Below are 72,089 nucleotides of genomic sequence, written 5' to 3' on the forward strand. Positions count from 1 at the left end.
TAGACAAAATCTTGATTTTGGGTGATTTTGGCTTTTCTAAATTAGTTATAGTATTCTGTACTAATTTAGGGTCCAGTGAGTTTGGGTCAAATTGATTTATGTTGTCGAAGAATTGTGCAATGTCAAAGTCTATGTCGCCTGGGCTATTTATTATAGACTCAGTTTCAATTGCGTTTACCTGTATGCGAGAGAGTGCATCCGCGTTGGTGTTTAAGAGTCCTTTTTTATAAATTATGTCGAAATTGTATTCGTCTAGTTTACATTTCCAACGCATTAATTTACTGTTAGGCTCTCTGAGATTTGCTAACCAAACTAAAGGTCTATGGTCTGTATATATGGTAAACTTTTGATCGTATAAATAAGGTCGAAAATATTTACAAGCCCATACTATACCTAGGAGTTCTTTCTCGATGGTACTGTAACGTTGTTCGGTTTCGTTTGAAGTTCTCGACGCGTATCCGACTGGAAGGTCTTGGGGTACAATTCCTTGTGATAGTACGGCGCCTAAAGCTACGTTAGAGGCGTCTGTAGTCAAGATAAACGGTTTTGTAAAGTCTGGGTATCTTAGAATGGGTGCATTTATTAACAGCTCTTTTAGATGGTTAAACGAGTTTATGAAGTTTGGCGAATGTTTTACTTTTGCATTTTTCTTTAGACAGGCGGTCAGGGGTTTACAGATTTTCGCGAAGTCTTTAATAAAGCGTCTATAGTATCCGGCTAGACCTAAAAATGACTTAATGTCTTTTGATGTTTTGGGCAAGGGGAAATTTTTGACTGCGTTTATTTTGTCGGGGTTAGGTTTAATTCCGTCACTAGTAATTTGATGTCCAAGGTATGCAACTTCTTTGCGCAAAAATTCGCTTTTGTCTAATTGAATTTTGAAGTTGGCAAGTCTTAGTCTTTCAAAAACAGATTTTAATCTGTCGATATGCTCTTGTAGGGATGTGGAAAAAATGATATCATCAAGATATACAAGGCATATTTCGTTCTGGAATCCGCGAAGGACGTTATTCATTACGCGTTGAAAGGTCGAGGGTGCGTTTTTTAAACCGAAGGGCATTCGTTTAAAGTCGTAATGTCCTGTGTCTGTTGAAAAGGCGGTTTTTTGGATGTCGTTTGGATCCATCTCAATTTGGTGGAATCCGTTGGCAAGGTCTAAAGTCGTGAAGTATTGCGATTTTCCGAGTTTGTCTAAAATGTCGGATATGTTAGGTAACGGGAATTTTTCGTCGATAGTCTTCTCGTTAAGTCGTCTATAGTCGATGACTATACGCTATTTACGTTTGCCGGACGCATCCATCTTTTTTGGGACTATCCAAATTGGACTACTCCATGGGGAGAAGGATTCTTGAATAATTCCGTTTTTTAACATTTTAGAAATTTGGGAGTTGACTTCAGCTTTATGTACATGGGGGTATCTGTAAGTTTTGGTGAAAATAGGAGAATCTTTTTTTAAGTTAATTGTGTATTTGATTTGGTTGGTGAATGTCAAGGGAGTATTTTCACAGTAGAAAATATCTCTGTACTCGTGACATAAGATTCTAATGGCTTTGTACTCTTCAGAGTTACAATGGCTAAGCCTTAAGTTTTTTAAGTTTTGTTTTTGTAAATTATCCATATGCTCGGTTAATTCACAATCAGTTTCCATTTTTTCAATAAAATGAAAATCTGGTTCATCTAAGATTTCAACTTCTACGCGTTTTAACAATGTTAATTTAATGTCATTCTCAGAAGAATTTGTAACAGTAGTAAATGCATAAGAATCAGTTATGCTTACTAAGGCTTGAGGCATTTCGGCCGGGCCAAAATTCTTGTAATTAATAATGCCTACTCCAGTAGTGTAATTCACTGGAATTTTTACACGTTGAGATGTTCTCGCGGGAATTATTAATTTGCATGGTGGACAGTCTGTTAACTCGAGTTCTGGTGAACTGGGTTTTGGGAAATATAAAGGTAAAGTTACATTCTGAGATTGTAATGTAGAGTCTTTTAAGTTTATGTTAGCTTTTATTTGTGTGAGAAAATATATACCTAATAATCCGTCAAATCTCGAGGAAAAGTCAAAAAGATAAAAATTTATGCTTTTCGTTTGAGTTAAATATAATATGTTGTTATAATGTTGGTTTATATACTTCGAATACACCCCGATCTGGTTATTATTATTATTATATTACTATAGTTTTATAATTATCTACTGGAAAAATAATAACAGTAGTATACTATAGGGTATAAAAAATAAATTTGAGTGTATTTTAAATTTAAAATATTAACCAAGTTACCCCGGTACCATTCAAATTTACTAAATACTATAAAAAAAGTATCCCTATCCATAAAAGTTATGCGTTACAGTTATAATTTCTTCCTACTGTAATAATCGTTCTGAGTTTTTTTATAGAATAATTTAAAACTGATTTAAACTTAATGCCGTGCTAAAATCCACCTTTTCAAGTCAATGCGAAACAAAAGTCAAAACTCGTCTGGAATAATGCTGTGAAATCGACATCCTTGTTATCTGTGAAATTCCTCGTCGAGTCGACCTAAAAGAATAGCCGAGCCGAACTTGCATGGCACATACCGAAGAACAATTGACATGGAAAACAAAGGAAACTACACGAATTGCTACGGTCCCAATTCGGACAAAGATAGTTGACGTGGCTTTATAAAGTGAACATGTTACAAAAAAACGGAAACTATTTTTTTGAAGGTGGGATTTATTTGTTATACGTGACAAAATGTTTGTCTTATAATTACTAAAAAAATAAGTTATTAGTTAAAGAAAATATATATTATATTTACAGAAATAAAAAAGTAATCCAAAGTTATTCGGTTCCTGGTTCAAATATTAGCACAAGATTGAAATATACAGTATTGGCCAAAAGTAGATGACAAATGGTTTTTTAAAAAAAATCAAAGGAAATAAAAATTCTATAATAAAGATATTTAAGTATATCATGGGCAACATAAACATGTATAAAAATAATAAAACATTCTTTACAAACAATTACCTAATTTGGTAGATAATAAGAAATAACTAAATATACGCTGGACATAAGTAGATAGACAAATTTACAAAATAACCAATACTCTTTTTTTTCGAAGTATTTTTTTTAATTACAAACTAAACCATCTACAATATTAGTATTTTGTAAAATTATTATCTATTACAGCCTGACATCTACGTGGCATTGATTCAATAAGATTGTCTATGAGTTTAAAACCAAAATTCTTCCATTTCTGTTGCAACCCTTCGAATAATTCACCTTTATTTGAATAGTTTGTATCCCTAATATCACGATCTACAATTTCCTATAAATTTTCGATAGGATTAAGATCGGGTGACTGGGATGGCCATTTTAAAACTGGAATTTTTTCTTCTTCGAAAAATTGCTTCATGATTTTGGAGGAATGCTTCGGGTCATTATCTTGCTGGAATTGGAATCTCAATGGTAAATTGTCTTCGACATAGGGCAACCTAACATCTCTAAGAATATCCCTGTACATAAACCTGTCCATTATGCCCTTTATGCGATGTAACGGGCCCATTCCATAACCTGAGAAGCAACCCCAAACCATCACTGATCCACCTCCATGCTTAACTATGGGTTTTGTGTACTTAGGATTCAAACGCTGGCAAGAAGGAAATTTGTTTAATTCCATCGGAATTAAACACATTAAAGTTCGATTCGTCGCTCCAGCAAACACGTTTCCATTCATGCTTTGTCCAGTGTATATGCTGACGGGCGAATTCCAATCGGGCTAAGCGATTTGTTGCAAAACCAGTTGCAACATAAAGAAAAACACATTCAAATACACACATAAACCATCCACACATTTATTGATACCCAAATTAAATAAAACACAACATTTACAATTGAAGTCGACTTAAATAAAAATTTATATTCGTCACAAGATATACATTCCCGGAATCATTCCCCTTCGTTCTATTGGTCGCGACGAGCTTCCTCACACCCCCGCGCAGGTAACGGTTTTTAAGGGAAATTGCATAATCCGACTTTTTGGCGTCAGTCAAAAAGATAATGGTTGTGTGAAGGCTAGCGTCCACTTCAGACGGATCGCGGCGGGGCGGACCGGGCCGCATTTCTTGCAACTGCGTTCACTATAGACGTAGCAAGACGGATATTTTTAGGTATACTGTATGTTTAGCCAGTTTCAGTTTAGTCGTTTTTGTGTTTATTGTAGATGGGGTGGGACGAGCGTTTTCGACACTATTGAAATCTGAGTTATTTTAATCATTGAACTGATAAAAAAGTCCTGAAATGGAAATAGATACGTCTGATGAAGACTTGTTCCTGTTTCAAATATTGCTGGAAGAGAAAGAAAAAACGGAAAAAAAGAAACCTAAACATAAAATGTGGGTTCACGATATATGCAGGCAAAGAAAACTATACGGAGAATTTCACCATTTAATTCCAGATTTGAAAAAAGACTCTACAAAATTTTTTGAATATTTTCGTATCTCGAAGAAAATTGGAAGAATTACTGTATATTTTAAATAACGATCTTATAAAACAAAAATGTAAATTTAGAGAACCAGTAGAGCCATATGAACAACTGGCTATTTGTCTCAGGTAAGTAGTATTCTTATTAAGAAACATGCATCAGAATAATTTTAAGCAAAGTGATCATAGCTCATTTTATAATGTTCCACGGCATGAAATCAAAAACTATTATTTCTGCGATGATAAACTTTAATTCATATTTTTTATACTTACTACATTTTACTCTAATTTCTATATAAATGTATTAAGTTTTTAGTCTACTATTTATTATTAAGTTTTTAGTCTACTAACATCAACGTTCAGGAAACGTTAGAAATTCTCCCATCTGCATATATGTCTTGTTTGCGTGATCAGCTGGTCAAGCTTGTGCGACTGGTGAGGATTGTCCAGGTGAAACTGGAGAATAAACTTGCGATCCTAACGAATAACTAAGTTCGTTGCTTTGGACCATAGTATTTGATCCAGTCGTTGCAATTTGACCTGTCTGTAATACTGGCATTCGGACTGGTTCTTGATAATGGCTCCGCACAGTAGGACGATTAAAATATTGTTTATGGCTTGCTTTTCGCTGTAACATTTTCAATTCAGCGTCATTTATAATTTTAAAGACGGAACCTTTCACACGAATTTGGATGTCTTCACTATACGCCCCAAATTAGTAAAAAAGTCAACAACTGTGTCAGGTTCTTGGCGAGGTTGATCATACTTTTTCTTAATATAGGACTGAAACAGTGTTTTTGCCGAGGTTGAGGACTGGCCATATTCGTCCTGTACTTTCTTTTTTTTGAACATGAAGCAGTTAAATTGGAACTCATTTGGGATTGGGACCCTGGTGTAGATGGTGGCGACATGTTATCAAGCACAGCTTATTCATCATCACTCGACTGTCTCGAAATGTTTGTTAAACATTTTTCCTGAGTTTCCAAGCCTGCAGTCAAGAATGTCTGGATTTCTGCGATTATATTAAATCTACGATAAAATATGCACTATAAGAAGAATATTTAATATAATTTAAAAAACCATATTAATATACCCCTTAATGTATAATAATATTATGTTATCCATTATTAAACCTATATAGGTAATTATTTTATCTGCAAAATTGATATTCCAGGAATTTTTAATTAATTTAAGCTTATAAAAGTAATTTTAATTTTCGTAAGAAGTAAAAAACATCTTTTACTAATCCAGCCAATTTTTAACATTAAGTTGAATAAAGTTACAATTATTTAAATTCCCGGAAAATATAAATTAGCTTCTGCTGATCTGTCTGGAAAAATCACTTTATTAGTATTTCCTTTTGATATAAGGATAATTAAGCCGTTTGTTTATATTCCGGGAATAAAATGATTTTCAACTATTTCTAGGCAGTTTAATTTTTTTTTTAATTAGGATTAAAAAAAATAAGATATGTTTAATGAAGTTTAAATTCAAGTGCTTTTAAGATTTATTATCCAACAAACCCTTTTCAGACAATGAAAGGAAAGAATAAATATTAAATATATCTACTTCTTATATCTTTAAAAATATTAAAATATTTACGTTATTTCAAACAGTTGTTCTCACAAATTGCAAAAATTACTTTATTAAAGTTAGAATGCATATACCTAAAAGAATCAAAGTAGTACTTGTAGTTTGTCTAAGAATATGAAATTTTAACTTTTTTAAATTTAAAAACATTCAAAATACCTAAATCATCATAAAATTCAACACTCCCACTTACTTTGAATGTTATCAATTACAACAAATTATATTTATACCGTAAATTACAGAACTGCTGCTTAGCTATAGCTTTTGTAAAAATATCGGCTGACTGTTCTTTGGTCTCTATATATTCTAACTCTATTTGCTTATTATTTATTAGATCACGAACAAAGTGGTACCTAACATCAATATGCTTCGATCGTTTATGATATTCAGAATTAGAACCTAACCTAATAGCTGCCTGGTTGTCAACAAACAATTTTACTGTTTTAGTTGTAATTTTAAGCTCATTTAAGAAACAATGCAACCAAACAGCTTCTTTTGCATAATGAGAGAGCGCTAGCTACTCAGATTCAGCAGTGGAAAGTGAAACAGCATTTTGTCTCTGACTTGACCAAGATATAGGGGCGCCATTAAAAATAAAAAGAAAGCCACTTCTTGATCTTCGCGTTTCTATGCAGCCTGCATAGTCAGCGTCAGTAAAACCTTGCAGAGTCAAACTCCCACTATTTCCAAAAACTATACCCAAGCTTAATATACCCTTTAAGTAACGCAACATTTTCTTTTTGCGTTACATATTGCCAGTGCACTTGCTCATAAGAATCTACAAACATGCTTGCATAATTTACCGCGAAATCTATGTCTGGGCGAGTAACCCTAGCTGCAATAAATAATGACCCTACTGCTTCCTGATAAGGTATATTGTCTTACGACCTACCACTGCCTTGTCCTTTCTTAACGTAATTACCTGTTCACTGGTATATGCGATACCTTTGCATCTCTCATGTTAAAATTATCTAATAATTTATTAATATAGCTTGATTAACCTATCTATAATAAACGCTTATTTCGGTCGCGCACTATCTCTAGCCCTACAAAGTCATTTGCCTCATCTACCGTTATTTTACAATTATCTTTTAAATATGCCAAAACTGTATCGATCGCATTCATACTTTCGCAAACTAATAATCCATCATCTACGTACAGACCTAAATATACAGTGTGATTACTTACATGGCCTAAGAAAACGCACTTGTCACTTTCGATGTTTTGAAAATTAAACTTATTCAAAAAACTCACGAACTTATCGTTCCAGCATCGAGGCGACTGGTTCAAACCATATAAACTGCGATGCAATCTGTACACAGCGTCGGGGTTGGCTTCATCTATGAGACGAGGAGGCTGCAGTAGGTAGATCTCCTCCTGAAGTTCGCTATATAAAAACGTTGTTTTTACATCGAACTTCATCAGCTCGTAGTCCCTCTCGGCTGCCATTGCTAAAACTAACCTAATCGACTCGTACCTAACCACCGGAGCATAGGTGTCAGCGTAGTCGATTCCCTCGCGTTGCGAGTAGCCTTTCGCAACAAGTCGTGCTTTGTATCTTTTAGCAGTACCTGCGGGATCTGTTTTTATTGCATAGACCCATTTACAGTCGATTTTCCGTTTTCCTTCAGGTAACGAACACATGCTCCAGGTTTTGCTTTCTTCCAGTGCCTCGATTGCCTCATTCATAGCTCGTTGCCATAAATTAGCTTGATTACTTGTTATGGCTTCATTGTACGTAATGGGCACATTCTCGGCCTAATAAGCAACTGGTATCCCAAAACGATCAGGGGCTTTCAGAGTTGTTCTATCACGGAGTCTCCGCTCTTTGTGATTATCGTGCGCTGGCTGTTGCTGTGGCTGTGGTTGCGGCAGCTCTTGGACATTCACAATAGCTTCCTCTGGCTCGTCCTCCAAGCTAAAATCTAGATTAGAAACAAAACTGCTAGTTTTACGATCGCCTTGATAATAAAGTACCTTATTTTCAATAAAATCTACATCGCTGCTTATAGTAGTAGACTTTGCTTGTTGCACTGTCCTATAATCGGTAATTAGTGGAGTCACCATCACAACCAATTAAAATTACCTTTTTGCTTTTAGGGTCCATTTTATAGGGCTTCTCTTTTGGGATGTTCATGAATGACTCGGACCCAAATACTCGAAGATGATTTATTTGGGGTTTACGACCGAACCATTTCTCGAAAGGGGTTTCCTTTTCAGCCGAATTCAAAACTATTCTATTTGAAATATAACACTGCGTTGTTACAAATTTTTCAGTTTGAGCTGCGTTGACACAAAAGCTTCAAATTCGCGGAATTTGCTGAACACTTCAGATGTGTGTCGCAAAAAATATACTTTACGAAAACTGGTGCACTCGTTTTTTAATATCAAAAAGTACCTCGATCCGCGTGGAGAAGCGACATTTACCGATCCACAAACGTCCGTGTGCACTTTTTCACCAGGTCCGTTATTACTCGGTTTTCTTTTAATACTGGGATGGGACTTACAAAAAACAAGCCTCACAAAAAATATCGGTTTCATCAGTTTTGATGTCACACACGTTGAGCTCCTTGCACGTATTTTTCATCGCACGCATATTTGCGTGTACCATACGCTCATGCCAGAGCTTCGCTTGGTTCAATGAAGTAACAGCACTATATGCTTGAGCGGGATCACACGTAACCGGTATTTTTACTGTAAAATGTATATGGTACAATGTATTGAAACGCACACCTAAAGCAGTTACTTTTCCAGCACTATCCCGAACTTCACATTTTTCCTTGAACGCGTGGAAAGAATAGTTCTTATTGCTTATCACTCCGGTTGCGTTTTAACCCTGGTACAAGCAAGACATTCTGAAGCTCTCGTGTCTGAACTCGGCCGAATAACAGCTCTTGAATGACAATTGTACCTTTACCAGTAGCTGCTAATATTTCGTCATCTGCTACTTTGACGAAATACTCACTAGTAACATCCTCAAGCTTCGTGAAGTAGTCCCTTCGGTACGTCATGTGCATGCTAGCACCTGAGTCAGCAATCCACACATCACTGTCTTCATCTGCGGTGTGTGAATAAAGAGCCACGACGTCGCACATAAAAGCTGATGCTGTGGACCCGTCCCTGTTGTCGTGTACTCCTTTCTTTTTGGGACACTCCCGCACCCAATGACCTTTTTCTTTACAAAAAGCACATTTGGTTCTTTTCTTTAAATCTTGGATGTTTTGTCTGCTGTTTTTCTTATGCTGACTACGTTGTCCATTTACGCTTTTTGTACTTGAAGTGCAAGTGCTGAAACGTTTACTTTGATTTCGAAAAACCGCTTATCCTCTTTAATAAGACGAGCAATTAAGTTTGCCTTTTCTTTTCGGCCTGGGGCGTGCAATCCCAAGCCATTCTAAATAAAGAAAACCTCCTAGGCAAGCTGCTTAATATCTTAGATATAATTGCTGTATCAGAAGGTTTTTCGCCTGCATCTTCAAGCATCTTGCAAATGCTTTCTAGCTTTTCTATCTGAATAGCAACTGACTCACCTTCGTTCATGCGAAATGCGTAAAAATGCTCTCATGCACTTTGTTTCGCATCTATGCTTGTCTCACCATAAAGAATCTGGCAATTTTTGCCAAATTTGCTGGGGCTTACTGCAATTAATTAAATTTGGGTAGAAATTCTTCTCCACTGAGCTTAGTAAAATCACCGCAACTTGCGATGACTTTTTCATCCATATTTTCCACTGATCAGCTTTCGTTGCTTGGTTGGGTTCTGTTTCGGTGCCATTCACAATACCTGTAAGCTCTTTTGCTTGTAAAAGGAACGTTATTCCAAACTTTCACATGGAGTAATTTGAGCCATCCAGTTTTGTGAGTTCTAAAATTTCCTTGTCAGCCATGATAAGTGAAAAGTTAGTCCAAAACACCCGAAAATAACGAAAACTCCAAACACGTGCGGTCGCGACCGCTTTAATCAAAAGACAACTTTTATTGGTTTGCGCAGTGGAAGCGTGCTGGGCTGCTGGGCCCATAACCTGTTAAATATTAGGGTTTAAGCAGAATAAATCAGAACACTTCCAATAAACCAGACAAAAAAAAATGTATTTCAAACACACTTAAACTACGCGTTACAAAGAATGAAAAACGGAATCGAAAGACTAAAAAGCAATGCTATTGCCTCGCTGAAGTCTCTCTGTCTACTACTTAACTCACTACCTAAGAGAAAGGCGACCCTTATTTCGCCTAACGGAATGCCAGATGGTCTCGCATATGGAAACACTTAAGAAAACAAACAAAAAAAGGTCTTTTCCATTCTTAGAATCTAATAAGCTTAAGGACCAGTAAAGTGCCAATAAATTTAAAAACATTTAAAATACCTAAATGGTCATAAAATTCAACACTGTCATTTGCAGAAAGTCAAATTAATGTTGATAGTAATAATAATAGCTCGAATTCAGTAACGCTTTATAATATTCCTAAAAAAATCCATTTAAAAATCCTTCCAAAATAGTACTATTAAGAGAATACCATCAAGTACTAAATTAGTATCATAATATTTTCAGAACAAAATATTCTTTCAATAGCTTAAGTCATCTTCAATAAACCTTCTGAACTAAAACTATAAACCGAAATATTCTTTAACTTTATAAGCAACATTGTAATAAAAAAAAAACATAAAAAATTATAATAAAAACTCTATTTTCTTTTAGGGTGCTGTTTATCATCCAACTAGATAAACAAAGGCAGCTAACTTTGCTGAAGAAAACCAAGGTGAGTGTAATGTAAACAAAATAAGACAGCGCTGTAATATGCAACTCGCTTTCTATTGTTTGCCTTCCTTCTAAATTGTATGCTGAAGATTCCCTTTTATTTTAAAGAACGAAATTGTTGAGAGAGCCCTGCAATTCAGGTGCATAAAGCAGGCGATTATTTGGCGCTAAATTGTACAGTATTTTCTTTTGTGCACCAAAGAACTCTTAAAGTTGCTGAAACTCGCCCCTTTTTTTTCAGTTAAGAGGCGTTTTTTGAAATATATGGTACATAAATACACAATGTTTTGGGTATATAAGTATTATAAGTGCTACTATATTAAAAAGTAAATGGAATAAAACACTTTAATTTGGGATAATAAACTGAGTATTTATTTTAAATACCACGCTCTATTATAATAACTAAAATTTTAAAAATAAACGTAATCTAAAGTTAACGGGGTATTAGGAAAATGGCATTTTCAGGCAAAGTTTAAACCGCAAGCTTAGCTTCTGCGAGGTCTCAAAGTTTGAGGCGTGTCTCTTAATACGTCAGCTTTTCTCTGGTTTGGAAGCAAAATAGTTCTTTTTGAAAAATCAAAAATAAATATACAGAAATTGTAAACCGCATTGGTGTATTAAAAGGGAAAAAGTTATCCAGTTATGTCATTTCTATTTAATTTTGTTTACTAATAATAATATCAATATGGTTTATTTATCATAAAAGCTACATAAAAAAAACTTGAAAACCATTAAAAATAGTAAAAATACTTTTCAGACAATAAAAGAAAAATATAAAAATTAAATCTATCCACTTTTTTTATCTTTAAAAATATTAAAATATTTACGTTATTTCAAGCAGTTGTTCTCACAAATTGCAAAAAATACTTTAATAAAGTTGAAATACATATACCGAAAAGATTCAAAGCAGCACTTGTAGTTTGTCTAAAAATATGAAATTTCAACTTTTTCCTAATAATAGCTATTAAAGTGCTATTCAAGGCTTTTAATGCCCAATTTTCATCTTTCAGCATGGAAAACCATCATTAGCAAAACCATCATCTTTAGATAGTTCAAAGTTTAAATCCAAGTGTTATGTTGTTACGACTTGAAAACTTGCCGGAATAAAACACGATTATTTATATTAATTAAGATTAAGTATATTTTTAATAATTAATGGACATTTTTAAATAGCACTTCTGTTTGACCACTCTCGTGTCACTCATCAGACTAATGACATAACCAATTGACAGTGACAGTGCAGGTTACGCGAATTCATGCGATCAATAGGCATTATACAAGTACAGTGGGTTGCCTATCAACAGACTCTAACATTAAATATTCTATTAAATGTACAGACATAATATCATAACATGCCCCTTTTTTTTTTAATGAGAAAAAAAAACTATAGTTACCGTTATTGTCAATCAGTCAAAACTAAACCTTCGAGGCTTAATAACTGGTCTACCAGACCTAGTAGAAGATCTGGTCCTTAAATCATTTGATGTGTTCTGAAATTGATTACTTGTAACACTATCAAAGCTTAGGTCTGACTGTGAATATTCATTCTGATTTAAATCAGTATCAGGGGAATTGACTTCTTCATGAACAGAATTATCCATTGTAGACTCTGGACTAGCTTACAGCAAATGTTGCCTATTACGACGATAATCTACGCCCTTAGGAGTACGAACAGTATATGACCTATAGGACCTGTATCAACAATAAGAGCTGGAGACCATGAAGACTGGGGAGTTTTTTTATACATGACATTTTCACCAATGTTCAATGGGGGCAAAAGCTTAGTATGTTGATCATCTTAGTATGTCAATATTTTTTCATTTTATCCTGCTTTTCCTTTATAAACAGATTATATTTATTATAATCAATTACTTCAGGCCTTAATGTAGTTTCACTAACTGGCAATCTTGTTCTTAAACTCCTTGACATAAGCAATTGTGCTGGAGAGTATCCACTAGCTTGAGGTGTATTCCTATATTGGATGGGGCAATATAGGGCAATATATGGATCACTTTTGGATTCATAACACGTTTTAAACCAACTTTCAAAAATACCCACAGTTTTCTCGACAAGACCATTACTCTGTGGATAATAGGAGCTTGAAGTATTACGTGTAATATCCCAGGCATTAATAAAAGTTTGAAATTCTTGAGAGGTAAACGGAGGACCATTATCAGAAATAAGGATAGATGGTATTCCGTGTCTTGCAAAAATAGACTTAAGACATTGAATGGTTTCTTGTGAACTTGTAGATTTTACAGGCATTATTTCAAAATAGTTTGAAAAATAATTGACTACTAGTATGTAAAGTTGCTTATTACACAAAAAGAAATCTGTGGCTAACTTCTCCCATGGCAATGTGGCTGGAGAATGTGGCAAAAGGGGTTGGGACGAATTACTCTTACGAAATTTATGACATGCTGAACATTGTTCAACTTTATTTTTAATGTCGACTGTGATATTTGGCCAAAACACAAGTGAACGTGCTTGTCTTAGACACTTCTCAATACCTAAGTGACCTTCATAAATTAAATTCAATATCTCTTCACGCATACTTGTGGGAATAATTAAGAGATTATTCTTAAAGACTAGGCCTTCAATAGAATGAATTTCATGACGAAAATTATAGTAAGGCTTGACTGAAGTTTCAACTTTATTTTTAGAATTTGGCCAATCAGAATATGAATAATTTATAATAGCTTGCAAAGTTCTATCTGCTGCTGTGGCACTTTTAAGTTGTTCTAATTTTTTAGCAGAAATGGCTAAATTATTGACTAATAAATTCATGTGAATTTGCAATTCTTGTTCTATTGAATCATCCGAATCTGGTGGATCTACTGGGGCTCTGCTAAGAGTATCTGTAATGTATACAAATTTACCAGGGACATAAGACACTTTTAAATCATAATGCTGTAAATTCAACATCATGTGTTGCAATCTAGTAGGTACTTCAGACAAAGGTTTATTAAAAAGGGCTACCAAAGGCTTATGGTCAGTTTCAACCTGAACAGTACGACCATAAATATACTGTTTAAATCTAGTACTTCCAAACTGTATGGCATATAACTCCTTTTCAATTTGAGCATACCTAGACTGACATTCAGTTAAAGACTTCGAGGCATAAGCTATAGGCTTTTTATTTTGTAAAATTACGGCTCCTACAGCAAATTGTAAACTATCAACAGACAAAGTTAAAGGTTGACTTGGATCAAAGTATGTTAAGAAAATCAAATTCTGCTTGATGTGTTTCATTCCAACAAAAAGCATAATTTTTCTTTAATAACTGACGCAAATTAGCTGTTTTATCTGACAAATTGTCAATATATGCCCCAAGACAATTAATCATACCTAAAAAACGTTTTAAATCTGACACATTTTTAAGGGTTTCTAAATGACAAATTGCACTTATCTTCTTAGGATCAGGACTCATACCACTAGAACTAAATATATGACCAAGATAGTGAACAGACGACAGGTGAAAATTACATTTTTCCATATTAAATTTTAAGTTGACTTCTCTCGCTCTCTCGAGAACTTTCTTTAAAATACCATTATGACCTTGAACTCTGTCACTGAAGATCAAAATATTATCGATATAAATTAGGATTCCTTGAATATCACCAAAAATATCAGTCATGGTTTTATGAAAAATTTCAGGCGCACATGACACACCATATGGTAATCTTAAAAATTTATACCGGCCAAAAGGTGTACCAAAAACACACAAATTTGAACTTGCTTTATCCGATTTTATCATCCAAAGTCCAGACTGTGCATCTAAAGTTGTAAAAATTTTAGCACCAGCTAATTTTGACCTAATATTTTCAATGGTAGGAAGTGGATAATGACACCTTTTTATGGCTTTATTTGAATTCCTTGGATCTAAGCAAATACGCAAAGACTTATTTTTCTTTTCTACAATAACCAGTGAATTAACCCATTCACTAGGTTCACTGACCTTGACTATGACATCTAAAGATTCCATGCGACTTAATTCGATTTTTAATTTATCAAACAGGGCAAAGGGAACTTTTCTAGGAGGATTGACAATAGGAGTGACATTTGGATCGACTGAAATATGACATTCATTAGGTAGACAACCTAGACCCTGAAAAACATCACCATAATCTTGTAATAAAGTAGACTGACCCAGAGAAAATACTCTCTTAATTAAATCAAGCTCTTGACATATAGACAGACCTATGACAGTTGGGCAATCAATTTCAGCAATTACAAAATCAATATTGACCAATTTTCCATTAATTTGACATTTATGAGTGACTTTACCTAAAATTGGTATGCAATTAGACGAAAATGACGTTAACTTTATATTTATTTTTATATTTATTTGTAGCTTGAATAATTGAACTAATTTTTAAATTATTAAAATTTAAATAAGACATTACATTTACCTCTGCTCCTGTATCTAAATAACATTTTAATATGACATTATTTATTTTGACATCAACAAACCAGGCATTTTGAGAAACCTGCTGTTCTTTTAGACATTTTTGAACCGCTCTTATATAAAACATATCTGACTCAGACTCTATTTCATTATTATTATTAGACACATTAGATTCATATGCATTAATAGCTTTGACATTCTTAAAAAGTCAAAATTTGGCAAAATGTCCTCTTTTATGACAATGGTTGCAGGCAGCATTTTAAGCAGGACATCTACTTCGGTGAATTTGACCACAACGAGTACAAGGATAGTTTTGACTCACCTGACTTGACTTGACTTGGTTACCTCGGACAGCATGATTACCAGAACCAGCTCTACTTGTGACACCAGCTTGACTGTAGCTTTGACTTTGATAAGACCTTGACAATTGACTTTGTTGACTTCTTGACTCGCCACTATTTTTGTTTACCTGGTATACTGACACTTCTGAGTTCTTGTTGAGCTGCTGAGCATGTCCAGATTAAAAGAATTGAAAATTTTGAGTACCTCAGGACCAACATAACGAATAAAAATTGCGACTTTTCTTGCATTTTGTTCAGACTCTAACCCGCTTGCTCTCATGAAAATGAAAAGATGAACATGAAAGTGTTGCAGCCAGTTAATCCAATTACTTGACAGTTTTTCCTCAACAGAAAGACTCGGGACGCTATTTGCATTAAATTTTTGTGGCTTGGGACTGGTTTGACTCGTTGACGATGTGTTTTCCGGTTCCGACATTTTCACTTTAAGTTTTTGGACTTTTTGGGTTCGACGATTTAATAATTATTACATAGAAATGAACCTGACACCATGTTATGTTGTTACGACTTGAAAACTTGCCGGAATAAAACACGATTGTTTATATTAATTAGGATTAAGTATATTTTTAATAATTAATCGACATTTTTAAATAGCACTTCTGTTTGACCACTCTCGTGTCACTCATCAGACTAATGACATAACCAACTGACAGTGACAGGGCAGGTTAGGCGAATTCATGCAATCAATAGGCATTATACAAGTAAAGTGGGTTGCCTATCAACAGACTCTAACATTAAATATTCTATTAAATGTACAGACATAATATCATAACACCAAGTACCTACAAATATTACTATTAAATCAAATTTTCTCCAGATTATGAAAGGAATAATATTGGTTTGCAGAAGATAACATATTATTTCTTATATATCAAGGCTAGACATTAAAAAATGATAAAAACTAACCTAGATTAAAAGTAGTAAAAATAAAAAAGTTTTAAATTGGTAATATAATTTTAAAATGAAAATTAAATGCTAATATAAAATGGTAAAGATAAAAATTCTAAGCCTAAAATTAAAGTTAAAATGGTACATATCCTTCTGGGACCCGGACATGTTTTTGTTAAGTTAGAGTTGTGAGGCTTTTAAATATAATAAAAAATACATAAATAAACATTGTTTACTAATACTATATAACTTTTTTTATTTATATAACGTCTATTAAAATGGACATTGGGTCTTAACCTAAACAAAAATTCCTAATATATATATTTTTTTTTCAATAACATTTCTGTCTAAACCTATGAAAAGGCAGAAAATAAATGTAAACTTAAATTTATGTGCTATGAAACAGTTTCTGTTGCCAGTAATGCACAAAACTGTGTTGCATGTATCATTTTTACATCTAACCGAGTTTTTTAAATCTGTGGCAATTTCTGGAAAGTGTTGTTTCCGTTTTCTTTCGGTGCCTAATGACGATGACGGTGAATCGACAAAGATATTTCCCTCAGGATTTCTTCTAGTACCTACACCTCGGATGTTTTCTTGGGATTCACTTTGTGGGTTGGGTATATATTTGTTAAAAGTTGAGTGGCAATTTCGATTTTAAAATTTAAATATTGTTGTATTTTGCGTGGAGGGATTTTAAATATTTTTTTATCTCTTCGATAAAAAAACCATGAGTTAGCCATTGCTAGATTAAAGAAATGGAAAATGACCTTACAGTCCGTTTTTTTGATCTGGCTCGAATTCTATAATAGCTAATCATTCGGTCTATCAAGTCTATTCCTCCCATACAATCGTTGTATTTAGCAACAACATAAGTACTTTTAACCTGAATGTATTTAGAGTCTTTCTTAGACCACCTTTTACACTCATCGCTAGGTTGAATTCCTAGAGCAGTCGATGCTAAATACAGATTTCAGATCATACCATTGTACAACTACTATTTCGCCATCTTGCCATACAATTTGTTCCGAGCTCCCTCTATCTATCTTGTTCATCATTTTTTCCCAAATTAAATTTGCTGCCGCTGATACACAAGATTTTTTGTAAAATTTTTTGTTGCTTTGGTTAAGCAAGAATGTGGTTCTCTCCACAATAAAATGCAAAACATATTAAAACCATTCTTAAATTTGCAAGCAACCTTCGATATGAATTCAACATAAATTAAAATTTACTGAACATTAATTCTTGTCAATCAGTTGTCAAATGTAGATGTTTACGTCTGTAAATTAATTGTTGCAAAACTAAACCTTGTGAACTTTACTTATTGTCAAATCAACGCAATATCTTGCCTAATATTAAGCTAATAAGGACGTCAAAAACTAATATACCTTACTGAAAGTTTAATAATGTTGTCAAATTTATAATTTGTTTTAGTAGCGTGTAGTTTCTAGATTAAGGAAACGTCAAATATATACTTTCAATAATTGACTTTATGTGTTTAAAATATGGTGATTTATACGTTAAAAATTAATTAACCTCAAACTCAGTAAGTTAAAAAACATTAATTTTAAGTAATAGTTTCTTAAATTTAAATAAATTACAAAACGCTAAAATGAAATTTTCTTTTAATAAAATATATCTATAAAACGTAATACATTTATTATCCGGCCGCATTTAAATATTCACATAAAGCATAATTACAAAAACGTTTTAATTTATTTAGGAAATTTGCAATGCACAAAATATATATTTTACAAAAGAATTCTAAACACATTTGAAAATAAGCATTAATCATGCAAAATTAAACTAAATATGTTTTTAAAATAAGTTAAACTCAACAAATTTATAAACAGATTCCAAAAAATATTATAATATTGAGGATTTATTCACTATAAATTCAGTTTTAGTTATAATAGTTGCAATGTTGCTATTTCCAGTTAATGTTGTTGTTAAAAATTATATTATTAAATTATTGGTTCGCTTATTCATTTCGTATCTTATTATCTTCATAACTAATTTAAATTTTATGACTTAACTGATTAACTGGTCTAACAAATAATACGTACACTATAAATAGCCATCTTCAAAATTGAAATTAGATTTGAAAAAAATTTCAGTAAATAATTAATATATCGAGTATTTTATAGATAAAGAAGTTTAATTTTATCGTCAATCTATAACTTTCCATTACCCTGTTGATAAAGTCGCACTTGAGAAGTATATATTAAATCATTGTAAAAACAGGTAATTATTTTTTAAAGCAACAATGAGATTTTGGCCTTAAAAAGACTTTTCATCGCATTAACATAAAAGCGAAAAACGCGGCAGTATAGCTCTATATTTGCCGTTTGCCGCATTTGCATTACAAGGCAATTAAAATGCCATTACGAGTTGTACTACCACTGTCAAATAAGAAAAAAGTAAAATTTATGACTGAAATTGGTTGGTAAAACTACAATATGTGCCAAACCTTATTAAGTCTCGTGATTGATAAAAAAAAAATCAGATGTGGAAAGTTTTTTCAAATATGCGTAATCTAGTATATCTAGGCGATACGCACTTAAATAATATATTAATTTTACAAAATTTCATGAAAATAATGGTATTTTAATATTATATGGATGAAAATATCAAAATCGTTTATCGAATCACATCGCACTTAGAATAGCTATTTTGAGTTTCTAAGGTTCTTACTTGTACGAATATTTAAATTTTTTACTATTTCTGAAAATACGATATCGATTTTTATAAATGTTGATTCTATGAATTAAAAACCTAATTTACTCTACTAGCAATTTATTTACTTATGAGCATAACTCGAACGGATACCATATGGTTTTTTCTAAAAAATTTAATAATTTTAAATTATTACCTAATTAAAAATTCAAAGAAGAGTTTCGTTATTTATAAGATGTTCGCCAAAGTAAATTAAATATTTTAAAATTATTATGTAATGAATTAATAAAGTGACAAGTTATGTATTTTAAATAAAAATAAATAGACAGTTTAATATTTCTATGGTTGGTATATACCTTTTTTGGGGATAACTTAGATCACAAAACAATTTTACTAATAACCAAAACTTTTTGTTTTATTTTTAATACGTGTTTCGCTATTAAATGATTTGAGTATAAAAAAAAATATAATCTTATAAGAAATAAAATTAATTATTTGTGTGCAAAATTAAAACTGATACCAGCACGCTTTCTTTAAAACTTTTGTTAAATATAAGTTATTAGCTGTTTACATTTCGCCTTAAAAAAAGTTCTTATTTTGGTTTTTCTTTATAACCTAAAGTAAATTAAATACTTTAAAATTAATAATTATTGAATAAATAAAGTGAAAAATTATATTTCTTGAGTAAATATAGCTAAGACAACTTATTAGTTTGTTCTTAACATGAATCGCTAACCGTGTTAGCCTTTTCGGAAGAAGATTAAAGCTAACTAACTAAAGAAGAAAAAATACTTTTTTTTGTTTAATATTGAACAAAAAAATTATTTTTAAAATGACTTAAATGTATATGTCTTAGCAATATATAGGTCTCCATCAGGAAATTTTTGTCAATTCCTAAACTCAATTATATCAATTATAAATAAAATTGGTATACATAAAATTTTTTTTTTGTACGAGATTTTAATGTCCACTTCAATACTGATCAGCAGAATTTCCTTGACCTTTCTGACATCATGGGGAACTATGGTTTTAAACAAACTATAACAGACCATACAAGGGCTGGAGCTTGTCTGGACAACATTTTTATACATTTCAGTACTTATTCCTTTAAATCCAGTGTATTCGATATTGGGATATCAGATCATCTTGGACAGGAGCTCGAAGTGATCATTGAGAGTATTATTGGTGGGACTCTGCACCACCATAAGGTATGCCTGTGACCCAAAGAGGTGTGTTGTCTTTCTTTGAACTGGTTTCCTCATATAACTGGAATATGGTGACAGAGGAGAGTATAGCTGTTAATGACTGTTTCAAAATATTTCTATCTTCTCTAGAAAAAGCATATACTCAATATTTTCCTCTGAAAACATATAGGGTGAGAACCGATCAGAGAAATAAAATAACTTGGTTTGACAATAACCTAAAAGCCATGCGAGATCATCTACAGCTGCTGAGGTGAGTGTCTCGACAGTACAAAAACAGAATACCTATTTTTAAAAAAAAGGTGATCCTGATCCTATCTCCTTGCTTTTTTTTTGTCAAATAGTTGTGTAATATACGCTCGCTTTCACGATACTGACGACACTGTCCACTTTTATTTCAAATGCTTTTTTGAAAATACGAAATCGCGAAGCTAGAATTCCAAAAGCACATTCTGCTTGTAACAATGGCGCGCTCGTGACAATCTGTAATTAAATACTTTAGTGTTGTAATTATCAAGCACGTTTCTTCTTGAATAGGGTCTCATAAAATTTTGTGTTAAAGGAAATGCCTCATCCCCTACGAAAACGTAAGGCAAAAGTCCTTCAACTGTTGGTAGTTCACTGGGTTCTGGTAGATTCAAAGTTTTGTTTGCTATTTTTTTTCCTAATCGACTACTAGAAAAAATATTTCCATCGCTAATCTTCCCATTGATCCAATATCTATTGTTGTAAACTTATAGTTAGCATCAAAACTCGCCATTAAGATAATGGAAAAATTATGTTTATAGTTATAGTATGAGGATCCCGTTTTTGACGGTTTCTTTATAACTATATGTTTACTGTCAACGGCACCTACGTAATGTGGGAACTGCCATTTGTCTTCAAACTCCAAAGATATTTTTTGCCACATTTCAGATGTGGGCTGTGGTAAATATACGGGTTGCATATTTTCCCAAATAGCTTTTGATACTTCAAGCTTGCCTAATCTGTAGCTATAGGCTATATTTTTGTAACTGTCTCCCGACGCCAAATATCTGTAAATGAAAAAAACATCGATATTATTTTATAAAGAAGAAATTTTATAATAGGTAAATCTAAAAATGTTCATGTTTTATTGCAGGAAGCGAGGCAAAACAAAGTTGGCTAATATTGCGAGGTTGTCATCGTGAAGCATTACGTAGACAGAAAAATACTTTTAAAAGTGGATCTGCTGCAACCGTGATAAAACCCTGGAAATACCAGAAGCAAACGGATTTTCTAGTCCCTTATATGGGAAATCGATCACGCGAGGGTAACCTAGATCTCGAAAGCGAAGAAGAACAAACACAGGATTTGTCTCAAAATACAGACAGTGATACTTCAGTTCATGAAAATGAAAATACTGAAAACTTGTCCGCAAAGGAGAATACCGAAACTGAACATTTTGCTAAATAAAAATACAATAAGTAATTCTGGTATTTTTAAATCAATGTCGGACACTATTGTTCAGAAAAATAAGCGAATGAAAAAAGATGATATAGCCCGCATACTGAAGAAATCGATGATTCGGCGGGAAAAAAAGAGCTGAAGAACGGGCAATTGAAAGAAAAACAGCCGGTGAAGAGGCAGTAACGCCTCAACGTGATGGACTTTAAAAGTTTTTTTTGGCCATGTATGAAATAACAAGGGAAATGCCTGCTACGTACCAACATGTTATAAGAAATAGAGTATATCAAGCAGTGTCAGAAGTAGAAACTGAATATTTACAGTTAGGCACTTCTTCACTTCAAAATTTTTCACAAACTGGTTCTCAGACTCCAATTTTGCACCAGCTTCAACCAATACGTCAGGGAACCTGCAGCCTTTCAACATGATACTCCCATGCTTCCTATTCATCTTTTATTAGCACACCCCTACAGTCTCCTGGTACAGAGGCACCAGAGACAGTCAGTGTGCAGTCCAAAGACACCGCGTCATTTTTTCATAACTTTTCGGTTTAACAAAAATGCATTCCAGTGTTATTTTTTTTTAAATAAATAAATTTTTAGTTTTCATTAAATAAATTTCTTACCTTAAGAATACAGCTAGTTTTTCTTTGGTTCCTATGGGTGTCTGGGCATTACAATCTTCAGAATAAATTGTCTCTTCTGTGCACTTCATCAAACTGATTTTTATTTAGTCGAAAATAATTTGTAAACTTTGAGTCCGAGAATTCAGATGCCAGATTAAATTCGCAATGACTTTGCCTTTTTTTCATGTTCTTTCTTTTTTTTGATAGGTCGTACAGCAAAACTTCTGTTTCCCAATCTGCGTCCGAATCTGACTCAGAACTTAAGTCTAGTAATAAATTTTCCATAATTATTAATTTAAGAAAACTATACCTACTACGTAGGAAACAACACAGCTTGTGTAACAATATGCGTTCAGCCGACACATCCCACGAATTTCGTGGACTTCGACGTTTGTGCTGCCTTGCGTGGGTTGCGTCGCATGTGTCTCAATGTACGCCTTGCCTAACTAAAACTACTATACTGCTTAAGCTACAAATAGATGCCTACATGTGCTATAATAGTGATGGGTTTATGCGCATAACTCACGATGGATTTTTATCTTAATCATTTTTCATACAAATTTTAAAACTAAATATTTTTTTTTTGAAATACACTCTTATTTTACCAAAGAACCATATATTAAGAGTTTTACACTCTAGATTAGATTTATACTTTAGAGATTGCAAAACACTCACAAAAATTCCATTAAATTATTAATGTTTTTTTAAAAACAAACTTTTAAACACAAATAATATTTTTCTAACACAAAAGCCGCTATTAAGTTTTTAAAATACCACCCGCAAAATCCTTAAACTTTAAGAACAATAGCTAAAGTTAAGAGGTGGAAAAACTTTTCCATTATTTGAACCGAAATAAGAGCGTTTTCGACAATTTAAAAAGTAAACGATTTATGCCAGATGTGTACTCTGTTAATCATTTTATAGTTGCTACTTCAAAAGAAACTAAATTGGTGCTATTATATATTTTTTATAAATGTCTTATAAAACGTCAATGTAAACTTCACATTTTTACATTTGAACATAATTTTTATCACAATTACTAATCAGTTGATAATTAGTCATCTATAACTAACTCCTTTTACGGTGTATGTAAATAATGTTCATTCTTTTTTCCACTTCTAAGGCTTTGATGAATCGAAAGATTAAAAAAGGCTCTTATCCATTAGGGCTTTCTTTTGATGTTACGCTGATTCAAATCTTTAGAATCGATAGTTTAACCATTCAAAAAGGTTTTGAGCTATAAAAGCTTTTATGTTGAAACAGCATAAAATGAAAAAAACCATTTAATACGGGGCACGTGGATTATTTTATCGTTTCTCCTATAAAAACTAATTAAAATATCAATGGTTGATCTGACTGGCTTTTAAGAGAAAGTTTTATTGAAAATTTTCCGGTAACTACAACCAGATGTATAAAGCTCCGAATGTGCCTTCGGCGTAATAAAAATCAGCAAACATTTTAATTACTTAGTAAAATATCATTAAAATGCAAATCGCAAACAAATTTCACAAACAAATAAATAATAACACGATAAAAGTAATAAATCAGATTTAAAGTGGAGCTCGGAGATGCTACCCCGAACATATTTTAAGATAAATAAAGGTATAAAGAAAGGAAGGCGAGGATTAGAAAATTGCTCCCCGATGTTGAAAATTATATTTTCTTGATGGTCTAAATATGAGAGGGCAACGAAATAAACCAGGAGAAGTGAGCTAAGCCATAGCACAATAGGAATATTGTGTTTGGCACAAAACTTCGCCCCCGACGATAAACTTTACAAGAATTCGCAGACCTATTTTTCTTTTTCTCCCAATATAAATAGAAAAGGTTTTCCACTCGTTGACTGTGCGGTGGCTGACTGCTTTCTTTTAACTCTTTTTCGTAATAGTCCAGTATTTTATGGAATCTTTCACGGGAGATTAAGTAAGTATCTCATTCAGGATTGTAATATTTTACTTCTGTCAGGGCCACTCGAAAATCGGGATAAATACGAAGTAAGTAGAGTACATTACTTCGCGTTTTATTCAAAAAGAACCTGACGTTTGAGCGTCGTTTTTATAATTTGCCATTTTTAAATATAATTTTTTTAATTGGTTTCTGGTATCTGGATGATTGAATTATATTAAAATTTTGAATATTTCTCGCATAGTTTACTTAATTAAATAAGATGTTCTAGGACACAGGTAGTACGCACGTAGATATTGCACGACACACTGAATTATTAAAATACAAAAAAGTGGCTTAATTTTATCAAACTTGGACTTAAAATTTTCTTGCTATGATACTTTTTTTCAACATAATATTTAACCCTTTTGGCCCCAATGGGACAAATAAATCCCAACATATATTTCATAACATCTACTGAGCGCTATCTGTCCCGTATTAAATGGAAATTGTCATTAGCGGATATTTTAAGGTTTTAACAATTTTTTGACAGGCAGCGACACGCTTTTTGGAGGTCATTCTGATTGTAAACGCCGAAAAGCGAGCACGTTGTTGGTTTTTGACACTGTTTTTATACAAATTTGATAGTTTTTGTGTGGTTTTTGAAACAATCTATTTAGGTAAGTTCAGCATTTATAATAGCAAAGTATTTTGATGTTTTTTTTTGTTTTGATTTTTGCATATTGGGTGTAATATTTGGCTATGGGATATATGTGTCCCAGTGGTGATTTATATCCCAATGATATTTTACAGTATGTCAAGAAAGAAGTTGACTAGGGAGGGCATAGCTTCAAGATCTTGCTGACAATTTAGAAAAGTTGTCATCCGGAGAAAAGATGCAATCCCCATATGAAGACTCTTCCTCAGAAAAAGACCCATTCCATAATAGTGAAGAGTCCGACGAGTTGTATCAGCCCTTGGATACTTCGTACGAAGATAGTGGAGACATTGAAAGTGACGCAAACGAGAACCTAACCCAACCCAACAACGGCGTTATTTCTGCTGAAAATTCAGATCAAAAGGCTGAAACTCCCGTTACAACTGGTAAAATAATTTGGTCATTACCTACAAATACCTATGTCCCAAGACTTAGCATTCCAAATGAAAGTCAATGTATCATACATCCTTCAATTACTGCAAATACCTCCCCGCTGGACATATTCACTAAAATTTGTCCTCGAAGTTTATTTACTTTTATTGGTGCCAAAACTTCGCCATTACTGGTCATCGCATCCATCTTTGGGAAACAAGCCCTCGTTATTGTTGACACTTGACTAGAACTAATTAGATTTTTAATTTACCTAAGGTTCCTAGTTTCTATTAGCACAAAATTTAACCTAAATAGTTCCATCAAGCAAGCCAATGACTATTGCAGAACCTTGGTGCGGCTAAAAGGCAACTTTAAAAGCCAACTGGTTGAGAAAATGTTACTTGGGAAAATACTTATCTTTGCGGGTTGTCTTTTTGTGAATAAAAAAAATAAAAATTTTAAAATACAAAAATGTGTTTTTTTGGCCCCTAGGGATATTTATAACCCACCTAAAAATCCTACTGGGATATATTTGTCCCACAATTTTTTGCTCTCCCTCTATATATATTTTTTATTTTAACTAGTATATATTGTCAAATGATCTCTTAAAATACCATAATTCGCAAAAACATCCTTAAAATCATTAAAAATAAAATTGGGTCCCAAAGGGTTAAATATTTCTAAATAATTCCCTTAATGTAACTGTGCATCAAAGGTTTTACTAATTAAATTTTCATTTTGAAAATTTTAAATTTTATAAAACGTGAAAGTACATTTAATAAAATAAGAGCAAAACAGATTTAAAAAAAAATATCTTCTGATTTAATTTTTTTTACCAACGTCTTCAAGCGTATTAAATTAGTTTCTGTTATTTTATTTTGCTAATAGTTTTACGTAAGTGAAACTACAATATGTATGTAAAACAGTTTAAGCAAATACCAAAATCAAATCTAAAGCTTTTTTTACAAGGACAACAAATATTTGTATATTTCAGTCTAAAAAACTTTAAATTTTAGTTGAATATTTATAATTTTTTATGCCAGCAAAATTAAACTATTAACGAAGTTAAACGGTTTTTTTTTTCAGATAATGTTATGAAAACTTTTCCACCATTTTTCTATATAGAATATATATATATATATATATATATATATATATATATATATATATATATCCTTTTTTCTCTTCCACTATTTGGGTAATCTAGAAATTGTGTTTTCTTCTTTAGTTTGTGTAAAATAGATGTTCTTATTAAAATGTAAAATACCTATTTTTACTAGACTAATAACAAGGAGAAAATTAAACTCCTAAGTTAAAGTTCCATAAATGCAGCGACTATTTATTTAGTTACGCTTAGTTAAAATAGTGTTTAATTTTCTCCTTGGTATTTTTTTAAGTCCCTTTGGTAACATTAAATGAATATTTCGAAACTTAGATTAAGATAGGTTGAACTTTTTCCACTTATTTATATATTATTATGAAAATGTAAATTCGTTCATTATTCTCATAGTTTTTGTACTGTTTTTGCTCTTAGAACATTGAAAGGCTAGAATTGGCATTCCCGTGGAACTATGGGCAGTTTGTTTGCTTGCAACATCTCTAATGCAATGATGCCAAATGCTTATGAAGAAATGGCAAAATAAACGCACTTAATAATATCATAAAAATTTGTCACGTATTTTGACAGGCGCAAAATAATATTATTTCTCTTTAATAAAATATAAAGCATTTTTTTAAATAAAATATGATAAAATACTCTACGTTAGGTACCGTCCCCATAATAGAGAAAAAGGCAACAACATCGCAACGCCGCTCGATCGCATTGTTGATTCCACTGACATAAGGTAATCTTTGCCAGTAACGTCGTCAAAAAATATTTACATGAAAAATATTTATTATTAATAGATCATGCTTTTTTTATTAACGTTTATAAACTCTTTATGCGTTTTTTTAACGTACTTCGTTAGAATAAAGACACTCTAATAAAAAGCATTTTTATGGAATTTAAATAATTTATAATTTTTATAGATTTCTTAATAAGTTCTTATTACTCGACGTTTATGACCACGGTTGTCTCTTGATACGATGCTATGATAATATCAATAATACTTGTGAAAAGATCGGCCTAAATCGCCTTTTTTCCATGGTGCGGCAGATGACATAAGCTATTGCCTGCGGTATTGTTATTTGAAGTTTTTTACAAGCGGTCTTAGTAATAAGAATGTGAATAAGTTTTTTTGCTTTGTTGTTATTTTTGCGCTTAGAATAACATATATTTATTTCTACGGTTTATTTGTAAAAAATCCTTTGTCCCTGTGCACATGTTCAACTCAAACAAAGTTGTTGTTTATTAATCGAATTATTCCATGGGTCTTTAAAAGGGACCGCGTTTCGTGAAAATTTAATCAGTTTAATTAGCTTTGTTGTTTACCTTGAATACAATGAAACCACAGTCAATGCGACTCAGGTTAAAGTATTTGACTTTGCCAATGAAGGTGTGTTCGTGACATAAAAGAGTATGTCTGGAGTATGTGTGTCCCAAAAGGATTATCAGAAGTAAAGGATATTTTAAAGCCCAATTTGGTGGATGTCTTTAACAAGAAGCTAGGTCAAGATAGAGACAAGAGATTAATGGAGCTGCTATTAAAAAAATTTGACAATCAGAGAAAACAACAAGGGGAATAAGACAATAAACATCAAAACTTTGAGACGACCTAAAGAAGAAAAATGAAGAGCGATATAGAAAACAAGAAAACTAAACATTAAGGAATTCTAAACTTAAAATTAGATCTCAAACAGTAGTTAGAAGAATGTAATAAGGAAACAGAGAAGAACGAGAGGAATGAGACCGAAAACTAGAAGAATGAGCTTTATAACTTCAAGAAGATCTTGAGACCAAGCAAAAAAACCTATTAATACACTTCGAAATAGTTGAAGAAGAATTTGAAGAAGTACAAATAAAGATACAAAAAATAACAATAAAACGTGCTGCTGTTCATTCATCTTGAAATACAAATTACGGAAGTTACGTTATTAATTATGCCAAAGGAAACCGCTGGGATAATGTAGGAAAAGACAAATCAGTCGTCAGCTATGCCTAAGAGGAGAAGCTATATATATATATTAAAAATGGTGCCCTCTAAGGATCAGCTAAATTTCGACGTACTGTTAAGTACTTTAGAGATGAGATACGGTCAAGCCCATCTACAGCAACTACTAGGCCCAATTAAAATCTAGAAGACAACAACCCGAAATGTTTTTAACAGTTGTAGCGTTTTATTTTTCTATTCCTTATGTTCACTAACGCTCCATTGACATTTCATTAATTTCAATAATTACATTAATAGTTTCAGTCAACTTCTTTTATTCATATTTCTTGAAATTCACACTGTCAATGACACATTACTACTGTAACGCATCACTCTCCTGGTTTAATTGCTCAGGCGACAGGTGAGGTCGTTATTGATTGAGTCAGTACTGCGTTCATTTTTCGAGGACTTGTTCCCGTGTTGCAGGTAGGAGCGCACGTAAAAGGCCATTTTTTTTTAATTTCCGAAGTTTGTGAAGCAGGAAGTGGCGAATATGGTTTATAATTTATGGTCCTTAATTTTGTTTCTTTAGGGAACCGTTTATTTCATATTTCTGGTGCAGGATGCCCAAGATTTAGATAGATAGATAATAAAACCTAGCAAAGTGAGTGTGTCACATTTTTAACGCCATACATTTTTTATCGACAGTGAATATAATACCAACCGTTATTTTAGGGTTTTACTTTTGCGTTTTCCTCTTTATTCTTCTTTAATTGTTGATGGCTGCAGGCTTTTGATTTCCCCGGGAAATTGCTGAAAGCACTGGAGCTGGAGCTAGATTTAGAGCTGGTATTAGAGATTCCCAGTCCAGATAGCTGAGCTACAAATGGCATACATCCACAACCTCGGCTTTGAAGGCTAGCCGTTCATTTCTCGGAGGAATATACAGGCCAGTTTATTCCATTTATTTAAATATTACTAAACATAGATTCGTCTCACTTATTTAAATTTTTATTAATATACCTTTTATTTCAATTTAATGTTACAAATATTTAATTAATGTCATAATTTAATACGTCAATTTCTTATCTATAATATTAATTATTTTTTGCTCAGTATTATTCAGTACCCTTTTTGGTAGTTAAGTAGATATGTACCATTTTAACTTTAATTTTATGCTTACAATTTTTATCTTTACTATTTTATATTAGCATTTAATTTTCGTTTTAAAATTAAATTTACAATTTTAAACTTTTTTATTTTTACTACTTTTAATCTAGGTTAGTTTTTATCATTTTTTAATGTCTAGCCTTGATATAACATGGTTAAGGCTCATATGCCTTAGGTAAATACCAATATATACTAAAAAATGGTAATTACATTTTTAAGTGCTGAAATCTACCTAGTAGCGAAATCACAATTTACATGTTACTTTTGTCAAACTTATTTTATTCATATCAACATTATTCATATTTTAATTCATAGCAAATTAATAACATTTATCAGATTAGAACATGAGGTGTGTACATATCTTTGATGTAAATATGGTTGTATTGTTGAGATTTTTTTTGCCTCTTTAAATCTACCTTATCCATTTAATTGTTAGTTGAAACCTATATAGCAACCTTTCCACCAAGTTTTTTTCTTAGTTTTCTTTCATTTAAAAAAAACTTAGTGGCGCCCTCTTATTTTATAGTTATAATCAAGTTTAGATTCTTTAATAGCCAATCATAAGTGAACTTTCGAACAATCCCAAGCCTCCAATAATTTTGAGCTACCGTCTGCAAACTCTTGGCAAAATAGTAACACTGTAAAGTTAACGCCGCACAGTTTGAGGTCGATGTTGGTAGATTACTAAATCTGGCTTTTCCTTCCGCCTCAATTGAGTTCTGGGAACAAATTTCTAATAATTATTTTATTGACAGGATTCGAGATCTAGATTGAACCATGCTCTAAGAATGGCTCACCATGAAAGTATTGCACTTAGAAGCTTTAGCCCATGCGTGTGAAGTGCTTTTCAAGCAACTAGAAGACATACACGAATAAGATATATTGGAGTTCAGAAAAAGTGATCTCAAAGACCATTTTGCTATTGCAATTGTAATGAGGGCACCTTAAACGTTAATGCCCCAAGCTTTTGATAAATCCAACAAACCAGAAACACTTGAATTAGTCCTGTTTATGAGGCGCAACCTGGCTAGGTGGTACCAAGCTGCACGTATAATGACAGACCAAGTCATATTGTAGAGAGTTGTGAAGATTACCGTAGGATTTAAGCACTACCAAAGTGAAGATTGGACTACATGAAGGTAAAGTAACCATTGGCTTAACAACATCTTAATTGCCAGTACTAATAGCAGAAATCATGGATCATGCCATATTAGAATTAAATGTTATGAATGCACCGAGGTTTAAAATAGATACAAAAAAAGAAAAAGAAATTCAAAAATGAAATAAAAAAAGGTGCTTTCATTTGAAAAAATTAAGTTGATGGTCGCAATTTATTTTTGAGCAACCCTGTATATACAAACTTCACGTACAAAAATGCGCAACTTAAAATAAAAATCGACGGGTCCGAGCGTTTTTATTTCGAACACACCCCTGAATTTTAATTGAATTTAGACATAACTTTTGAGATGTACAGTATATCATATAACCGGGTATTGTCAACGAGAACTGACAGGATGAATGAACGCACCACTTATTTAAAAATAAAGGATATACAAGAGTCGTTAAGTTATGTAAGGATATATACCAGAAAATTCAGAAGTGGTTGTTAATGCGACAACTGAAGGAAAACAGGCAGAAAGTGTTTTAATTAAGCCAATGGAAAACTGTAAAAATATTTTAGGTCAAGCAATTTTCCAGCAAAGACGTTATCTATGCAAAAAAAAGTCTACCGCAGCAGTCATAAACAATGCTACTAGAATTCGTTATTCAAGCAGACTGTTCTCTGTTTCTTTATAAAGCTTTTTTAAAACTCCTTTTTCAATTTGCCCATTGACCAGTATAGCAAAATACACCGCCTTATTGAAGAGAATCAAAATGTGTTTTCCTTGCACGATAAAAAACCTGAGAAGTACTAATTTGGTGCACCATTGAATTAACACTGGAGCTGCGATAAATAAGCACCTCGAAGTATTTCGGGAGCTTAACATAATGAAGTTTGCTTCACAACTGTAGAAGTCAAGAATCCTTGGCCGTCTAAAATTGTACTAGTAAAGAAAAAGGACTGATCTACCAGATTTTGTCTACATACAGTATCGACGACTGAAAGACACTACGAAGAAAGACAGTTATCCCCTTCCAGGAACTGACGACACCCTGGACGCGTTATCAGGTTCACAATGCTTTTCAACGATGAATCTAAGGAGTGGATACTGGCAGGTAAAAATCTATTCAGAAGATGAGAAAAAGACCGCATTTTCGACTGGAACAATACTTTGGCAGTTTACCTATTACTTTGATACCCTTTGGACTCTATTATACTTCAGCTATCTTTGGAAGACTTACTGAAACTATATTACGTGAAATGACTTGGGAATCATATTTAGTTTATCTGAATGATTTCATCATACTAAAAATACATTTGAAGATCATGTAAAAGATATTCAAAGGGTATTTGTTAAGCTTGAAGAGGCCAACCTGAAACTAAGTCCTAAAAAATGTTGCTTATTTTAAAGAAGTTCGATAGCTTGGCCACGTAATATAAGAAAATGGTGTCAAGACTGATCTCAAGACATACTAACAAACATCAGTTAAGAAGTAAAAAGTAGATGTATTTTAGGAATCGTTTACATACTAAAGATCAGCTACATAAAATGAAAAATGTAATATCGATAAAATGGGCTAATTATTGATTGTGCATTTTTAATAACAGTACCATTGAGAAAGGTAACTTTAAAATAATTTAACAATATTACTTCAAAAGCCAACATAATGTAATATGGAAAATCATATGTTAATATGTATAGTGTCAAAGGTTTTACTATATAATCTAACAATGACAGGTGCTTTATTTAAAAAAAAATAGATTGATAATATAGAATCAATTGGATCTTATCCGTATATCCAGTTTTTAATTATATAAAAGTCGCTCTATAATTTTTGATAAGACTTAAAATATACTTATTGGCCCACAATCCGTTTCTTTTTTTTTTGGTAGCTATTTTGTTGGTTTAATACCGATTTTTCAGATATCTGGAAAAACCCCCTTAAGAATGCAATAGGTAATAATATTAATTGGTGTATCAGTGCAATAATCCTAAATCCTGCATTAAAATGGTGCTTTCCGCCACTGTAATTGTCTTGATTTTATTCATTGAGTCAATGACCGTAGTTTTATTATGCATAATTGACTTATATCATGTAATTTTATCTGGAAATGCACATGTCTCTAGGTTGTTTAAGTTATTCAATCTTTCTGGATCTGGCAAGGATAGCAGATCAAGTTTTTTTTTATAATGTTAAACTTTTTTGTTCCAGTCTTTTCTGACATTTGATTTAAGTATTAAATTTTGTTCTCTATTTATTGCATTTTTAATATTTGAGTTTATATTTTTGAATTTTAATAAACATGTAACATTTATGCAGTATTTCTTCAGATTGATTTTCTAAAATTTCTGCTTTAGCAGTAATTATCTCTTTTTTCTTAATTCTTGTAAAATGACCAGCTGGGTGAAAAGAAATTTAAAGGGTCTCAAATACAGAGTGAGTTTAAAGCAGTTGCAAAATGTTATAACTGTAAGGGCAAAGGACATTTTGCAAATTCATGCACAAAACCCAAAGTAGAATGCGGAATTTGCAAGCGTTTAGGTCATTTAGCCAAGGATTGCCGTAGGAAGCCATTGAAGAGTCAAGTAGTAGAATCGGTAGTTCCAGAGGCCGATTATAATAAAAATTAATTATTTTGTTGGTTACATTAACGGAAAATGTATTAAAACATTCATAGATTCAGGACGTGGAGCTGTTTTAATAAGAAAAACACATGCAGACAAACTAGATCTACGATATACCCGAGTTCAATGAACATATCAGGGTATGGTGGTGCAATTATCAATGTGATAGGTGAAACAAAAGTGTCGGTCAAAATCGATTTGGCCGAAGGAAATGTTGACGCCTTGAGACGTACCCGTTATAATTGGCCAGACTTTCCTTAACCAACCTGGATTTCTTACGATAGTGTCTGGGGAAAAAGTTAGGATTGTGCCAGCTAATATGGACTTGCAAAAAGTTCTTGGTCCTTTATGGGCCAAGAACGAAACAGTGATTTCTGCGCAAAGTATTGCTCTGGTGGCTGACACTTCCCGTGGTGCCATCTGCGATGATGTGTATATTCGAGGTCGCTTAAGATCAGTACCAGGCCAAGAGAACTATGTAAATGAATGTGTAACAAAGGGGGAAGATGGTTACGTGACTGTGAAAAATCTGTCAGGAAAAGATCTCCTGGTAAGTACAAAAACCATTATTGCTCGATGTGTTTATAGTTTTGAAGACAAAAGTATTCACAAAAGTAATTCATTTGTTTTAAGTGTAAAGCCACATACCTCGAGAGTTTTTTCTGACAAAGATTTAACTTTTAATACAAATCTAACAAAAAGTGAAACAAAAAAATTGCTTGATTTGATTAATGAATTTAAAACTTGTTTTTACGAATGTGATAAACGTTTGGGGAAAACTGATGTCTTAAAAATGTCTATTCATTTGACCGATGAAAATCCTGTAGTGTACAGACCATACCGCTTATCTTACCATGAACGAAAAGTTGTAAGAGGTATTGTAGAAAATTTAATTACTGATGAAATAGTGCGGGAATCTGATTCCCCATATTCGAGCCCAATCCTTCTTGTGAAAAAGAAAAACGGGGAAATGCGCATGTGCGTACATTACCGAACATTAAATGCAAAAACTGTTAAGGATAAATCTCCATTGCCCCGTGTGGATGATTTTATGGAACATCTAAAGGACTGTAAGTTCTTTACAAGTCTGGATCTTGCCAGTGGCTATCATCAAATACCAATTCCAAAAACTGCATTTACGAGTCCAGATGGTCAGTATGAGTTTATGAGGGTGCCGTTTGGGCTGCACTGGCAATATTTCAAAGAACGGTCAATAAAGTTTTAGGGAATCTACGATATGGCAAGGCTCTAGCGTATACGGGTGACGTATTACTTCCTTCCAAAGATCTTCAAATAGGTATCAATAACTTAAGACGCTGGGCTCACTTTACGTATCCTTTTACCCAAATGTTGTTTTTTTATGGAAAAAGTTGAATATCTTGGACATGAAATAGGTCGAGATGGTGTTCAAGCAGGAGTTAAGAAAACTAAAGCTGTACGCTTCTTTCTAACTCCGACCGATCTTCATTCTGTAAGGCACTTCTTAGGGTTATCAAGCTATTTCCGAAAATATATTAAGGACTTTGCTACGATCGCAAGACCTTTGACTTTACTCACAAAAAAAGATGTTAAATTTTCTTAGGGACTTGAACAACGTAGAGCTTTCGATTCCTAAATTTCCTTCATTAAAGAAAAGCTAGTTTCTAGGCCCCTACTGTTTTTATACGATCCCTTACTAAAAACCGAGGTACACACGGACGCTTCAAAATGGAGCATAGCAGGAATTTTGATGCAGCAGCAATAAGATAATTCTGTTAAGCCGGTCCTTTACTATTCTCGACAAACCAGTAAACAGGAACAAATGTACCACTCATATGAGTTAGAAACAATGGCCGTTGTCGACTCATTAAAACGCGTTTAAAGTTGTGACAGATTGCAATGCCATCAGGTCAACGTTAAGTAAGAGGGATTTAATCCCAAGAATTGGCAGATGGTGGTTAAGTATCTAAGAATTTACGTTTACCGTTGAATATAGACCCGGAACAAAAATCGGACATGCAGATGCTTTGAGTAGAAATTCAGTCGAATCTGTGTTCAACTTCAGCAAATATTAATGTTTCAGCAGTAAACGTTAACGATAACGATTGGATATTACATGCACAGTTGACCGACGAACGGTGTAAATTTATATTTGACGTGCTTAATAGAACAGTAAATGATAAGGAAGACCAGGATATTCATAAGAATTATTGTATTAAAAATAATCGAATTTACAAAATAACTTTAAAAAAAGAAAAATTGTTTATTCCTAAAGCTGCAAGAAGTCAAATACCTCTACATTTTCATGACGCAATTGGAAATTTAGCGGAAAACAAAACGCTATTAGCTGTGGCCAAACTTTATTGGTTTCCTGCCATGAGACGATATGTAAAAAAGTTTATTTCTTGTTGTTTACCTTGTTTGTATAACAAACAACCTGGAGGTAAACAAGCTGGATTTCTTCATCCAATAGAAAAAATCCAGGAACCGTTCGATACCCTTCATATCGACGATTTGGGGCCATTTGTAAAATCAAGAAAGAAAAATATGTATTTAATTGTTCTTATCGAAGCATTTATGAAGTTTGTACGACTAATGAAGAAAGATGGGATGAGATGGTATCCAAAGTTTGTTGGGGCTTGAATTCGACGACGAATTTAACCACAACAAAATCGCCATATGAATTGCTTTTTGAATATTCTCCGAGAGGAGTGACCAATTCTTTTCTGGCTAATGAAGTATCCTTGAAGTCCACGCATGATAATGAGTTAACGAAAACTCGAGAAAAGGTAAAAATCTATTAGCGATGAACAAAAGAAATGCAAAGAAAGATATAATGCACGACGCTGTGCAGGAAAGAAGTATAATTTTGATCAACAAGTATTAGTACGTACCAATATTTATTTATTTTTATATTATTTATTTTATTTATTTAAAGCAGTACAGCCCAACAGTATATCGATTTAATGGGCAATATAAATTACATACCTATATATATATGTCATTATAAATGTTCAAAATATAAAGATAAACTAAGTCTAAATAGCTTCTAAGTACCTAAAAAATATTTTAAGAGAAAAAAAGAAAAAAAAAACAAGAATTTCAGAGAGAGAGAAAAGAAGAAAAAAAAAAAACAAAAATATCATTTCAACCCGAAATATAAATCAGCTAAGCATACTAAATAGAGTACCATAACAAATGCGATACGTAAACTTTAGAATACCAAGTCGTGAATATAAGTTCATTAAGAAGTAGTAAACAACTCTGTAAAAACTTTAATTAAATTATTACGTGAGCAAACAAATAGATCACAGAATGGCGTTATTTTGTTTGAATTGTCTGACATTACGTATAAGGGTGAACTTAACATTACATTTGTCCTGGCCCCTGGGCAATAAAATAAGTTTGTGTTTCTTGAATTGAGATGCGGCACAGAAAAATTTAGATTCTCTAGTAGCTCAGGACAATCAACTTTCCCATGCAATATCTTATGCACCAACAAGACCGACGATCTATTTCTTCTAATTTCAAGAGGTTCCACGGAAAAGCGAGTTAGGAGAGTTTCGTAAGAGATTTCCTGAGGAGGATAAAATCCGTCAGCCTTAAAGGAAAGATACTTTAAAAATTTTCTCTGTATTTTTTCGATAGAATATTTATGAACCTGGTAGTAAGGGTTCCACACTATAGAAGCATATTCCAATTTAGAACGTAAAAGAGCAAAATATAAGATTTTTAAGGCTTCTATGTTACTGAAACCCCGACAGTTTCGCACAATAAATCCAAAGACTCTACTAGCACTGTTTGATATATTATCTATCTGGTTCACAAAGGTAAGTTTATTATCAAATACCACACCCAAATCACTGATTGATGAACATCGAGTAAGTTTTGTGGAAAGGGTGTAATCGAATTCGATTACATTTTTCCTTCTAGAAAAGGACACCACCTTACACTTAGACACATTTAGATTTAACCTGTTTTCATCACACCACAGACTTACACACCTCAAATCGTTCTGCAAAGACATGCAATCAGTAGTTTTGGTTACAGAAGAATAGATTCTTAGATCATCAGCAAATAAGAGCTTTTGTTGATCTAGTTTATCACTTAAGTCATTGATAAATAAGAGAAAAAATAATGGACCTAAATTTGACTCTTGGGGAACCCCCGATGACTCAGTATATTTATAGGAACAGAAACCCCGTTGACAGACATATTGCTTTCTATTTAAGAGATAGCTCTTAAAAAGGATCAAGGAATCCGATAGAAAACCAAAACTATGAAGTTTATTTAAGAGTATATTATGATCCAAGCGATCAAAAGCCTTTGAAAAATCTAGATAAATTACATCAACTTGGCTCTGGCTATCCAAGGCATTCGCAATAAATTGAGTGACAATTGTTAAGTTTGTAAGCCATGCTGATGTAGAGACAATTTATTAGAGACAAAAAACTGGATTCGTGAATAAAGTATTTTCTTAAAGACCTTTGAAAAGTTACACAAGATAGAAATTGGTCTATAGTTTTCGATATGCTCACGATCACCACCCTAAAAGACAGGACATACTCGTGCTTCTTTCCATGTCATAGGATATTCTTTTTTGTTTAAACAGAGATTAAATAAAATTTCCAACGAGCGTACCATAGCATATCGACAATCTTTAATTAAAAATGCTGGGATGCCGTCCGGCGTAGCCGATCGAGAGTTCTAGCCATGACACTGGTTTCGTGGCGTCAAAATTGAAGCCGAGATTTGGTGGCGCACGCCGTACAGTGGAACGACTAAGTGGAGATACCACGGGACCTAATATTTTACATTTTACAAGATAATATATTTTTTTATTATTACGTATTTTTAGGTATATGATAAATGTTTTAAATATTTTGTATTATTTATTTTATTGGAGAAATATACATAAACGGTGTTTGAAATTCGTCTACCCTCAAAATACGAAAATGAATAATTTACCCCAAAGTTGCACATTATTTACTTGTATATGCTATATATGCCATATAAAAAAATATATATATTATATTTTATGTGGTTTTGAAGATTATTGAAAAAAAAAACAATTTTTCAAAAACTTATTCTTGACACTTTTGTGGGTTATCTTGGTTGCTATGGAAAAGTTTTTGCATTGCTGTATTACTTTTTCGTAAAAATGTTAATGCCGATAACAAAATTAGGTAGGTACCTACGGCAAATTTTTGTTGCTTATTTAAATGGAAAATTTGAATGCTTCCGAAGATAATCAAAAAAAAACAAAAAAAATCCATTTTAATTTTTTCTGAGCTTAAACAGGAAAGCAGCAAGAGGTAGGCATTATTCTAAATAAAATCAAGACTGTAAAATGTAAGTTAAAAATAAAATTGTTAATTTACCCACCTAATTTAAATACCGAATTTTTTTTCTTTTTAAAACTCAAAGCGAGTATCAAAATAGTTTGGTAGTTTAAAATTTTAAATGCGTAATCTCACTATAAACTACAATAATAACTGCAGTAAAATATTATTTCAAATCAACGCAAAATATGTGCCCCAGCGCGGAATTTTTGCCATCGCGATGCGGTCGTCGCCTCGCATGATTTCGGCTTCTGTTGTGAGGTATCGATGGAAGCGGGGATAAGTGTCCAGGCTAGAACTATCGATCGGCTACGGCTAGAACTCTCGATAGGCTACGGAGGATCTCGTGTTGGGTTACCGGGGTGATGCGAAAAGAGTCAAAGACGGCTACTGCTGCTGTAGCATCTATCGTCGGTGTTGCAGCTGCACCGGAACGTAGAAAAACAGAATTAAAATAATGTGCAAAACTGTCGACTATTTCTTGGGGATTATTGAGGTTCTTGTCCTTATAACGCATGATGCCTGGAATAGTTGACGTCCTATTTTTATTATGAACAAAGTTCCAAAAACGACTAGAGTCAGTTAAAATATTTTCCTCAGAACTTGTTATATAAGACTTATAGGCTGTTTTTAGTTGCATTTTCACTACCGTTCTGATCCTACAAAATTCCTCTCTGTAAAACAATATATTCGTCAACTTAAATTTTTTGTGCATCTTAGCTTTATATTTAATATTTTTAATAATTTCGCTGGTATACCAACATGGATATTGGTGTTTGTAAATTACGCGTAGGGGAACGTGTTTATCAAAAATTTTAAAGAGTGTGTCGTTATATTCTTTTATCGCTAGATTAACATCACCAATATTGTTTAGAAAATTCCAATTGGTGTTAAGTATTTCATTATAAAGAGTAGGAAAATTTGCTTTTTTAAAGTTAAATGATTTCTAATTAGTACGTTCCTTAAATGCTACATTAGCTTTACACAAACTCATATCATTAATAACCAGAGCTAGATGGTATACGTCCTCAGCTATTAAAGGTAAATTATCCCTTGCGACTTGGCATTCAAAGTTGCAACAAACTAAATCCAATAACCTATTTGATTGGTTTAGAACATTATTACATTGTTTAAGTTCAAAATATTGCAAAAAAGCATTAACAGCAACGGATTTTTTATCGCACACATCATTTATATACCTAGGTACATTAAAATCACCCACAATAAGGAACTGGTCACATATATCAATTTGTAACAATGTTTCAAAAAAAACTTCAAAATCATCGTCTGTTACTGAAGGTGGCACATATAGAACAAGAACAAACAATGATTTATAAGAAATCGAACATTTACAAACAAGAAAGTCTATATTCGGAAATAGATCTGAGATATGTGAAGTATCAACTGTTAAACAAGTAATGGGATTTTTAACTGCCAATAGTACTCCACCTCCACGACTCAGATTTACGCGACGGAAATCGCGATCTTTTCTCCGCACCTCGTATTCTGCTGGGAACAGTTCGCAGCAATTTATGTTCTGACTAAGCCAAGTCTCTGTTAATGCTACAAGGTCATATTCACAATCACTTATTGAAGAAAAAAGAGTGTCGAATTTCGTTTTAAGTCCACGTACATTCCGATAATAACATGTTGGTGCTGGTGTGTTATTCTCAAACCTGTTGGGCTGCTTTAGTTTTTTGAACGAAAGTTGTATCTCTTATTTACTGGTTTAGGCGGGGGTAATAGCTGTTGGACCGGAGCATTATTTCCATCTGAAGATGTGATAGGAAAAGTGGGTCTACTATTCACAAGTGTTGAGTTAAGGGATTCGCTGCTACTTGATGTTCCAGGAGTTTGTGGTGCGAGTTTTAGCAGGTCATCTAAATACCAGTTTTTGTTATCTATTACTAAATGGTCTTTTCTTAGTTTTACTGAATGTCTCTGACTCTGTGCTGATTTTTTATAGAAAAGTAATTTCTTTTCCAGTTGAAGGAGTTCGTTAGGCAAGTCTTCCGAGAGGGCGTATTGACTATTTTTTAATTTATAAGCATTTTTCCGTGCATCACGGGCAACATGGCTGGCTAGAAATTTAATTAAAATTGGTCTGATCTTACCACTTCCCATCTGTCCAATGCGATATGCCTCATCGATATCTTGAGAGCCAATACTAACTTGAAGTAGGGAGGATGAGAAGTCACTAACCACAGATTTTAGATTTTCGTTAATGGTTTCCTGTATGCCAAATAGTATTAGATTATTTGATCGTGACTCATATTCCATTTGCTCGATACGCTTTTTAAGAATTTTGTTCTCAGTTTCGAGATTTTTTACAGTTTGTATTGTTTCGTTTAACTTTGTTCCCAAATCTTGGATAATTCCAGCTTTCAAAGTCTGCATGTTTTGTGTAAGCAAATCTAGAAGTTGTTTGTTTGTCAGATCCTCGGAGCTCATTTTATTTGTTCAGGAATACTATCCCAATCAAAAAAGAATTTCGCAAATTTGCGTGTATGCTTGGAATGAATACCCTTTGTTTAACTTACTTTAACAATTAACGTATAATTAAAGGGATTTCCCGCATGCAAAATATGAAAAACACTAACAAGAAGCCACTACTAATTTGGGTTTCTAACTTACACCAAAATAACTTCACTGTGTACTGGAATATTTCTGATTTTATACGGAGAACAATCAACACAACCGTACTTGAGAAATTTGTTTATTTTATGCCATTATATTTAATTAATGGCTTCATTAGCCATTATATTAAATATAATGGCTAATGAAGGCACAAAAGTCGTAAATTGCTTCCAAAATATAGCGGACTATATAAAATAGTAAAAGTCTTAGACCACGGTCGTTATGTGGTTGAAGATGTAAAAGGTTCTTCTCGTTCGCAGAGGAGGTACAAGGGAATCGTATCCCTTGACAAAATTAAGGCCTATAACGTTAAAATTAGTTCGGACTCGAATACCGAACTTGATGACAACAACGAATAGTTTGTCATCGTCAGGTAAAGGTATTGTTTTTATAAAAAAAAAAGAGGGATTCCTTAGTGTCAAAGTCATTATCCAAGAGTATAGTTGCAAATTGATTAATTTAAATGTTACATTTGGAAAATGACATGATGTACTTATTGCAAGTTGTATAAGAATATTAAATATTTTGTTTGTCAAATATTTTTAAAAGATTCCAATAGGTTAGATCGAAGATACCAGTTCCTGGGAAGCTGCTGTCAAATATTAATCTTAAATACTAAACTTCCACGAGGACGTGGAGCTAGGTAGCGCATTCGACTGAAAAATGAGACTGTAAAATGACCAGCTAGGTGGAAAAAAACCACCAGATGTAGGCCGCACTTACAGTCCCTAGAGAAAACCAATAAGGAATAAGGACGACAGTCTTTACCTGCTTGGTGAACCGAGAACACATCTACGGGTCGGGCAATATTTAAAACTAACTAGTCTGTTACAAATCTTTTATATTTAATAAATGACAGCTTATTCTCTATTCGGTAGTTTGGACGTTTTAGCCTATCGTTTATATTCTTAAACTCTTTTTTTCCAAACAACTCTTATTTTCTTATTAATTTTTAAAAACTATCTGATATTACCTCGGACCTCAGGTTCAATATGTCTATAAGTTTGTATTTCAATCACGTAACGGTTTCCGCCCGAGTTCTTAAATTTCTCTCTTACCGCCTCAGGGGTCTCGGATAATATTTTGTCATTTCGCTTTATTTTATGTGTACAACAGACTTGAACAATGTTTTACTTTGTGTTTATTTTAAAAACGTTATGTCCATTTTGTCCGTTACATCTTTGACGCAATTCTTTATTTTCAATTTTTTTTTTGTTTAAACTTAAAACTCACACGGAACTCATAGCAGTTTATCATAGTTATTGTAGCGTTTTAATCAATATTGATGGGATGATTTTTTTTTCAAAATATGCACGAGATAAACAGGACAATATTGGAACCGGCAACCCCTCGAGTAATTATGATTTGCATTCATTCAATGCGGGGCTCGGACAGAAATACAAGAAAAACCGATTAGTCATTTTGTATAAATAGTTTAAGCAAAGTCTATATATTGAAATTTATAGACTTTAGTTTAACTAAGTTAAATGAGGGATAATACACATATTATTTTATATTATATTTTTTATTTTTTTTTTATGTACAAGGTTTTTTATGTGATAAAATTAGGACCTAGTTAATAGGCAGTATATTATTTTATTGTATTTGTTTCCCTATTTTTAATTTTAAAAAATCTGAAAATTAAATTTTAATTACATAATTTCACATTTAATAATCAATTGCTTATGAAAAATTTTAAAAAAATTCTGGAGAAATCTAACGATTTCAAAAAATATTTCCAATTTTTTTCTACATATTTAAATACGCAGGAAAATTATAAAACATATAGCCCTTATAAAATTATATCAAATTTATTTATCTTTACTTATGCAAAGCAAAATAATAGACGAAAATATCAAGAAAATTTCTTGACACTTTCCAAAAATATTGTAGATGTTTAACAAATTTAGTAGAAAATGCGAATGATTGGAATACACCTCTAATTTATTTACTACCATCCAAACTTAATCAAGTTACCCGCAGGGAATGGGAAATCTGGTCAAAAATAAAGATAGGCCTTCGATTTCAAATCTTACCTCTTTTCTTACAGAGCCTTGTCACTTAGAGGAATCTATTGATTATAAAATACCTAACAAGCCTGATATAAATGTTTATAAACATCATGCCACTACAAAGGCATTTACTCATACGGTTTTTGAAAACAAATGCCCTATTTGTAAAAACAATCACTTTGCTTATGCTTGTAAAGATTTTTATAGTCTATCTTTAAACGAGCGTCATAATGAGGTCAAAAGACTAAAACTATGCACCAATTGCCTCCGTCTGGGGCATTTCACTTCAAATTGTAAATCCAAGCATGTTTGTAGAACTTGTAATCGCAAGCATCATTCTTTGTTACATTATTTGCCCAAATCCCAGGCTGCTGACCCTACAGCTAATGTTAATCCCAATATAGCAAATAAGCCCCAGCAAATGACTCTCTACATCCAAACCAGGATAGATAACTCTAAAAGCTATCAAAGTGAAACATTGTGGCAATTCAGATCTATTATTTCACAGAAAAATCATCAATATATTTCTGATGTATCCAGGAATAAAAGCTTATTTTGTGAGAGTCAACCCTCAGATCATATTGACAGTGCACAAATATCTATCTACAGCCTTAGTTTATGTTTATGATGCACATTCTCAACCCATTCCATGCAGAGCTCTGCTATATAGTTTGTGTGGAATCAATGAAAGAACCACCTTCATCAATAAAAAATCTTTATTGACTATTATAGATGTAAACAAAGCCCATACATTTGATTTCTATGCCCTGGTTATAGATAAGATAACAGATAAATGTCCTCAACAAACAATCAACATTTCCAAGTTTAACCTTCCTACTGACATTGCTCTAGCCGACCCAAATTTTTTCCAATCTTCGGAGATAGATATGCTTCTGGGAGCTAGCTTGTTTTATGATTTAATCTCTTCAAGCCAAGTAAAACTTAGGAAGAATGGACCTGTTCAGAATACTAAACTTGGCTTGGTTGTTGCTGGCCCTATACAAATTCGTCTCAATTTATCTAGACCTATGTCTTGTTTGTCGTTGTAAAGCGACATCGAACTAAAGCAATCTCTTAAGAGATTTTGCAAGATAGAGAAAAATTTGAAGTAAGCTTACCGTTAAAGAAGATTCATTCAACTAGTGGCAATTCCCTAGATAACCGAACTTAAGGCATCTTATATCCAATTTATTCATGAATATGAAGCCTTGGGGCATATGACAAAAATTGAGCCCAGTAGTGATACCAGAGAGCCTATTTATTACTTACCGCATCATGCTGTAGAAAAAGAAGATAGCACTACCACTAAACTTAGAGTAGTGTTTAATGCTTCGTCCAAATCTGCCCGTGGTATTTCACTTAATGATGCTCTCATGGTAGGTCCCATGTCCAAAGTGATTTTTTTTCTGTCATCAAAGCTTCAAAGAATCGCAAGGATGGATTCACCTATCTTAATTTGGAGCAGTTTGAGCTTAATACAGTAACTTATGGTACTGCCAGCGCATCTTTTCTTTCTACAAGGTGTCTGCAGCAAATTTCGATTGATAAAATGGATCTATTTCCCAGGGAAACAATGTCATAGCACATGATTTTTATGTCGACGACCTTTTAACAGGGAGTAATGACCTAAATGCCCTTATAAATTCAAGATCAAATTTGACATCCATTTTACTAGAATATGGATTTGAATTTAGAAAATTTTCATCGAATGAGCTCAAGGTATTATCCAACTTGACTGATGATAACTCCATAGAGTACCTCATTAATAGCCAAGCTGCAGATCATAGTTGCAAATTCAGAAATAAAATAATTTTTGTATTCCAGGCAATTAATGACAAAGCAATGACACAACTGCCTGGAATTTAAAAAATTATCCATGATTGTTATTTGAAATCTTAGGCACTTAATGCATGGAGTTTTTAAATTGAATAAGGTTAAATAAATTTATTATTCTAAGCAGCTGAGCTACGAATTTACCTCAACTGCCTGGAATTCTGGAAAAAAAATATTTTTTTTATTCCAGGCAATGAATCAATGACACAAGTGCCTGAAATTAAAAAAAACGATCCATTATTTTTTATTTGGAATTTTAGGCATTTAAGCCGTAATAGAATTTTAAAATTCCATATAGTTAAGTGAATTTATTATTCTAGGCAGTTGAGCCAGGGATTTACCTCAACTGCCCGGAATTCTCAAATAAAATAATTTTTTTATTCCAGGAAATTAACGAATGACACTGCATAAACTGCATAAAATTTAAATAATATTTCATGATTGTTATTTGAAATCTTAGGCACTTAAAGCATAATCAAGTTTTTAAATTGAATGTGAGTAAATAAATTTATTACTCTAGGCAGCTGAGCTACGAATTTACCTCAACTGCCTGGAATTTTGGAAGAAAATTATGTTTTTATTCCAGGCAACGAATCAATGGTACAAGTGCCTGAAATTAAAAAAAAAGGATCTATTATTTTTTATTCGGAATTTTAGGCACTTAAGCGGTCATAGAGTTTTAAAATTCCGTGTTGTTAAGTGAATTTATTATTCCAGGCAGTTGAGACAGAATTTTTAATCAACTGCGTGGAATTGTAGAATAAATAGCATATTTATCAATGAACCAATTTAGTAATGAACTACTAGCACAGCTGTCTAAAAAAAAAATAATCCATGACTTATATTTAGAGTTTCAGGCAGTTAATCTAACATATAATTTTCAAATTCTATGTGACTAAATGAATTTAATATTCCAGGCAATTGAGCCAGGGACTTACCTCAACTACCTGGAATTATGGAAAAATACCTTTTTATTCCAGGCAATAAATTAAAGGCACAACTACCTGGAATCAAAAATGATCCGCGACTTTTATTTGAAATTTTAGACACTGTAGCGGTCATACAGTTTTTAAAATTCCATGTTGGTAATTCAGAAATTGTGGCTTCTTCAAATATCCTGGGATGCTGATGATCTGTACCTCATCATTTCCATAAAATGTGGACTTATTTTTGTCAACCAACTATTGAATGCTAATACTCTTAAAATACCTCGACAAAATTCATGGGTTTTCCTATTCCTCCATCAATGCCTATGGCGCCTGTATATATATGCGATGTGATTCCGATGGAATAATCTCTTGTAAACTACTCTGCACCAAATCTCGAGTCGCTCCCTTGAAGGCGGTTTCCCTACCCAGGCTTGATCTTTGTGGTCAAACATCTCTTAACCAAATTAATAAAGAAGGTTATAGAAACTCTTAACTATCCTGTAAGAAATGTCTTTTATTGGACGGATTCGTCCATTGTCCTATGCTGGTTGAGTCTAGAACCACGAAATTTAAAGACATTTGTTTACAATAGAATTGCCGAAATTCAGCAAATGACAAACCTTAACTCTTGGCTTCATATAGTTTCATCACAAAATCCTGCAGACATCATATCTAGAGGTATGAGTCCTGTCGAATTTGAGTGTAATAACCTCTGGTGGCATGGCCCGAATTTTTTGTCAAAACAACGCAAGTTTTAGCCATCAGGGAATCATATTTCCAACTTTTATCGACAAAATACAAACGATTCATCTATCATAGAAATTAATCCAAAGTCAATTGTGTTTGTCTCAAAAACAGAGGAAGATTTTACTTTAGAGATTTGTTCAAGATTTTCCTCCTTATCTAAACTTATCAATGTGATTTTTTACTGTTTGAGATTTTATCATTATAAAGCTAGTTCAAGCCAGCTCCTTTGCTGAAGACATACATCGTCTAAGACATAATGGAGCTATTCCAGTTTATAGCAAATTAAACACTCCCAATCCTTTTCTGGACAAAAATGGTATTTTGCGAGTAGGTGGACGCTTGAACCATACCAAAATAGATTATAACTATAAGCACCCTATTTGTTTGCTTAGCGACTAAAGCAGTGCATTTGGAGTTCGCCACTGAGCTTAGCACTCAATGTTTCATTGCTGCTTTTACTGGTTTCACTGCCCGCCGAGGTTTATGTAACAATCTGTATTCCGATAATGGATCGAACTTCATTGGAGCTAACAACGAATTTAAAGCTCTCTATGAAACATTAAAAGGCAAGGGTTTTCAGTATTTTATCAAAAATTCAGTGGAACTTCATACCTTCTCATTCTCCTTATTTTGGTGGTTTGTGGGAGGCTTCAGTGCAAAGTAAGTCTGTAAAGGAGCACCTTAAAAGAGTTATTAATAATTTTACACTATGCTTGTACAAATCGAAGCCATATTAAACTCTCGACCTTTCATCGCGCTAAGTGATGATCCAAAGGAGGAGGCGCTGATGCCCGGCCATTTTTTGATTGGTCGTCCTCTCAACAAGCATCCTAAGCTAGATGTGGCGGACGTCGCTGATAACCGTCGTTTTTGGAGTAGATGGTCTGCCGAGTTTCTGCACATCCTCCATCAAAGTTATAAATGGAAGTCCGGCTTGAAGCAGGCTTGATTACGGCTGATTTACTGGGTTCACTCGTTCTGTTATAGGACGATAATCTGCCCTCCCTGCATTGGAAGAAGGGTAGAATCGTCGATTTGCACCCTGGAATGGACGAAATAGTTCGGGTGGTCAGTGTTCAAACTAGCAATGGTGTGAGTAAGCGTGCGGTTACCAAAGTGTTCCCGTTACCTATTCAATATCCTGATGAGGAAGACTTTAGTGACAAATAATATTTAAATTTCAAATTAATGGTTGTAAATAAATGTAAAAGTCATTATAATCAAAGATTTTTGAATTATGCAAAGTTGTATATGAAAGCAGAAAAATACCAATAATAGGACTATTTAATATTAGCTAAATAATTTTTATACATATTTAAATATTGTAATGGTATTACTGGCGCTTACTAATTTTTTCAATCCCCTCTCGATCTTCTGGGTTATTTATAAAGTTTGTAGTTGGTTATCCAACCATTACCTTGGGCGCCACCCTCAAGTTTAATGTGGATGATGGACCACGGCCTATCGGGTAGCCTTTAGACAGTGCAGAAAGTAATCCAGGTCTTCTGTGTGAGTAAGACAATAGGCAACATTCCAACAAAATTACATTTATTCATCCCAAAACCTAACATGTCATCTCTTTACTAACACTTTTCAATAAGCCTTACATACGGCCAAATTCAATACGGTATGGTGCGGGAAGAGGAGGGGTGCAATGAAGAGAACCCATGTCGGTAAGCAAAATGTAAAAGCGGTACGGTAATTTATGGCAGTGAATTAACGAATCAGATACAGCCCAGAGAAAATAAAGTAGGAAACGGTCGGTATTAATCGGAATGGTAAGCGGTAAGTCACCCACAGGATAATTAGGCGGTCTAATATAAATGCGGTCACTCGTAACCTTGGCCAACTCTGTTTAAAATGTCGGTAGACGCGGTCTTAATTATGTAGGTAGAAGATAGCAATGCTGTCAGGTTGGGAATAATGGGATAATATCCAATTCAGGGTGATACCTCGTAACGGTCCGACACGTAGCCCCCTAGCACTTTTTAAGGAATACACAGTGTTATCCCGTAACGGTCCGGCACGCAGCCCCGTGTATCCTGTAGACACTAGGAATAATGTCCAATGCAGGTTGATACCTCGTAACGGTCCGATACGTAACCTCCTAGCACTTTTTAAGGAATACACAGTGTTACCCCGTAACGGTCCGGCACGCAACCTCGTGTATCCCGTGGACACTAGGAATAGGAAAAAGGGATTTGCCTACCTTCTTACCTATTATACTTACATGCTGACAACAGTGGCGGGGTGAAGGAGCTGGCGGCGGCGGAGCGATGTACGGTACTGTGGGGCTTACCTCGGTCGGTTGCTGCGGTCGGTCTACTCGGTCGGACTGCTACTCTCGGACTCAGCGAACTGCGCGGACTGCCCGTTGTTGTTCTCCACTGATTCTCCGGTCTAGCAATTTCACGCTCTTGCCGGTTTAATGATGAGTTTTATGCTGTTTATAGGCGCCTATCTTTTGTTTACTGGGTCGCATCAGAGTGCTTTGGATCTTGACGGCGCGGAGCACGAGATTTAACTGTCGGGAGATGGTGTGTGTGGTTATATTTATATATTCGGCGGGACGTTGGTATTGGCTGCGAGCCCAAACGCAAGCCCCGCCCCCCAAGGTGAAATCTGTTGGTGCGATTTTATTATTAACTTTTGCTCGTTTTTGACGGTGTGAACCGCGTTTCTACCGCATTGTGTTGTTTTGGAGGTTTGGGTTTAGTACGCGTGGAACGTTTGATATATTAGATTTCTGAGAGTTTTGGTGTGCTTTTTGTTAAGAATGGGATGTTATTTAGAATAAAGGTGTAAAAAAAAAAAAAAAAAAAAAAGATATGAAGTAAAAATTAAAAAAAAACAGAGAAAGAGATGAGATTTAGCTGAGACTGCCCGTTGCCGGTCAGTGCATCGCGTTATATAGAGCACGGTCATGCGCGGTACTTAGTAAACGCGGCAACAGTAGTGGTGGTACGGGCACGAACGGTACTGAGGTGTTAACGCGGTAATAAATTAACAATTAACGCGGTCGCGCGTTTTTTAAGAAAATAGAAACTTTCCTAACTTTACTGGGCAAATCTTAGTTGTCAATATGAATCCCGAAAATTATTAATTTAAGTTGGAAAAAGAACCGAGTCTTCTAAGATTCTATAGATAAATAAGAGAATTACAGAAAATTTAGTAACTTCGTTACAATATTAAATGTATTTTACTACTATCATCAGGCTAATTATGCCAAATCTTAAACTAAATTTCCGTTCTCTTTCATTAACTACTTTTTCTTACCATGATAATTTAACTTAATATTAAGCCTAAATATTTAACATTGCCGAACATTGTAAATACACAGCACAATTGTAGCTTGCAAGGTTAAACTACGTCTCTTAATTAATTGCTATCATTGTTAATGCATCACCTAGGTTATCTATATTCAATGACAAGGACCCTCGTTTGATATATTGCGCTTCGGATATGCTGTAATGAACTGCCATTTGGGAATACAATTTGCGATTATTCAATAATATTTACTGTATTGATCATTAGATGTTATCAAATTGACTGTAGTGATGATTAATGGTGATTAAGAAAAAGTTCTACCTGAGATATATCGTTTATACTTGATTTTAAATTTAATAACTAAAAATGAACAATTAACAAATACTTTTCAATAATTATTTATACAGTGCATTTACGATGAAAAAAATAAATTCGTTTAATATTCACATGTATTTTTCTTCTTTTATTTTTCGGATACGTCGGTTAGCATTGTCACTTGTGCGTTTCTTAAATTAAATATTTACCGTGCAGGGTACCTCAAGTAGAAAGTATGGCGTCTACATTAATTTTTTGACTCAATAATTAACACAATTAAAATAAAAATGTATGCAATATTTATTCCAATTGGCGTTTAATTTGTTGTCCATTTACTTGCATTTTCGAAGTCGGTAAATAATTTCCACATTTTTAATCACTTGCGGATCGATTAGTCTAATTTCTTTTCGATTCTTTGCTTTAATTCGCTAACATTATTTGATCTATTCTCATAAACTTTGGACTTCACATAGCCCCATAACTAAGTTCCAACTATAGAAGGTATAAGTAGCGCTATTGTTGTCTCGAAAACCAATCATCATGAGTATTTTAATTCATTCTTTCTCAGATAAATACATTTTATTAAAAAATGATGCGTTAAATGGTAGTCGCAAATGACTGACAAACAAATATTATGTAGGTTCTAAAATTGGAAACTGTTCGAAAATAAGAAGATCTATTCACTTTTTAACAAATTAATAAAAAATGAATGTTGGCATCACAGTGTTTACTTGAGGCACCCTATAACAAAAAACTTTATTGCAATTAGCTTTATATTGAATATATAAAGCTTAAAAGAACGGTAAAGTTAAAGGGCAATCCTTAAATAAATAACATCATTGCAAGAATCCATATGGATCTTAATAAATAATGAGGAGTTGAAGATACTAAATGCTTTGAAGGTTTCTTCCTTTGATGACCGTAAGTAAATACTCAAAATTTTTTGTCGATAATTTATTTTCTATTGTTTAAATGAATCTTCTAATATTCAAAACTTTTTATAATTAGTAGGGTGAAGTGGGGTAAGTGTAATAAAAAAAATGATAGTGGCACTTTAAAATTTCATAACAAAAAAACCAAAAGAGAAATCGGGTTCATTTTTAGTAGGCACAGAGCTTATTTCTTTGTTGAATCAATGTCATATTGTTTTATTTTTTGCCTGCTTTTGTTTTTTTTATAAACCAAAATAAAAAAAACATGTCGGCTGATTAGCCATTCTCTGGGGCAAGTGTACTCACGGCTCCTAACTGCCATATGCTTACTCTGCCGATGGATCTGGGGCAAGTGTACTATAGTATGAAAAATTCTGGGTTAAAAAAAATTGCTTGATAACTATCGTTATTTATAAGGAAGTTATGAACTTTTTTCATGGAGCAATGATAGGGAATAAAACTCAAAGATTTTCTGAAAAGTATATTACGTAGGTAAGTTGAGCAAAACAGGCTGTGACATGTTTTTTTTTATTTATTTAACGTTATATGAGGTAAAGGATACTGGAAAAGATAGTTCTCCTCTTCGCCCTAAAGTGGGTTCTGGTAAAACTCGCTCTATATCTGATGCAGCCACTAATTGATGGTCCTCTTGTTCAGGCCAGTGAAACACTGAACTATGCGCGTTTCGGTTTTGGTAGGTTGCGATTCTTCATCAAGCGTTGTTATTTGACCAGCATAGAAAAGAATACTTTTCTTTCCTTTAAATGAGACCAAAACCCAGTTTCCAATGGAGACACAATTCGTCTTGTTTTAATGCTTTTTCATCTTCCTCTAACCTTTTTGCATAAGTCTCAAAGGTGACGTCGTCGGATTCACTGTCACTTAAAATTTGCGGTTCGTCTTCATCTGAAGAGCTCTCATTAATATGTTTTGCTGTTATTTTCTTTGATTCCTTCTTTGTTTTCTTTGCTAATTCTTTCGCTTTCTTTGCTTTATCTTTCGCTATTCTTTCATCTTCTTTTTATTGCTCAGCCTTTTTCTTTTTTTCTTTGTTTTCTTTTGCTGTTTTAATTTCAGCTCCCGGAGCTACCCTTTTTCTTCTTTCTTTTTCGTTAGGGCAGGGCGATTGCCTCACTGTTTCCAGCAACAATTCTTCAAATGATACAGAACCGCTACTTGGTGCTGCTATTGGAATTAGTCTACTTGGCCCTGCTATTGGTTCTGGTCGCGGTTCTGATGAAAGCTGCTGCGTGGTTGGTTTCTCTCTCGATGGCTCTTCATGGCTGCTTGTGCTGGGTTTATTAAGAGGTTGTTCTGTGGCAGGTTGGGGATTTCTCAAACGTTCTTCATATCTTCGTAGAACTTCTGGATCATATTTCGAGCGGTCGATGACAGATCTATTAAATGGGCATATTCCTCCTCTACGAAAGCCCGGTGTCAGTAAAGCTGGATCTGTCTCTTTCCAAATTATGCTCACAAGTACCGAAAAATCTTTCTTTGGTATTTTAACACCCACATGTTTTCTTTGGTACTCCGGTAATTTGGAATCCCACCGTGACTTAAATACCGCTAGGTCCATGGGTTGCAATAGGTGGCTGGAGTGTGGAGGTAATTTAAGTACAATTATATCATTTTCGACAGCCGCCTCGATAAGTTTTGGGTCCAAGTGCGTTGAATGTCCATCATACAAAAGCAGGATTGGTCTTTCAAGTACAACGTTGCGAATAAAAGTATTTGTAAAATAGTTTATAAAGATTTCGGTTTCCATCCAACCATTTGGTGACGCAGCATAAGAAGTACATGGAAAGGTAGATTCCTTGGGAGCCAGCCAGGTACACCCATGAGAACTGTCGTACTCTCTCTTCCAGGCCCGGTGGTGATTCTTGAAGCAGGGGCATTTTTCTGAACCACAATTTTAGTTTTACTTGGATCGAGCGTAAAACTAGTTTCGTCGATGTTATATATCTGAGAAGGCTTATTTAGCAGGTCGTTATTTTCTAAGGTGGCTTTTAACATGTCAAAATATTGTTCAATCACAAATGAATCATTGGCTTTTTTTCTGGCATACTTCAGTCCTTGTGGTTTTTTTGAAGATAGCCAGTGCCCTTTTTTAAAAGATAAGAACCAATCCTCGCCAGGTATTCCATCTTTAATTGGCGTTTTTCTATTATTTTTCGTGACATACTTTCTAACACCAATTCTAAGACTTCCTTTCTGCTGAGCCCCCAACCCCACTTCTCCATGATTTTTATGGCATTCACTAATTTTTCTTCTTCAGCTGCAGGTATTGCGGTGGGTCTTCGTTTGGACGTGCTTTTTGATCCTCGGATTCCTCGTAGGTGTTTTTGAAGAGTGGAAAATTGGATTTGATACCTCTGGGCAGCACCACGAATACTGATACGATTTTCTTGGATGTTTCTGATCGCATCTTTTAAAAGTACAGCACTGTAAGAAGGGTCTTGTTTCTTTTTTTTATACACTCTCACCATTTTAAAGGAACTCGCTAGGAACTGTATGAACTAGTCTTAGATCGGTCCTATTTTAAAGATTTCCACACTGTCTTTAAGATTAATTAAAGTCTTTGGTAAATATTTACACTATTTCTTCGATATTAGTCTTAGCCTGTAACAATAGAGAAAATGATAGGTTATAGCCTTAAAACTCATGAAGGAGGGGGCTGGGGCAAATGTAGTCAGTGATTACATTTACCCCGGTCTCAGTGATTACACTTACCTCATTTGCGTATTTCGGTGGGGTAAATGTAATCGCTGGCATACATTTTTTCTTAAGTATCGAAAATCAAATCTGATAGCAGAATCAACATCCTTTACCGAAAATTACCTAAGGGAGCAAAATATTACAACTATATACTAATATTAGCAGTAGTAATAGGGAATTAAAATTCCTAAAAGGCACTCACAAAATTATTATAAATGTCAAAGTACAAAAACGAAAAAGGGAAATCTTTGAATCTGGAACTAAGAGATTAATAAAAAGTGATATGGGTATAAAAAGGGTCATATTTTCGAATTTCGAAGAAAATATGTTCCCAAACATTATAAAAAAAAATCATAGGGCTTGATTACATTTGCCTTATGATTACATTTACCCCACTTCACCCTAAGTTATAATTTATTAGTTTATAATTAGTTACCTTTAATTCTCATAAATAATAATTTATTTTGGATAAGCACCAAATATTTGTTTAGTTTAAGCTATTGCAATCTAAAAACATAAATCCGATTAAGCTGATATAAATTATGCCCCAAAAAGGGTTAGGAGTAATTTAAAATTAAAAACAGCTTTTTATGGAATTGTAAAGGGCATAAGAGCATTAATTATATTAGACAGAGCTAAGCAATAATATTTTACAACGGCCCGAAATAATTACGTTTATGGAATGCTACGAGCAAGATTTTTACTTGAAAAATCGTTTTATTTGTGCAGCAAATTTTGTTGTCTTTTTTTAAAATAAATGAAAACAAAAATTGATATTATTTATTTTTAAATTATATTTTCGTTCAAATTTAAATGCAATTCGGGCGATTTTCTTATGGGTGTTTGATGAAAAGTGCAAGATATTGGCTTTTTTATATTTGTTTCATCTTTACCTGATTTTACTACCTAAATCATATTGAAATATTTTTTTTTTAGGTTTTTTGACTGGCTTCATAAGATAAGCAGCACTTCGTCAGGAACCTATAATATTAATTGGTAAGTTATATTATGTTTACAAGTAGAAAAGCTAGATTTTTTAAATATTTTTGTTTTATTGGTCCATACACTTTTTATTTTCTTTAACTCTATTGCATTTCATTTCTTGGTTGTTATCTGAATTAGGTTGAAATAGTATATTATTTAGCTTAATTTACTAATAATAAGGAGAATTTTATTAAGAAAGTTAATGATTTATAACATTTACATATCATTGAGCTTCTGTACGCTATTCGACAGATTAATAGAACAGATTAAGAAGCATTTGATTGCGATCTTCAATAATAATTCACTTGTGAGAGGTGAGTACCTTAAACTAGACCATATAATAATTTTTTGCATTTACGCCATATTTCTTTCTTAATTGCTGCCCATAATAAAATCTTATATTTCTAACACTAATCAACAATAAAAAAAGACTTTCCAAAAAACCAGCTCAAATATTAAATTTTTAAGGAATACTACGGAATTGGAAGCTTGTATGATTATCTTTATTAAATAAATAAAATAACTTAATATAAATAGAATGAAATAAAATATAATTATAAGTTTTTTCCTATTTGAAATTCAACTTTAACAATCATCTGGAACAATTGTTCTTAATTTTTTTTACCTTGTTTATTAAAAATAATTTTTTTCTTCTCTTAAGATTAAGATTCTTAAAATCAATAGTATTTTCAATTTTTATTCTTATACTTTTTAGAATCCATTCTTTTAATTGATGCTTAAATCTTTTTAAACAAAAACCCGTTTACACTAAAAAGCCCGAAGGGTATAGTTCAGTTCAGAAATCTATTAGAATCTTTGATGTGCCGCGAATAGTCCGCGTGCCGGTGTTGCTTATATTGTCACATGACATGCATGTTTAAATCGCAAAATTTTATGTGGAAAGAGTGATAAAGTAACATTCTAAGCGATATTTAATCATTCCATTAAATAAATAAATGTTTTAAGCATTTTTTTAAGAATTTATACATTTGATTCGTAAAATTTGACTACATGCGCCCACGTACTATTTTGTTAGACGTCTGACATCAATCACAGCCACTCAAGCGTGAAAAGTGCACAGGACCGGCTTTAAAATTTAATATTATCTTAAAGAGATTAAACGTAACTCTCCTGATCCCAAAATCTTCTAAAACCACAAGATTTTCTTCCACAATCTTCTATAGCCACAAGATTTTTTTCCTTTATAAATGGTGGGATATATTTCGGTATTATTCGGATACAGCTCAAGGAGACCGTACATCAACTTCATGAAAATATTGACTTTTTCACGTCTCTTACCCTCATTTTTTAATAAATGTTTTTTTCTTAATATATGAAGTATATAATTATATCAATATTAGTTATACTTCTTAAGTTAGAATTTTTTTTTAATTCTACCTGAATAATTTACAACCTTTAATTTAATTTGGTTGTATTGGTCCTATTCGCTGTATCCCTTACATTTGTTACTTAAAATCAATTCCCAATGGCCTAAAACTAAAATGTCGCGACTATATTTATTAAATATATAATGTAGATAAACAAAAAAATTAAGCCCCACTTAAAATTTCTCATTAGAAATTCTAAAACTGTAGTAATTAATAGACGGCTGGAATGGCAGCTGATTTTCGCCAACAAGATCCAAGTCGACGGTCACGTCTAGATTATATTGCCGCCTAATCCAATGAACGTGCACATCATTTGCATACTCTACTTAAATCATTATCGATTCTCTATAATATATCTCTATTCGTATATACGATGGATATAACTGCCATGCTAATACATAAGATAATTTAGCATAATTTGATATCTTAGAGCTATTGTTATAAGATTTATATGCATTTTTAACTTATGTTAATTTGTTTTGTTAACTTAGCATAAGCTAACATACGTATATAGAACAACATATATACAGTATTGGCCATAAAAGTTGGAACTTTAAAAAATTTAAAATTTTTCCAATGTTTTAAATTTATATTTTATTTTTGTACATCCAATCAATGAACATATTTATAAGTAAACAAAAAAACATACCAGAATTTCAACCTTATCTTGTTTCAGACAATAAGAAATACTTTAAATTTTTGTGTTGGACAAAATGCTTGGAACTTTTTATAAAAGATGTATTTTACAGGCAGTCTTTGACACACCAGTGTGCAAGTGGGTTCTTTTTATTTATTTTATTTTGTGTTACGATGGGAAAAGGCAAGGCCTATTCCAGCGACATTCGCCAAAGCATTTTAGATTTTTACAATCAGGGTGTTATACAAGTTTTACAATCAGGCAGCGTAATATTGCTCAAAGACACTGAAAGACCTAAAGACCACTGCCCGTGTAGATAGGCGTATTTTAAATATTTCCCAGAATGACCAATTTTTGTCATCCTCCAAAATTATACAAAAATTAAATGAAGGTGAGCCTTCCAATATCTCTGCAAGAACGGTAAGAAGGCGATTGTGTTTTGGTGGACTTAACAGCTACAGACCTGCTAAACAACCTTTGCTGCGGAAGAAAATCTCCCAATGGGTTAAGAATAAGTTCAACGTAAAGTAAAGGTATTTTAGTACAGAATTCACCTTATTCAAGCTTCTTTAATGGGTTTTGACTTCCTCCCTCAGCCAAGTTCTTCGGGCCACTTCCAATGCTGTGTCAGAGGAGTTGTTTCGTATGTTGCACCTTAAGTTGACAAATTTCGGTGTTAAACGATGAAATTAGCACTGTTGAAGAAACCATATTTTAAGCAACAAATTTTTTCTTCTTTTTTAAAACTACAAATAGTTTAAAAAGTCAGCTAGTTAGTAAAATAGATAAGGCAGATTTCTTTTCAAAATCAGGGGTATATTCATTAAGATGTAATGACTGTAATGCCATTTACATAGGGCAATCGGGGAGAAAAATTTCCACCAGAATAAAGAAACATACAAGTTTGGGGAACAGGTATATGATACTGACATGATCGAAACTAAATCGGCGTTTGCAAATCATTTATTGGCCTCCTCACATGGTTTTTCTTTAACTCAGGGAGCGGATATTTTGCATGAGTGCTCAAAAGGCAAAAAACTGGACTTGTTAGAAAAAATGGAAATAACTAAAGCTAAGAAGAGCCCTGTCCTTGTGTGTGTGAACGATATTGTCACGTTTGAACCTCACCTCATTTATAACAACCTGTCTTAAAAAGTCTTTTCTTTTTCGATTTTGAATATTTTTAGTTTTTATTGTTAATATGTTTACTTATATTCACACTTAATAGTATAGTTCGGAGTGTTCCCCATGTTTTATCATGTTACTTGGTGGCCTATGGGTTAGACGCGCGCCTGTGAATCTAAAGGTTGCTGGATCGTTCCCCACTGGTGACATTTTACATATTTACTTTTTTATTTTTTAAGCATACATTTTATCTATGGTGGGAATTGTTAACTTAACCTAGCTTTTCTTTTGTTGTTACTTGTAATGTGATCTGTGTAGGTCTAGGTAATGAGTTTTAAAAGCCTTCTTTTTAAAAAATATCTTAATGTATTTTTTAGGCCTAATGATGCTCCGACAGGAGCGAAACACGTGTAGCTTTTAGGCTTTTTTAAGAAATTATATGTATTTGATGAGACCGTGACTTTGTGTTCTTACCTTTGTTTTTATAAAATAGAGTACTTAATGACTGTGTTCAACTTAGGAACAACTGAAATTTTATTTCATCAATTTATTTGTTTTTGGATAGCCCTTCTCCTTTTGTTTTATTTATATTGCTATTATTGTAGAATATCATTAATTTTTTATCATAAATATTTTCTGTATGTTTTATTTGCTTTTTTAAAAGTAGTTATAATAATATTATTGTAATTTTATGTATACTCGGTTAAGTTAACAGCATTCGCTGCCCTTCGCCGAGTATAAAATAAAGGCCTAATTTATTTATTTTATTTTTATTTTTTATATATGTGGTATACAAAACTTTGATGCATATTGCATTTTTTATGAGTTACAATATGCATGATAGCCTGATTAATTTTCTATCTGCTTATAATTATCAGAGAATTAAAGCATATTAGTTTATTATTAATTAATGCTTGAATTAAAATTGTTCTCCAATCAGAGTAATCTAAATCAACTTACCTATAGTACTAAAACATACTTAAATCTATGTAATTTCACTATGGGTTCTCCAGTCTAAATAGATAGAGAAAGAGAAAGCGATCAATAGAGCTACCTAGCTGATCCAGAGAGCTAAGGTTAGACAGAAAAACAGCCAATTGCCTTTTAACGCTCTTGTTAATGACTATTTTACTCATTATTATGAGAACAAAGCAAAGAAGCAATATTACTAGAAGTATAGATGTCCTATTATTCATTGATATGTCTTGATTCACTAGCCTTTTTCTATTTTAGGAAAAGCATAAAAATTACTATTGTGGTTTTCAATAAATAATAATTAAGTGAATAGAAAATATTGCATTTTTAAAAAAATTTCTTAAACTCTATCTTATTTAATTTTTCTACTTCTTTTCGAATTTAACTTAAATATTGATTTTTATATGTAATTCGATATAATACATCTGATAAATATCATTATATTGCGATACTTAATGATTTTGTCTGATATAAGCTAGTATGTAAGACTTGTCTTCTATCGTAAAACAAGTCGCCGCTAGTGTTACCAAGAGCTTATTAAGCAGTTAAATACAAAAATTAAATCTGTTAAAGAACATTTTTCGGATGCTTTTTAGGGAAACACAAATTTAAAATGTAGAATTATTGATTTTGAAAAATTCTTAGCTTAGTCGTATACGTTTTTATGAAGCTATTCATGAAGCTAATATCAGAACGTAAAGGCAATCTTACAAAATATCATAATGGCTAACTTGGACTGACCCAATATTAATATCACAGAATGTTAGCGGAGTGGTAAATTCGAAATTGCATATAAAAGAAACCAAAATACTTTATTTCCTATTGTCATAGGAGAAAACTTATTAATTTTTGTAAACCAATTTAAACTATGTCGATATGAGAAAATTTAACGTTGCGTTTTGAACATGCGTTTAGTATTCTATCACCATACAGATTTTATAGACCTAGTAGTAAAAATATGATTTTTGGGTATTTTGGAGATCTCGTTAACTGAAAGAAGGGTGTTTTTTTTCGAGGCGGAAAACTTTAAATTAAAATTAAACACAAAATATTTTATTGATATGAACGAATTTGCTTTTACATTAAAGATTTTTTTTTGGCATTAATATTTAAAAATGATTTCGGGCATGTGACCCCCACGGCTGGCGCGTACGTGGCGTAATCTAGAGGTCCAATTTTCACACATTCTTTCTAGTACTGCAGGCTGTATTTCGGCAATCACGCGTCGTATGTTGGCTTCCAAGTGCTCAAGTGTTTCGGAGTTATCAGCGTAGACATGTGACTTAACATAGCCCCAAAGAAAATAATCTAATGGCGTCAAGTCGCACAAACGAGCTGGCCAGTTTACAAGTCCGTTCCTTGAAATTATTCGTTGCTCGAATATCTCTTGCAGTAAATTAATTGTTTGGCGCGGTGTATGGCACGTGGCACCGTCCTGCTGAAACTAGGGCATGCAATCCCGGTATACCGGGATCCCACATCAAATCCTTATTATGCGGATCCCGTTATGATATGATCGGGATTCGCGGGATTTGCGGGATTACTTCGATACTTTTCACAACTGTTCTCGGCGGCGAGAGATGAGCGACTGACTCAACAAACAAAATCTCAAATTCGCCAAGAACTAAAGAAACTAATTGAGAGATTATTTTCTGAAAATGAAAAAACCATGATGAATGTAGCATCGATATAGTTTCTTCTGATGAAGATGATACGCCTCTTGCTTCTATAGCACAAAATTCAATTCAGCAAAAAGTGCTTTCATTGCAAGAAGAATTGGAGTTAAGTCTGACTTCCGAAAACGTAATATGCTTCACCAGTTTAACCCCATACTCAATTATTAGATGCTATTGTTAAAAAAGAAATAGCATTGTATGAATCAGGAGGATCCAGCAGGGGTAAATATCTAGAACTGACTTATATTTGGCTTAAATCTGTAACCCCGACAAGTTCCTTGTCTGACAAAAGTGTAAATATTTTATGTTTTTTGCGGAATTATTTTCAGCAGAATCAATAAACCAAATAAAAATAAATATGTGTATGCACTTCTTGTAGCCAGTAGAGTATTGATATTCCAATTTTATTATAAGTTATAATAACACATATTATAATATTTGTTTATGTTATGTTGTGCATCTTTGTACGTTTAAGATCAGTTTTTAATTTAAGCTAATAATTAGTGCATAATTATCAAAATTTGTGTTCGTTTTCCTAGAAAGGGAATTTTCTTTGTTTCTGTAAAATAAATAATATAAACCTTATATGTGTTTTAATAATTAAATTAAAGAAAAACCTTGTAATTTATATACTATAATATATTTATGCGGGATCCCGTTAATACCGAGATCCCACGGGATTTCTATTTTGAGTCCCGCAAATTCCGGGATTTAAAATTTATTGGGGTATTGCATGCCCTAGCTGAAACCACATTTCTGTAACGCCTGCAACGGCTTCCAATTGAGGCACAAAAGAGTTGGTTATCATGTTTCTGTATCGCTCACCGTTTACTGTAACGTTCTAACCATCAGCATTTCTGAAGACATAAGGACCGATGATTCCACCATAAAGCGCACCAAATGGTTAGTTTTTCTGGATGTAACGGTTTCTCGCCAATAGCTAGTGGATTCTTATCCCCCCAAATTCGGAAATTCTGCTTGTTTACATAGCTATTTAACCAAAAGTGGGCTTCATCACTGAACAAAATTTTCATATGAAATCGTGGATCAACAGCAATCTTTCCTTCCGCCCATTCAGCTAATGTACGGCGCAAAAGATGATCCTGGGGTTTCAATTCCTGGACAAGTTGAATTTTATCTGCTCGCAATCTGAGATCTTTGCGCAAAATCTTTCATAAAGTGGATGGACATAAGTTCACTTGTTGAGAACGACGACGAATTGACACATTTGGATCATTATCAACACTATGCTGCACAGCAGCTATCGCTTGTTGCGTGCGCACTGTACGGCGTCTTACGGGATGCGTATGGTCGACTAGAGTACAAGTATTGCGACAACGATCAACAGTTTCTCGAATTAATCTCTCTAAAGGACGAATATGAGCACCATAAAACTCACGTAATGCGCGATGTGTTTCTCGAATAGAACCATGTCTTTCAAAATAAATTTGAATAATTTGGAAACGTTGGCTTCGGTACTAAAACTAATCGTAAAAATAACCCAGAACTGTCAGGTCGGCTGTCATAGAAAACAGTGTTGCCAAATGAAAGTTCTCCGCCTCTAAAAAAACACCCTTTACTTAGTATGCAAATAAGAGATTTTTCAATTTTTTTTTTCACAAATTAAATAATATTTCTTACAGGTAACTTTTAAATTTATATATAAAAATACAAACTTTTGGATAATTCAAATAAAAATAAATACCTAAATCATAAAATATTTATAAAATAGGGGCTCAATAAAGGAAATACCAAAAACAAAGTTATGAATAATGGATTTTAGAAAAATAACTAAAGACTGTTACGCTGTAAGACAAATAAAAATAATAATAATAATAATGTAATAAGTTATTTTTATTATCGATTTTAAAGTTACTGTAACAACCTTAAAAGAAATATAAATATTTTTGCAGCATGAATCCCCATACTCGCCCGCGGAAAAATAAATTTTTACTCAATCCATTTCTCTCGTTTAAACTTGCTCGCGAACGCGATGTTTAAAGCAAAAGACTTATCCAGTTCAGCGTTTTATCTGGATTAGACTTCTTTGTAAGTCCACGCCACGCTTTAAAAATTTATGATAACTTGGCATAAAACTTTACTCCTGTTTATATTTTATATACTCTCACGAGATGTGTAAATTCATATCATATTCACTAGATGGTAATAATTTATGTGCGGCGAAAAACTGGTATTAGATATAACAAAAGGGTTTTTATTGAGAGTAGCGTCATGAATATTGTTTTATGTACATTTAATAAATTAATTTATTACTGTGATTAAACGCATTTCTCTTGTTCTCTTGCTTGGTCAAGGTTCTATCCAAGTTCCTGGATGTTTATATGTAGTATTACAATAGTATTTGCCACCATCAGCCTCACATGGTAGCCTCACATCTCGTGGCAATTTTATAACTACCATTAACTTGGCATTTTTTAACTAAATTTTAAGTCTGTATTCATTTCATTGATCATTAAATTTTTCTGATGAATGTGTCATAAGTATTATATGTCTTTAAAAATGCTTGTTCAGAAGACGCATTCATCGACATACCTCATATTACTAATTATTTCTCCATTTATAAACTATTTCTACTAACTTATCGTCTAGAGTTTTACTAAAAATAGGTTTGCTCTAAAGGTTAAATAAAAGCGGTGACAGGGTGCGACTTTATTTCACACCAAGACAAATTTCTATTTTTCTGTTGATCTCTATCAATAGCTTTTTTGGTCTAATATGTATTAGAAATCATTCTGACGCCGTAGGAGTTTTTAATGTTTCACTTTGTCAAAGTTTTCCTGAAATCGATGTAAGATGCATCCACCTCTGGTTTACATCAATATAGTGTTAGAAAAAAATCCAAGATCTGTCGCAGAATGAAAATTGCGAATTGCTTAAGTCTTCCTCCTTCTTCTATAAATTGTATACAGTGCATCCGTAAAAAAGGATAAATTCATTAAAAATGAAATGGATCGTTCCTGAAAAAAAAGCTCGAACTCGTCGAATTTAATATTGTGTTAAGGGTTTTTCTATGTGGAAATTAAATATACAGGGTGACTTGAAAAAAGATACGATGTCATCAATATGTTCTTTAAATAGAAACCACCATTTTTTAATGCAGAATTAGAAAGAACGCATTTTTTTACAAAGGATATGGTACAAATCAATAGTGTTTACATAAGCAATTTTGAACGAAAAATGAAGATAGTAAGTCTATAGAAGATGTTTTTAAAATTATTGAAAACATCAAAACTAATGCTTGTGGCACAGATAAATTCACGTCAACTATGTTAAAATATTGCAGACTATTTATTGTTCTTTACATAACTACTATTATTAACAGTTTCATAAAATAAAATTATTTTCCTCAAAGTTGGAAAACTGCAATAGGAATACCTCTACCAAAATCAAAAAAAAAAAACCGAGACCTTTAATAACTTACGCATCATAGCAATTTTATCTGCTATTTCGTAAATAATGGAGAAAATTTAATACAGCCAGATGTATTCATATTTAAATTATAACAGTTTGATCTCAGAATTGTAAAACGGGTTTCGTAAGGGGTATTCCACATCCTCAGTGGCGAAGCGTGAACTTTTTTTTCGGGTAGACAAACAATAAGAATCGTTAATAAGAAAAAAATGTGTATTCAATATTATTTACTTTAATGAAATAGAGAATGTGCATAAAATATGAACTCACAGAGAAAAATTATGTAGTGATATAAAAAGAAAAAAATAATTACTACTAGCATAAAAAGATAGATAAAAATAAATACTGCTTACAAGAAAACACAACTAAAATACAATTGCCAATATTGAACAGTCGTTCATAAATAACTACTAAAATATTCACTAAAAAAAACCTTTTCTATACACCCAAAAATAAAAATACTATTTATTAAATTACTATAGTACGCGCCCCCACCAAATGCAGATTCATCAAAATAAAACAAAACTGAAGATGTATTGAGGCCGACCAGAAGAAAGCGTGTACATAAACAATAACCCTCAACAGCATAATAAAATAGCTGGTCGACTTCGATAGATAAAAGCTCGAATGTCTTTCCCGCGAGTAAATTTTGCATACGTAATAGTCTGAATGCTGATGCGGCCGAACCTCTGTAGCCTGCTTGATGCGTATTTGGTTCGATTAAATTTCGGAAGACAAAAATATCAATGTGTCTTCCTGGGGCTCGTATACATTAATTGGGTGTCAGCCCTGTATTGTCATCTCAATTGGTGCGGTAGGACTTTAACTGGAATAAATTCAGTTAAAACTACCCAAAATTTATCTCGCACAATTCCTGAGACCCGTCGATTTTTGTTTATTTTTTTTTCAGATTTCAAGATAGTTTTTGTATTTATTCACCTACAGGGGGGATCCAAATTAAGCCAAACTTTTTTTTTTCAAATGGAAAGCCACTTTTTTAAACTCTTATTGAAAAGAGCCATTTTTCTTGATTAAATTGCCCTATTTACTTTTGTGATTATCTAAAGGAGAAATACGAAAAAAAAAAATAAAAACCATTAAATTTTTAAAAGTTGCGTTTAATGTATAAGATGCTCAAAATGAGCACCATTCACTTATTGGCAAAGCCCAAGACGATAATAAAATTCGTTTCTGACATTTTCTAACACTTCTGGAAATATTTGTCGGATTTCTTGCCTAATACGTTCTTTGAGTTCGTTTCCTGGTTTGCTCATATAAATTTGACTTTTCAAATGTCCCTACAGAAAAAAATCAAGTGGGATGAGATCGGGAGAACGTACCGGCCACTCGATTGCACCCCTTCTACCAATCCATCTATTTGGAAAATTGTCATCTAAATACTGGCGTACATTATGGGCATAATGTGGCGGAGCACACAGATTCTTTCATCATACAAATCTGGATCGAACTGATTCGGATATAAGGCACGCAAGACTGGAACTAGTTCATGTTCAAGAAATTCTAGATATCTTTCCCCAGTTAAAGTATCATTGAACAATATGGGCCCTATAACTTGCCTGCCAATTATGCCAGCCCAAACATTAGTTTTCTGGGGATATTGTCTATTAGTTTCTCTTACCCAGTGTCGGTTCTCGTCAGACCAGTAGCGACAGTTCTGCTTATTAACATGGCCATTTTGGGTGAATGTAGCCTCATCAGAAAAAAGGATCCACTCCGAAGATATGCGATTTTCGTCAATGGAGTTCATCATTAATTCACAGAACTGAACTCTGCGATCTGGATCATCTTCCAATAACTCTTGAACGGGTTGCATTTTATCAGGTCGTTTGTTTGCACTTTTTAAAATTTTTAGCATAGATTTATGATGAATAGAGTTTTCGCGAGCTACTCTTCTGGCTGCAATTACCGGATTTTCTTCCATCGCTAACAATACATTTAATTGGGTGTTTTCATTGATTTTAGAAGACCTTTGTCTTGAAACATCCCTCACGTGCCCAACTTCTCGAAATCTGCTTTCGATTTTACTAACCGTACCTTGGTTAATAGGTGGCAAATCTGGATATTTCTGCCTGAATAAGTGGACAACCTCTAGCTGAGTACGACTTCTGTCCCCATAATCAATCATCATTAAGATTTCAATCTTGTAGGATTTGGATAAATAAGGCATTTTTTCAATATAAGTTAATTTATTTAACAACTGGTTGAAATTCACTTTAACAGTGACACTACAACAATGTCAGGAAATATCTCGATACCAATAAAATAAACAAACACGGCAAAAATTTACCAACACAAAATATTTCGAGACTTTTAATAATTTATTGTTTTTTTTTTCGTATTTCTCCTTTAGATAATTACAAAAGTAAATAGGGCAATTTAATCAGGAAAAGGGCTTTTTTCAATGAGAGTTTAAAAAAAGTGGCTTTTCATTTGAAAAAAAAAAGTTTGGGTTAATTTGGACCTCCTCTGTAGGTGAAAAAATACAAAAACTATCTTGAAATGTGAAAAAAAAAAAAAAAAATTCGATGAGTCTCAGGAATTTTGCGAGATAAAATTTGATTAGTTTTAACTGAATTTATTCCAGTTAAAGTCACCACACTGTATAATAATAGTAAGGGTAGCGACTAGGAGGTGTTAATTTTTTTTTAAATTTTAATTCAACAATTGCGTGAAATAATTACGTGATAAATTAATGACAAATAACTGGATAATTTTGGGTAGACAATGTCTACGCTTCGCCACTGCATCCTCCGCCTTGGCTATGGTACCTGATGATATAATACAGGCACTGGATCATGGACTTGAAAGTATTCTTATACTATTGGATTACTCCAAGGCATTTGACACTATAAATCATCGACTCTTGTTGGCAAAGCTAAGTTATTACGGTTTTGACGTCGACTCACTGTCATTCGTTGCATCGTACTTCTCTGACAGGTGACAAAAAGTGTTGATTAATGGTGTGTACTCGGAGTCTAGTGCCATACTATCAGAAGTACCTCAGGGCTCTATCTTTGGTCCCCTTTTCTTTATTATTTACACGTCTGAACTTATAAGCTCTCTTCAGGTCGGAAAGATACAAGCTTCTGCTGACGATACCCAGATGTACTATCACTTCTTTTCAAAAGACTTTGTTACTTGTAACGAAACTATTAATCATGAACTAAGCAACCTAAAAGATTCTAACGTTTATTTTTTTTTGGTTGGTTATTTGTCATGTGTTTTATTTTTATTTACTTTCAGACCAATACAAAAACATTATTTATTGATAATATTTCAAAAATGTTTTGTTTATATTCGAAACATGTTTGGTTTTTTTATTGGGGTATGCTATACCCCAGCCTACCAATCTTGTGACAATTACCAACGGAGGGTTAATTACGTACTTCCATACAGTAATTATTCCTTAGAACTAGAATAAAAACAACATATTACTTATTACCAAGAAATTATTTTTAGAAAAGGGCTGTAATTTGTAAGGTGGAAGATGAAGCCATATTTTTTATTCCTAAGCATTAACATTTTTCTATACTTTCAGGCAGCTTGCAGTAGTTTAATTAGCAATTCTGCAGTTCCAAATATTACATTTTTACATTTTTATTCTTAAAAAAAACTATATTATGGCATTCTTTATTAAATCTGGAATACTCGTAGGCAATAAAAAGTCATTTTTTTTTAAAGAAAATGTTGCATTTATAATAAAGCAATTATCCGAACTATTGCATTATATGCTTAAGCATGATGTAACAAAATAGCCTTTACCTAATGCTTTTTATGCGAAAAACCCTTAAAGTTTAGTGGAAATATTTGCAGAAAACTTCCAACAAAACTGTTGTTTACAAGAAAATGACTCCCAAAGGATATTCACAAAGTTTCAAGTATCCTTTAGAATAACGATTCTTGACCAAACTTTTTTTGAAAGTTCTTTAGAGTCAATAAACTACTCATAATGTCACTCGTAAAATGGCATCTTATTATTCTGTAAAAATGTTGTAAAGTTAATATCAAAAATGTTAAAACCTATATCGACCATTCCATTGTATCACCTTCAGTAAAATGGCACATTCAGCTTCAAGGTAAATCAATATTTGATAAACCACCTTTTTACGTTTTAAGAAAGGAGAATTATTGTTTTGAATAAGTAATGCCGGACTTTCCCAAGTAACCGAGAAGAGGTAACAAAGTTATCCGACCCAGTCTTGGATAAATATTGACTACATACGTTCTCTCCCGAGTTAGGTTAGCCTAACCAATATTCATCAAGCTAAGACCATTGTAAATTTCGCCGTACATGAATAATAACCAGAATGACTTAAGGCGTCGGGTAACTTTAATTATTCACTTACCCTAAGTGCATTTTGAATTATTAAATATATTTCTAAACAGTCAAGAAAGCCGGTCAATTTTCTAGTCATAGCATTGGAGCAAAATGATCATGAATTAAGAGCATGAATTTAACACTTACAGTTTTTAATTGTTAGCCTCTGAACGGTTATCGATGATTTTTTTTTTATGGAACATACGAATATTCATGAAAAATTAAAAAAAAAGAAGAAAAATATAATATGAGTATCAGCTTTGTGGTTGTCGATTTAGGAATTCTAAACTTAGGGCCGTTCAGACCCGGTGGTGCAGGGGGTGCGGGGCACCCGGGCGGCAGATCAGAGGGGCCCAAAAAAAAATAAATAAATATTTTTTTAATAAATATTTTTAAAATTTAATAATTTGTTTCAAAAACTATTATACACATATTATTTTAAAATATTATACATATGTAAATATGATTAATTATTAATTAATGTATTAAAGTTACTTTATAACATTTTAAATATTATTAGTTATATTTTCGATTCAAATTTAATAGGTATACCTAGATATACGCTTCAGTCCGCTTCAGATCGCAACGTTATTAAAAAGGTTTAAATTAAAAAGGTAAGTATCTCTACACATACGTTAATTTGATTAAATTTTTTTTTGAGGTGTCATATAAAATTTAAATATCGTTTTTATATTTTTGAAATACATAGGATGTTTGGAAAATGGGTAGCCAAACGAAAATGGTGAATGATTGAACCTACTACCTATTTATAATGCATAATATTTTTTTTATTTTTCCTGAAATTTAAGGAGTTTTTTTTCCTTTTTTTAGATACCTATTACTCCTATTAGAAATCTCCCAATTTTTTTACTCTTGAGATTTTTTAAATTCTTGTTAGCACAATTAATTTTATTTTAAAAAGTCATTTTGACTTATTTAGAGTCAAATAATATAATAACAAAAAAAAAAATAAATTTTGAACTTGAGGAAAAAATGAAAAATAATATGCCTTATGAATAGCCAGTAGTCGCACTCATCCACTTATTCCGTTTGGCTACTCACCTTTCAAATATTAGTTATTTGCTAAATAAAAAAGTAGCTTTTAATCTTAATATTTATTTTTTTTTTATTTAAAACATTAAAAATATATCTCTTTATTCATTCAGGCAAAATAAAGGATAACTTGGATTTATTTTAATTTTGGATTTGTTTTATTATAGATGTCTGATAATCGAAAAAAGCTTTCTGGAGCACAGTACATAAAACGAAAGCGTAAAAAAGAAGAATTAACTAGAAAAGCTTGCAGTTCACTCCAAGCATTTTTAATCCCAACAAGATCACATGACAAATCAAGTTCCCAAGCCCGAGATGAAAATGTGACGGAGACTATATGTATAATGGTCAATAGCGGAGAAGAGAAGGAGAACTCATCGAATACCAAAACTATAGTGGAAGGTGATGTTTTATTAGCAGAACAAGGATCTGAAGTAAGCTTTGCAAATATTAATGTCTATAAGGATCCTGGCTATTGGCCAAATGTTTTATTGGATAAAATCAAATTAACTCTGATAGAGTTAGGGCCTACTAACTAACGGAGGCTGATATGACGTTTCCTTTAAATAAAGACAATAGAGGATTCTCATCTATTTATTATAAGAAAAAAATGTGTAATGGAGAAATAATTCCGAGCGTTTGGCTAGTATATTCTAAATTAAAAGATTGTGTATATTATTTTCCTTGCAAAATATTTAAAACTTTTTCTGGTGGTAGTGGTTTGGTTGAGGGTTATAACGATTGGAGACATTTAAGTCAACTTATAGAAAGACATGAAAAGTCAAAGGGGCATATTTGTAATACAAAATCTTGGCTTGATTAAAAACAATCAATTTCTTCTAAAACGACAACTGATTCACTAAACGAGAAATTAATAAACATTGAAAAAGATACATGGGTTTCTGTTTTAAAAATTATAATTTATGTTGTCAAGTTTTTAGCCGGTCAAAATTTGAGTTTTAGAGGTGAAAATAAAAAGATATACGAGCAACAAAACGGAAACTTTTTAAAATTAATCGAAACAATTGCCAATTTTAATGAAACAATAGGCGATCACATTAACAGGATGAAAAGAACTCCATCAAATATGCCTCATTATGTAGGTGTTCATATTCAAAATGAATTAATTTTCCTTCTGGGAGAGCAAATAAGACATGACATTATATCTATGTTAAATGCTAGTAAATATTTTTCAATTATTTTGGATACGACTCCTGACGTGAGTCATCAAGACCAACTAACTATTGTAATAAGGTTTGTTTTATTAAATAATACATCAATGCAAATCGAAATTAGAGAGCATTTTTTGAAATTCATTTCAATATCAGATTCGACAGGACAAGGCTTAACTAAAGTTTTATTGGATTTTTTGGAGACTCACAACATTTGTTTAGGCGATTTAAGGGGTCAGGGATATGATAATGGAGCGAATATGAAGGGTTGCAATAATGGTTTACAAAAAAAAATTATTAAATTGAACCCTAGAGCTTTTTACGTGCCTTGTGCAGCCCATAGCTTAAATTTAGTTGTTAATGACGCTGCAAAAGCATCTTTAGAAATTACAAGTTTCTTTGCTATTGTGCAGGAACTTTACGTTTTTTTCTCCGCATCAACTAAACGTTGGCAAGTTTTAAAAGATTAAATCCCAACGTTAAAACTAAAACCTCTTTCTAGTACTAGATGGGAAAGCAAAATAGATGCTCTGAAAGTTCTTAGACATAATTTAGGAAAAATATATGACGCTTTATTTGTACTTTACTCTGATAATAACAGGGACTCCGTTACCAAAACTATGGCTAATTCATTACTCTTAAAAATTAAGTCGTTTAAATTTATTTGTTCCATTATTATATGGTATAATGTGTTAACAAAAATTAATATTGCAAGTAAAGTGATGCAGGAATCCGATGTTGCCCTACCTAATATTATTTTAATCTTAAAACAGACTAAAATCTATTGTTAGATCAGATGAAGGTTTCACTGAAAGTTTAGAGGAGGCCAAAAAAGTTGCCGAAGATATTGATTGCGACCCTTCGTTTCCTCCGATTAATATTGTTAGACCCCGAACAAAAAAGCGTTTATTTGACTATGAGTGTGTAGACGAGGCCCCTAAAAATCCAATTGATTAGTTTAAAATTAATTTTTATTTTGTTATATTAGATACTACATTATTAAAATTGGAAGAAAGATTCGAGCAAATGAAGCAACATGACACGTTTTTTAATTTTCTTAACAACCTACATAGCTTTCTCCAAACAGAAAAATCAATTAGGTTTGCAAAATGTGAAGCTCTTGAGAACATTTTATATGATCCATCAAAAAATTAAAAAGATATTTTAGCTCAAGATTTATCTGATAAAATTGATAATGTTGCACCCTATATTTCCCCTGAAATAAATGTCTTAAATGTTCTTATTTACCTATTTGTAAATAACCTCATCTATATTTTTTCCAATTTAGTAATTTCCATTAGAATTTT

The sequence above is a fragment of the Anthonomus grandis genome, chromosome 1, assembly GCF_022605725.1.
Source record: "Anthonomus grandis grandis chromosome 1, icAntGran1.3, whole genome shotgun sequence".
NCBI classification, from domain to species: domain Eukaryota; kingdom Metazoa; phylum Arthropoda; class Insecta; order Coleoptera; family Curculionidae; genus Anthonomus; species Anthonomus grandis.